General features: G+C 35.0%; 1 non-coding gene and 6 pseudogenes across 1 annotated transcript; all 7 read right to left on the bottom strand.

Annotated features, from left to right (window-relative positions):
• Nucleotides 1–28,284: 28,284 nt before the first annotated feature.
• LOC149510583 (25S ribosomal RNA) lies at nucleotides 28,285–31,563 on the bottom strand (annotated as a pseudogene).
• Nucleotides 31,564–31,794: 231 nt separating this feature from the next.
• On the bottom strand, nucleotides 31,795–31,950 carry LOC149510582 (5.8S ribosomal RNA). The gene has a single exon (XR_016335272.1). It is a non-coding gene; the product is annotated as a 5.8S ribosomal RNA (ribosomal RNA).
• A 290-nt stretch (nucleotides 31,951–32,240) lies between these two features.
• On the bottom strand, nucleotides 32,241–33,527 carry LOC149510581 (18S ribosomal RNA; annotated as a pseudogene).
• A 362-nt stretch (nucleotides 33,528–33,889) lies between these two features.
• LOC149510580 (18S ribosomal RNA) lies at nucleotides 33,890–35,649 on the bottom strand (annotated as a pseudogene).
• A 19,196-nt stretch (nucleotides 35,650–54,845) lies between these two features.
• LOC149510579 (25S ribosomal RNA) lies at nucleotides 54,846–58,169 on the bottom strand (annotated as a pseudogene).
• A 232-nt stretch (nucleotides 58,170–58,401) lies between these two features.
• Nucleotides 58,402–58,556, bottom strand: LOC149510578 (5.8S ribosomal RNA; annotated as a pseudogene).
• A 4,017-nt stretch (nucleotides 58,557–62,573) lies between these two features.
• Nucleotides 62,574–63,657, bottom strand: LOC149510577 (18S ribosomal RNA; annotated as a pseudogene).
• Nucleotides 63,658–72,089: the final 8,432 nt, after the last annotated feature.

Here is a 72,089-nt window from a genome sequence, read left to right as displayed (position 1 = left end):
GTGAAGTGTTGCGGTGGAACCTTTTGAGTAGACTGGGCTTGAGGTGGGCCAAAACCTGAAGGATATAAAGGGTCAGCCACTTCTTGCAACAAGGGAACTTGTTGGCTTGTATCTTCTTCAACTCTTTTTCCCTTATTCAGCTTATTAAGAGTATCTAGAATCTTACTTAACTCACTTTCGATCTTTTCCTGTGCTTTTTCTATCTTTTCAAATCTGTGAGAATTTTCTTGCTCCATTTGTCTGGCTCTGGATCTTGTGTTGTATTGATGGGCAGGGTTCTCACTAGATGGAGCCATCCTTGAACCTTTAGCACCACAATTATGATTAGAAATGTTATGCTATGCTTTATGTATGATGCTTTGATGCACGAATGAAATGTATATTTTTTTGAATGAAATCTAATATGAAATGGATGCAAATGATTGTGTTAAAACATGATCATGAAAGTAATACAGATGCATACAATCAGACAAACAACATAGTTAGTTCCACGGATGAAATGAAAGTGATGCTGATGCACAATGTTACATATGATAATGAAAATGATGCACAAAGTTAAACAATTAAAATGATTAGATAAACACCCTTTTTGTGTCTTAATTTCAGGGCATATCTATCATTGGGTAGAAAGGGCTCTATCCTAGGTTTAGGCATTCTTAAAGCTCACTATATGTGGTTTAAGGTCAAAGTCTAAAGGTTCTCAAATTGCTCCTTACATCTTTGTCCATCACAGACTAGTAAGGCACCCTAATCCTCACCCATTACAGGCTACAAGTGAAAAAGGTTCAATTTGAGTAGGAGTATTTCACTAGCCATTACGGAGGCATTAGACCTCACGAAAGCAATAGGTACTTTACTCCCTCCTAGAGGGACGGAGCTCGAGTGTAGAGCTTATGTTATGCACATGCATATGAATGACATAATTAACAAGGTAAATAAACATGAATGAATAACAACACATATATACAAAAAGATTCAATTTTATTAGGCTTTTGGACAACACAAATTATTTGCTGGCCTGACTCTCAAAGTCCCCAGTGGAGTCACCAAGCTGTCATAACGTCTAGATCCGGAGATCTATCACTAGACATTGACTTAAGGAAGTTGCCACCAATCTTTTTTATCTAGGTGCGATTGGCTACCTAAAGAATCTATCCTTTCGGGGAACCCCTAAGTTTAAAGGTCCTTAAAAGAATAGGTTCAGATCTACTAGCCAGAATAGGGTTCGGGAGTTCGGTTACGTGTGAGGAAGGTTATAGCACCCTCACAACGCCCATCAAAAGATGGTACCAGCTTAAATTTGTGTTATCCAATGAGCCTTAAAATTTTACCAAGTAATTAATTATTGAAAATTATTCTCAATTGACTCTAATACTTTTAGCAGAAAATTAAGAAAATTCCCTCACCTCAAGAGTATGCAAGAAAAACTATTGTTTCACTTGCAGAGGCTCCATCATCGGATTATTTAAAGAAAAAAAATAAAAGAAAAGAATGATTATTCTTATGCAGGGAAAATTGATACTTTCAACTTTTCCCCAAAAATATTTTTGAAAACTTTTATTTTCAAGGAAAATTGATACTTTCAACTTTTCCCCAAAAATATATATTTTTTTGAAACTTTAATTTCGAGGAAAATTTATACTTTCAACTTTTCCTCAAAAATTTATTTTTTTTGAAAATTTATTTTTAAAGAAAATTGATACTTTCAACTTTTCCTCAAAATTTTTTTTTTAAAATTTATTTTTAAGGAAAATTGATACTTTCAACTTTTCCCCAAAAATATTTTTTGGAAACTTTGATTTTCAAGGAAAATTGATACTTTCAACTTTTCCTCAAAAACCCTTTTTTTGAAATTTTATATATTTTTTGGATTTTATTTAAATAAATTAATAAAAAAAATAAAAGTGAAAATAAATAAAAAAAAGTAAAATAAAAATAAAAATAAAATAAAGATAAAAGAATATTAAATAATCTTAATTTAATAAATAAAAATAAATAAATAAATATTAAAAAAAGAAAGAAAAAAAAAACCTGGAGCGGCTCGGAGTACGGCTCGGCTCGGCTCGGCTCAAGGAAGAGAAATGACTCGGAGAAGCGGCTTGGGACGTCGGCTCGGCTCGACTATCGGCTCGGAGGGGGCGAGACACGCGCGGGTCAGGAAACGGGTCGACGCTCGGGTCGGGTCGGATCTCAACAAAACGCGCGGATCCTCTAGGTCACTTAAGGCAAAAACGACGTCGTTTTGGAAGGGTATATAAGGCTATTTCCTTTGTTTTTCGGTAAAAAGCTTCTCCTCTCTCTCTTTCTTCCTTCCTTTTTCTCTCGCTTCTCTTTAAAAAGGCCGAAGAACTCCGATTGAATATTCACTGGATTCTGGAATTTTTAGGTCGGAAGTTCACCGAAAAGTTGGTCGGTTTCTGGGATCCTTCACCGAAAACTGGGCAGCTGGCCAAAAACTTCAAACTTGGCCAAAATTTTTGTCGAAAAATTTAATTTTCACCGAAAAATTCAATCGAAATCTGGAATTTTCCAAAAATTCCCAGAAAAAAATCTCCAAAAAAATTTTGCTAATTCCTAAAACACTTCTAAATCTTTTCTTAGCCTCCTATAATTTTTTATCCGCCCTTTTTCTCTCAATCAGTAGCTTTTGCTCACTGTTTTACTGTTCTGTGTGTTTTGTTCTGTTTCAGAAGGTCCCTTTTATAGGGATTGATCAGAAAAATTTTTTATCAATCCCAATTCCTCTTTGGATCGAGATTCAATCATTGAATCCAACATGGACTCTTCTGATTAAATCCCAATCCAATTTCCAGCCAAATAAATCAAAAAAATAAAAGAAAAAAATCAAACGAAAATAAATAAGATAAATCAGAGAAATTAATAGGTAAATTAAAATTAAATAACAGATAATACATAAATATTAACCGGAAAAAAAATAATAAAGGTATATACATATTAATAAATACATAAATACCCAAGATAAAAAAAATAATAAAAGAAAAGAGAAAAAAAATATAAAATAATAATAATAAAAATAAATATAAAATAAAAATATAAAATACAAAATACAAAAAAATAAAAATAAAATGAAGAGAAAAAAGAAATATATATATATATATATATAAACTTACCCATTTGGACCAGACCCAATTGATCCGGGCCTGGACCAAATTGGGTGTCTACATGAACAAAAATAATTGTTTTAGGACAAACAAAAGATTATAACAATTTGACGTTTACAATTGTTCAAATAGTTATTGCTATTTCAACTAGATTATAAACAAATTTATTTTTTAAATCTCTTATTAATTTTTGAAAGATTAATAAATTAGTATTATTTTATTTCGAATAAAATTGAATGTTCAAACACAATTGTTATATGACAAAACAAAAGGTAATAACAATTTGAAATAGATAATTGTTGACGTAGCCATAATTATTTGAACTGATTCGATAAATAGATTCACTTGTTAAATAACTTATTAATTTTTAGAATATTAATAAATTAGTATTATTTTATTTGAATAAGCTTCTATGAACTGAAACAATTGTTTTATGATAAAACAAATGGTCATAACGATTTCAAAGAGATAATTATTCATATAGTCTTAACTATTTTAATTACTTTGGCAAATAGATTTATTTTTTAAACCTCTTAGTTATTAGTTTTTGGAATATATTAAATGAGTATTATTTTATTCCAAATAAGCTTATATGAACTGAAACAATAATTTTACAATAGAACAAAAGGTTATAACAATTTAAAATAGATAATTATCTAAATAGGAATCAATTCAATAAACAAATTTATTTTTTAAATCTCCTTCTTATTAATTTTTGAAATTTTAATAAATTAATATTATTTTATTCCAAATAAGCTTGTATGATGAAAAACAATTGTTTTATGAAAAAATAAAAGCTTGTAATGATTTGAAATAGATAATTGTTCAAATGGCCATAATTATTTGAACGAATTCAATGTATTTTTTAAATCTCTAATATATCAAAATTTGAAGTATTAATAAAGTAATATTATTTTATTCTAGATAAGCTTTTATGAATTGAAACAATTGTTTTATGATAAAACAAAATGTCATATTTATTTTAAATAGATAATTGTTCAAATAGTCATAACTATTTGAACTTGTTCAAAAAACAAATTTATTTTTTAAAATTTGTTGTTTATTAATTTTCTAAATGCTAATAAATTAGTATTATTTTATTTTGAATAAGCATGTATGAATTAAAAATAATATTTTATGACAAGCAAAAGGTCAAAACAATTTGAAATAAATAATTGTTCTAATATTCTTAACTATTTGAATTGGTTTGACAAATACATTTATTTTTTAAATCTCTTATTAATTTTTAGAATATTATTAATTTATCAATATTTTACTCCAAATAAGCTTGTATGAATAAAAGCAATTGCTTTATGACAAAACAAATATCATAATGATTTGAGATAGATAATTGTTCAAAAAAATCATAATTATTTGAATTGGTTTGATATATAGATTAAGTTTTTAAATCTTTTATTAATTTTTGAAATACTAATAAATTAAAATTATTTTATTCTGAATAATTTTGTATGAATAGAAACAATTGTTTTACGACAAAAAAAAATGTCATAACAATTTGATAGAGATAATAGTTCAAATGGATATTACTATTTGAGCTTGTTTGGTAAACAAATTTATTTTTTAAATCTCCAACTTATTAATTTTTAGAATATTAATAAATTAGTATTATTTTATTTCAAATAAACTTGTATGAATAGAAACAATTGTTTTATAATAAAACAAAAGATTATAACGATTTGAAATAAATAATTGTTCAAATAGTCATAACTATTTGGACTCGCCCAATAAACAGATTTATTTTTTAAATCTTTTACTTATTAATTTTTGGAATTTTAATAAGTTAGTATTATTTTATTTTAAATAAGCTTTATGAATAGAAACGATTGGTTTATGACCAAACAAAAGGTCATAACGATTTGAAATAGATAATTATTCAAATAGTCATAACTATTTGAAAGTGTTCAAAAAATATATTTATTTTTAAATTTTTACTCATTTATTTTTGAAATATTAATAAATTTTTATTATTTTATTCGAAATAAGCTTGCATGAGTAGAACCAAATGTTTTATGAGAAAACAAAATGTCATAATGTTTTTAAATAGATAATTGTTCAAATAGTCATAACTATTTGAACATATTCGGTAACAAGATTCATTTTTTAATTCTCTTTCTCATTAATTTCTAGAATATTAATAAATTAGTATTATTTTATTTCAAATAATCTTATATGAACTAAAGCAATTGTTTTATTACAAAACAAAAGGTCACAATGATTTGAAATAGATAATAATTCATATAGTCATAACTATTTAAACATGTTCGGTAACAAGATTCCTTTTTTAATTCTTTTTCTAGTTGAACTTGTTTGGAAAACATATTTGTTTTTTAAATGTTCTACTATTAATTGTTGAAATATTAAAAAATAAATATTTTGTGAATCGGAATAAACATGTATGACAAAAATAATTATTTTATGACAAAACAAAAGGTCATACCAATTTCAAATAAATAATTTTTCAAATAGTCATAAAGATTTGAAATTGTTTGATAACTAGATCTATTTTTTAAATCTTTTACTTATTAATTGTCTTAATATTAATAAATTTATATTATTTTATTCAAAATAAACTTGTATGAACAGAAAAATCATTTTATGATAAAACAAAAGGTTATAATAATTTCGAATAGATAATTGTTGAAATAGTCAAAATTATTTAAACTTGTTCGACAAACAGATTCATTTTTTAAATCTCTTAATTATTAATTTTCATAATATTAATAACTTAATATTATTTTATTTTGAATAAACTTACATGAACTGAAATAATTTTTTAAGACAAAACAAAATGTCATAACGATTTAAAATAGATAATTATTCCAAATAGTCATGACTATTTGATCTAGTTCAGTAAACATATCTACTTTTTAAATTAATTACTTATCAATTGTCGAAATATTAATAAATTAGTATTATTTTAACTCGAATAAGCTTGTATGAATAGAAACAATTGTTTTATAACAAAACAAAAAGTCATAATGATTTGAATAAATAATTGCTCAAATAGTCAAAACTATTTGAACTTGTTTGATAAATAGATTTATTTTTTAAATCTCTTATTAATTTTTGATATATTAATAGATTAATATTACTTTATTCCAAACACACTTATATGAACAAAAACATTTATTTTATGACAAAACAAAAGGTCATAATGATTTGAAATAGATAATTGTTCAAATAATCTTAATTATTTGAACCGGTTAGGTAAACAAAATTTTTTTTTAAATCTCTTGCTTATTAATTTTTGAAATATTAATAAATTCATTTTTTTTATTTCAAATAAGCTAGTATGAATTCACAAAACTTATTTTTATGACAAAACAAAAGCTTATAATGATTTGAAATAGATAATTATTCATGTAGTCTTTAAATATTTAAACTAGTTCAGCAAATAAATTTATTTTTTAATTTTCTTAGTTATTAATTTTTGTTAGATTAGTATTATTTTATTCTGAATAAACTTGTATGAACAAAAATAAATTTTTTATGATAGAACAAAAGGCTATAACAATTTGAAGTTACAATTGTTCAAATAGTCATATATTTATTTTTTAAATCTCTTGTTAATTTTTGAAAGATTAATAAATTAATATTATTTTATTCTGAATAAGCTGGAATGATGAAAAGCAATTGTTATATGACTAAACAAAAGGCCATAATTTTTAATACACAAATAATTGTTCATATAGTCTTAATTGTTTGAATTGTTTTAGCACATAGGTTTATTTTTTTGAATCTCCTTGTAATCAATTTTCAAAATAATATTAAATTAGTATTATTTTATCCAAATAAGCTTATATGAACTAAAACAATTATTTTATAACAAAACAAAAGGTTATAACGATTTGAAATAGATAATTGCTCAAATAGAAACTAGTTCGGTAAACAAAATTATTTTTTAAACCTCCTACTTATTAATTTTTGAAATATTAATAAATTAATTTTTTTTTATTTTGAATAGGCTTATATGATGAAAAAAAATTTTTTTATGACAAAACAAAAGTTTGTAACAATTTGAAATAGATAATTATTCAAGTGACCATAATGATTTAAACCAATTTGATAAACTGACTTATTTTTTAAACCTTTAACTTATTGGTTTTTGAAATATTAATAAAGTAATATTATTTTATTTCAGATAAGCTTTTATGAACTAAGACAATTGTTTTATGATAAAACAAAAGGTCATATTATTCTAAATAGATAATTGTTTAAATAGTTATGACAATTTGAAATTGTTCAATAAACATATTTATTTTTTTAAATTTCTTGTTTATTAATTTTTTGAATGTTAATAAATTAGTATTATTTTATTTTGAATAAGCATGTATGAACTAAAACAATTATTTTATGACTAAACAAAAGATAAGAACGATTTGAAATAGATAATTGTTCTAATAGTCTTAACTATTTGAATTAGTTCGGTAAATAAATTTATTTTTTAAATCTCTTTTTTTTTCTAGAATATTATTAATTTAGCAATATTTTACTCTGACTAAGTTTGAATGAACAGAAGTAGTTGTTTTATTACAAAATAAATATCATAACAATTTAAGATAGATAATTGTTCAAATAGCCGTAAGTATTTGAATTGGTTCGATAAATAGATTTAATTCTTAAATCTCTTATTAATTTTTGAAATACTAATAAATTAGTATTATTTTATTCTAAATAATTTTGTATGAATAGAAACAATCATTTTATGACAAAACAAAATGTCATAATGATTTGAAATAGATAATAATTCAAATAGACATGACTATTTAAACTTGTTCGGTAAACAAAATTATTTTTTAAATCTCCAACCTATTAATTTTTAGAATTTAATAAATTAGTATTGTTTTATTTCAAATAAAATTGTATGAATAGAAACAATTGTTTTATGATAAAACAAAACGATTTGAAATAAATAATTGTTCAAAGGGTCATACTATTTGAACTTGCTCGATAAATAGATATATTTTTTAAATCTTTTACTTATTAATTTTTGGAATTTTAATAAATTAGTATTATTTTATTCTATATAAGCTTTTATGAATAGAAACAATTGGTTTATGGCAAAACAAAAGGTCATAAAAATTTAAAATAGATAATTATTCAAATAGTTATAACTATTTGAACGTGTTTAGAAAACATATTTATTTTTAAAATTTTTACTTATTAACTATTAGAATATTAATAAATTTATATTATTTTATTTGAAATAAACTTGCATGAATAAAATCAATTTTTTTTATGATAAAACAAAAGGTCATAATGTTTTGAAATAGATAATTATTCAGATAGTCATAACTATTTGAACATGTTCCATAAATAGATTAATTTATTAATTCTCTTACTCATTAATTTTTATAATATTAATAAATTAGTGTTATTTTATTTCAAATAAGCTTATATGAACTGAAACAATTGTTTTATTAAAAAAAAGGTCAAAATGATTTGAAATAATTAATTATTCAGATACTCATGACTATTTGAATTTGTTTGATAAACATATTTATTTTTTTAAATATTTTAATTATTATTTGTCAAAATATTAATAAATTAATATTTTTTAATCCAAATAAGCTTGTATGAATAGAAACAATTGTTTTATGACAAAACAAAAGGTCATAAAAATTTGAAATAAATAATTTTTCAAATAATCGTAAAGATTTGAACTTGTTTGGTAAACAGATTTATTTTTTAGATCTTTTACTTATTAATTGTCTTAATATTAATAAATTTATATTATTTCATTCAAAATAAGTTTATATGAATAGAAAAAAAATCATTTTATGACAAAACAAAAGGTAATAGCAATTTCAAATAGATAATTGCTCAAATAGTCATAATTATTTAAACTTATTCATTAAATAGATTTTATTTTTTAAATATCTTAATTATTAATTTTTAGAATATTAATAACTTAGTATTATTTTATTTTGAATAAGCTTATATGAACTGAAATGATTTTTTTATGACAAAACAAAAGGTCATAACGATTTGAAATAGATAATTATTCAAATAGTCATGACTATTTGATTTAGTTCAGTAAGCATATTTATTTTTAAAATTTTTTACTTATTAATTGTTGAAATATTAATAAAATGGTATTATTTTAATCGAATAAGCATGTATGAACAAAAACTATTATTTTATAATAGAAAATAAAAGTCATAACAATTTGAAATAAATAATTGCTCAAATAGTCATAACTATTTAAACTGATTTGATGAACAGATTTATTTTTTAAATCTCTTATTAATTTTAAAATATTAATAGATTAGTATTTTTTTATTTTGAACAAACTTATATGAACAAAAATATTTTTTTATGACAAACAAAAGGTCATAGCTATTTGCAAAAATAATTGTTCAAATAGTTATAATTATTTGAATTGGTTAGGTAAATAGAATTATTTTTTAACCTATTACATATTAATCTTTTTAGTATGAATAAATTCATTTTATTTTATTTTGAATAAGTTAGTGTGAATTTAAAATTTTTTTTTATGAAAAAAAAATGATTTGAAATAAATAATGGTTCATATAGTCTTAACTATTTAAATTAGTTTAGCAAACAAATTTATTTTTTTAAATCTCTCAATTATTAATTTTTGGAATATTTTTATATTAGTATTATTTTATTTTGAATAAGCTTTATGAACAGAAATAATTGTTTTATGATAAAATAAAAGGTTATACTATTTGAAGTATACAACTATTCAAATAGTCATAATTATTTAAATTGGTTTAGTAAATAGATTTATTTTTTAAATCTCTTACTTATTAATTTTTGAGAGATTAATAAAATACTATTATTTTATTCTAAATAAACTTGTATAATAAAAAACAATTGTTATATGACCAAACAAAAGGTAGTAACGATTTGAAATAGACAAACATATTTATTTTTTAAATCTCTTACTTATTAATTTTTGGAATATTATTAAATTAGTAGTATTTTTAACCAAATAAGCTCTATGATCAGAAACAATTGTTTTATGACAAAACAAAGATCTTAATGATTTGAGATTGATAACTACTCAAATAGTAATAATTATTTGAATTGGTCCGGTAAACATATTTATTTTTAAAATCTTTTACTTATTAATTTTTGAAATATTAATAAATTGATATTATTTTATTTTGAATAACCATGTATGTTTAAAAACAATTATTTTATGACAAAACAAAAGGTCATAATGATTTGAAATAGATAATCATTCATGTAGTCTTACTATTTGAAATGGTTTGACAATTAGATTTATTTTTTAATTTTCTTAGTTATTAAGTGTTGGAATATCATTAAATTGGTATTATTTTGTTCTGAATAAAATAGTACGAATAGAACTAATTGTTTGATGACAAAATAAAATGTTATAACAAATTGAAATAGAAAATTATTCAGATAGTCAAAACTATTTGAATTGGTTTGGTAAACAGTTTTATTTTTTAAATCTTTTACTAATTAATTTTCTAATTATTAATAAAAGGTTAGAATGATTTTGAAATAGATAATTGTTCTAATAGTCATAACTATTTGAACTTGTTTAGCAAATACATTTATTTTTTAAATCTTTCACTATTTTTTGGAATATTATTAAATTAATATTATTTTTATTCAAATAACCTTGTATGATCAGAAACAATTATTTTATAAGAAAACAAAGATCATATTGATTTGAGGTTGATATTTGTTCAAATAGTCATAACTATTTGAACTAGTTAAAAAATAACTTTAGTTTTAAATGTCTTGCTTATTAATTTTTGAAATATTAATAAACTAGTATTATTTTATTTCGAATAAGTTTTTATGAAATGAAACAATTATTTTATGACAAAACAAAAGGTCATGACAATTTTAAATAGATAATTGTTCAAATAGTCAAATCTATTTGAACTTGTTTGATAAATAGATTTATTTTACTTAAATCTTTTGCTCATTAAATTTTTGAAAGTTAATAAATTACTATTATTTTATTCTAAATAAGCTTGTATGAACTAAAATAATTGTTTTATGACTAAACAAAAGGTAGGAACAATTTGAAATTGATAATTGTTCTAATAGTCTTAATTATTTGAACTAGTTCAATTAACGCATTTATTTTTCAAAGCTCTTATTAATTTTTTGGAATATTATTAATTTAGCAATATTTTAATTCGAATAAGTTTGTATGAACAGAAGCAATTGTTTTATTACAAAACAAAGATCATAATGATTTGACATAGATAATTGTTCAAATAGTCATAAGTATTTGAATTGTTTTGATAAACAGATTTAATTCTTAAATCTCTTATTAATTTTTAAAATATTAATAAATTAGTATTATTTTATTCTTAATAATTTTTTATGAATAGAAACAATCATTTTACGATAAACAAAATGTCATAATGATTTGAAATAGATAACAATTCAAATAGACATAACTATTTGAACTTGTTCAGTAAGTAGATTTATTTTTTAAATCTCCAACTTATTAATTTTAGAATATTAATAAATTAGTATTATTTTATTGCAAATAAAATTGTATGAATAGAAACAATTGTTTTATGACAAAACAAAAGATCAAAATGATTTGAAATAAATAATTATTCGAAGGGTCATAACTATTCAAACTTGCTTTGTAAATATATTTATTTTTTAAATCTTTTACTTATTATTTTTTGAAATTTTAATAAATTAGTATTATTTTATTATGAATAAGCTTTTATGAATAGAAATAATAGGTTTATGACAAAACAAAAAGTCATAACAATTTGAAATAGATAATTGTTTAAATAGTCATAACTATTTGAATGTGTTCAAAAAATATATTTATTTTAAAAATTTTTACTTATTAATTTTTGAAATATAAATAAATTTATATTATTTTATTTGAAATAAGCTTGCATGAATAGAACCAATTTTTTTATGACAAAATAAAAAGTCATAATGTTTTGAAATAGATAATTATTCAGATAGCATAACTATTTGAACATGTTTGGTAAATAGATTAATTTTTTAATTCTCTTACTCATTAACTTTTAGAATATTAATAAATTAGTATTATTTTATTTCAAATAAGCTTATATGAACTAAAACAATTGTTTTATTACAAAAAAAAAAAGGTCACATTGATTTGAAATAATTAATTATTCAAATAGTCATGACCATTTGAACTTGTTTGATAAATATATTTATTTTTTAAATCTTTTACTTATTATTTGCTAAAATATTAATAAATTAATATTTTTTAAATTTGAATAAGCTTGTGTTAATAGAAACAATTGTTTTATGACAAAACAAAAGGTCATAACAATTAGAAATAAATAATTGTTCAAATAGTCATAAAGATTTGAACTTGTTTGGTAAATAGATTTATTTGTTAGATCTTTTACTTATTAATTGTCTTAATATTAATACATTTGTATTATTTTATTCAAAACAAGCTTGTATGAATAGAAAAAAAAAATCATTTTATGACAAAACAAAAAGTTATAGTGATTTCAAATAGATAATTGTTCAAATAGTCATAATAATTTAAATTTATTCATTAAACAGATTCATTTTTTAAATCTCTTAATTATTAATTTTCAGAATATTGATAACTTAGTATTATTTTATTTTGAATAAGCTTATATGAATCGAAATGAGTTTTTTATGACAAAATAAAATGTCGTAACGATTTGAATAGATAATTATTCAAATAGTCATGACTATTTGATCTAGTTCGATAAGCATATTTATGTTTTTAATAATTTACTTATTAATTGTTGAAATATTAATAAATTACTGTTATTTTAATCCGAATAAGCTTGCATGAACAAAAACTATTGCTTTATAATAGAACAAAAAGTCATAACAATTTGAAATAAATAATTGCTCAAATAATTATAACTATTTGAACTGGTTTGATAAATATTAATAAATTTGTACTATTTTATTTTGAACAAACTTATATTAACAAACAATATTGTTTTATTACAAAATAAAAAATAATAATTATTTGAAATAGATAATTGTTTAAATAGATATAATTATTTAAACTAGTTCAGTAAATAAAATTATTTTCTAAATCTCTTATAAAATTTTCAAATATTAATAAATTAGTTTTACTTTATTTCGAATAAGCTTCTATGAGCTAAAATAATTGTTTTATGACAAAACAAAAGGTGAGAACAATTTAAGATAAATAATTGTTTATATAGTCTTAACTGTTTGAATTGGTTTGGTAAATGGATTTATTTTTTATATCTATTAGTTATTAATTTTTAGAATATTACTAAATTAGTATTATTTTATTCTAAATAAGCTTGTATGGATAGAAACAATTATTTTATTATAAAATAAAATGTTATAACAATTTTGAAATAGATAATTGTTCAAATAGTTATAACTATTTGAACTGGTTCGATAAACAGATTTATTTTTTGAAAAATAATTGCTTTATGACAGACAAAAGTAATAATAATTTGAAATAAATAATTGGTCAAATGGCCATAATTATTTGAACGTATTCAGTAAACTAATTTATTTTTTAAATCTCTTAATTATTAACTTTCGAAATAATAATAAAGTAGTATTATTTTCTTTTGAATAAGCTTTTCTGAACTAAAACAATTGTTTTATGAGAAAACAAAAGGTCTTCACAATTTTAAATCGATAATTGTTCAAATAGTCATAACTCTTTGAACTTGTTTGGTGAACACGTTTATCTTTTCAAATCTCTTGCTTATTAATTTTTTGAATGTTAATAAATTAGTATTATTTAATTTCGAATAAGCGTTTATGAATTGAAACAATTATTATAAGGCTAAACAAAAGGTTAGAACTATTTGAAATAGATAATTATTCTAGTAGTCCTAATTATTTGAACTGGATCGACAAAAACATTTATTTTTTAAATCTTTCACTAAGTTTTGGAATACTATTAAATTAGTATTATTTTTGTCCAAATAAGCTTGTATGATCAGAAATGATTACTTTATGAGGAAACAAAGATCATAATGATTTGAGATTGATATTTGTTCAAACTAGTTTAGAAAACAACTTTAGTTTTAAATATCTTGTTTATTAATTTTTGAAATATTAATAAAGTAGTGTTATTTTATTTCTAATAAGTTTTTATGAAATGAAACAATTATTTTCTAACAAAATGAAAGATCATAATGACTTTAAATAGATAATTATTCAAATAGTCAAATCTATTTGAACATATTTGATAAATAGATTTATATTTTTTAAATCTTTTGCTCATTAATTTTTTGAATGTTAATAAATTACTATTATTTTATTTTGAATAAAATTGTATGAACTGAAATAATTGTTTTATGACAAAACAAAAGGTCATAATAATTTGAAGTAGATAATTATTATAATGTCTTAACTATTTAAACTGGTTTAGCAAACATATTTACTTTTCAAAGCTCTTATTAATTTTTGAAATATTATTAAATTAGTATTATTTTAATTCGAATAAGCTTGTATGAAAAGAAATAATTGTTTTATAACAAAATAAATATGATAACGATTTTAGATAGATAATTATTCAAATAATAATAACTATTTAAGCTGTTTCGGTAAACATATTTAGTTTTTAAATCTCTTATTAATTTTCAAAATATTAATAAATTGGTATTATTTTATTTTGAATAATTCTGCATGAATAGAAACAATTATTTTATGACAAAACAAAATGTCATAATGATTTGAAATAGATAATTGTTCATATAGACATGACTATTTGAACTTGTTCAGTAAACAAATTTATCTTTTAAATATCATACATATTAATTTTTAGAATATTAATAAATTATTATTATTTTATTCTAAATAAACAGATTTATTTTTTAAATCTTTTACATATTAATTTTTTGAATATTAATAAACTAGTAATATTTATTTTGAATATGCTTGTATGAATAGAAACAATTGGTTTATGATAAAACAAAATGTCATAATTATTTGAGATAGATAATTATTCAGATAGTCATAACTATTTGAACTTGTTTGGTAAATAAATTTATTTTTTAAATCTCTTACTTATTAATTTTTGAAATATTAATAAAATAATATTATTTTATTTCGAATAAGCCTATATGAACTGATACAATTGTTTTATGATGAAATAAAAGATCATAACAATTTGAAATAGATAATTATTTAAATAGTTATGACTATTTAAACTTGTTTAATAAACATATTTATTTTTTAAATCTGTTACTTATTAATTGTCAAAATGTTAATAAATTAACATTATTTTAATTTGAATAAGCTTGTATGAACAAAAACAATTGTTTTATGACAAAACAAAAAGTCATAATGATTTGAAATAAATATTTATTTAAATAGTCACAACTCGTTGAATTTATTTGGTAAATGTAGTTATTTTTTAAATCTTTTATTTATTAATTGTATGAATATTAATAAATTTGTATTATTTTAATTGAAATAAGCTTGTATGAATAGAAAAAAAATATTTTATGACAAAACAAAATGTTATAGCAATTTGAAATAGGTAATCATTCAAATACTCATAACTATTTGAACTTGTTCGATAAATAGATTTAGTTTTTAAATCTCTTACTTATAAAATTTTGAAATATTAATAAATTATAATTATGCTATTCCAAATAAGCTTGTACGAATAGAAACAATTGTCTTGTGACAAAACAAAAAGTCATAACGATTTGAAATAGATAATTGTTCAAATAGTTATAACTATTTGCACTGGTCAAGCCAATAGATTCATTTTTTAAATTTGTTACTTATTAATTTTTAGAATATTAATAAACTAGCATTATTTTATTCCAAATAAAACTATATCAATAGAAACAATTGTTTTATGATAAAACAAATGGTTATAATGATTTGAAATAAATAATTATTCAATTTGTTATAACTATTTGAACTAGTTTGGTAAATATATTTATATTTTAAATCTCTTAATGTTAGCCTTGAATTGATCCTTATTTTGAAATGATAAAACATTAAGCTAAATAAGCTTGATCAAGATTTTGAAAAAGATTTATTTAGTACATGTTCTTAAGTTTTATATTTTGGTACTAAATAAATAATATGATTTTCAAAGCTTAAATAAACCTTTCTTTGTTTTCATATTTATCAAACCAAATCTACCTTTAAAGATTATTTATTTGAGCTTAAATGAAAGTCCAATTGTTGTTTTTAAAGTGAATTTATTCATTTTGGACTTAATACAATTTTAATAATATTGGTTTTGAGAAATAGATTAACTTAAGAAAGTTGTTTTACAAGAACAAAGTTTTCCAACATTGAATTTGTTTCATTTTTTTATAGTAATTCACAAAGTTTTAATATTTGAATTTTATATGGTTGGAAAGATCTTTGAGTCTACTTTCTAATGGATCAAAAAAAATCAAAATCCAAATTTTCTAAGAAAAGATTTTGAATTTTTACTAAACACTCTGTAGTTGTCTAAAAACTACACATGGGTAATTTTGAAAATTCACTATAATTCGTACATAGTGAATTAGGTGATGAACTTTGTATGGATAGAAAGCCCTTTAATATAGTTTCTAAAATTTCAAACAGTTTGCAATTTGGATTTGTATAACTCAAAATATGATCAAATTAGTGAGTAGAGTGTAAAACGAGAGACAACCACCTAGCCATTGACAGGATTGATCCCCTCATGGAAGGGATCGATCGGGTCATGCTTTTTAAGCATGAAATGGCATAAAACTTGAACCAATTGATCCCCTCAAGGAAGGGATCGACTGGGTCTGGGCAGAATCACACCAATGGCTATTTTTTTATGCTTTCAATGGCTATTTTCTTCTCCCAAGCATCCCTAATGGCTGCTCCTTCAATTTCTCTATAAATTGAGCACTCCAACACACCTAGAAGAATGATGAATTAAGAGAGCAAGAGCCAATAAGCCATATTTTCATTCTCTTAAAGAATCAAGAGTTTTTAGAGCTTCAAAGTCCATATCTTTGTATTTATTGTATCCAAATTATATTTGTTGTTCTTTCATCATTTTCTTGTACTTAAACTTAGCAAACACTTAGCCTTAGAGAGGTTATTTTATTGTTTGCAAAATTACCTTTGACATACAAGGGTGGAAGAGAACAGAAGATGAGGTATCATCTTGAGAGCTTTGTAGTGAGATTGGGTAAAATACTACAAAGGGTAGAGGTTTTTATCTTAAGCCTTAGAAAGAAAAAAATAGGTTGTATTTTCAATTCGAGAATAGTGGATTAAAGCCTCGGTGTGGACAATCAAGAAGAGAGGATGTAGGTGCCTTGTGGAGAATGACCAAACCTTTATAAATCATTATGTTTGATTTCTCTATTCCTATCTTCTTACAATTTATTGTTGTTAATATTTGATTTTAAGTTCATTAATTGTTATTGTTTGCATTATATTTTCATCAAAAGTGCTTATTGTTTTAATTTCCATTCAACTATATTGAAATCATTTTTTGAGAAGAATTTTGAGAAATCCAATTCACCGCCTTCTTGTGTCACCATTTCACCTAAAAAGCTAATAATTGGTATCAGAGCTTTGGTCTTTTTTTTGTAGGTTTAACCACCTTGAGTAAAGATCCTATGGCTCAACTTAGGTTTCAAGATGGTGAGGAAGTCCTCAAAGCTCCTATGTTTGATAAATTTGAATTTTGTAAATGGAGAAAGAGGATGAAGATGTTCATAATGACCCAAGATTTTAGAGCTTGAAATGTGGTTGAAAAAAGGCTTAGAATTCTTTCAAATGATGCAAACTGCATGAGGCAAGTGATGGATGATGCCAAGGCCAAGTGCTTACTATATCGAGCTCTTTACTCCCACAAATTCAACTTGGTATCATAGTGTCCAACCTCAAATGAGATATGGGAGAAATTGGATGAAATACATGAAAGACAACAATCCAATCGAAATGCATCATGTCTCATGGCTCTTAAAGATCCAGAGGTAACCTCTAATTCTATTAATTCAAATTCAGATGCTTTTGATGAATTGCAAGATGCTTATAATGAGTTATATCTTGAAAATGAATCAATGAAAAGGAAATATAAGAAAATGATTTCAAAGTTGAATGTAGATAATGAGTTTTTAATGAATGCAAAAAATATTTTGGAAAAAGAAAATGAAAAATTGAAAATAAATTTTGAAACCTCTCAAAATAGGTATAAAATTTTAGAAAAAGGAAATTTTGATTTGAAAAAGAAATTTTATGTTTTGATGAATGAAAAACAAGAGTCTTTAGATAAAAGTTTAAGTGCTAAAATGATTAAATGCAATTTTTGTAATTTTCATGGTCATACTATACATACTTGTCCTATTAAAAGAAAAGTTCCATTTAGAATTCGGCAAGTGTGGGTTCCCAAAGGAAAAAGAGACTTGCTCACTAACTCTCAAGGACTTAAAGCAATTTGGGTACCAAAAATCAAATGAGATTGTCTCTTGTAGGTGTACTAGAGCAAAGAGCTACAATGTGAGATTGGAGATTGAATACTCTAGACACACAATGGAGATGGGTAACCTCTAAACTTTATTTGAAGAGAATTTGAATTTAGTTACCTATTCTTGATGAAATTTGAATGCTTGATTGATTATGCAAAATTTGGTTGACATTGATAACAAGACATATGTTGCATAATCTTATAAAAAAAATGTGAGCTTGAATTGAATATGCATTTATTTTGCTCTTAAGTATGTTTAAGTTGCTTGTTGAAATTAATTGTGATATAAAACTTTTCTAAATGGGTTGAAAAACTTAAATGTGTGTTTATACATATTTGCTTTTCTTAATAGCCTTTTTCAAGGAAATATAGGGATTAAGAGTTGATTTTTTTATTTCCTTGTTTCTAGTGCCAAATGACCACTTGAACAACTTTGTTTTGTCATTTGAAATTTGTTGGAATGGTTCAAGTTGGTTAAAAATGAGCTTGACTAGTTTTGAGATTTATTAAGGTATTTTTCAAGCAAAAATGAGTTTTAAAGTGCAAAAATCAAAATCCTAAACCTATTAATCTTTGAATGATTTATCCTATGGTATTTTGCAAAAATATACTTGTTTGAATGATTTTAGCATGATGAAAATGATTTTTGTGACTTTTATGCATATTGATTTGTAATTATTGAACATGCTTATATATGACCATGTTGATTAAAATTACTCAATTTGTTCTCAATGCTTGGATAGTGTCAAAATTTTTTTATATTTTAAATTGTTATAACTCTTGATTTGTAAATTGATGAACATCTTATGCTTAAGTGATATATATATTGATTCTTTGTTCATCTATATTTTTGGTCAAGGTATGTGCTCATACGATGATTGATTCAACTCGACCTTAATACTTGTGATTTGAACGTGCTTAAATTGTTTATTTCTTAATTTGTGAAATACCTTTGTAATGTGCTTGCTCTTGTGCTTAAATCTTAAATATGGATGTTTGATTGTTCATCTTTTCATTTTTTTTATAGTCTTAAAATATGCTTTAATTCTTTATCCTTATTAATTCAAGATTTATTTCTTCTCTTGTGTTGATGAATTGATGAACATTATGTGCTTAAATGGAATATATTGATTCTTGGTTCATCTCTAGTCTTATTCAAGATATATGCTTGTACGATCATTAATTCAATTTGACCTTAATGCTTGTGATTTAAAATGCTAGAATTGTTTATCTCTTGATTGTGAAAGACTTTTTGTGAAATATGCTTATTTTTGTGCTTAAATGTTTTATTAATTTTGTGAAATATTTTGGATCATGTGCTCAATTGATATATCTCTTGATTTGTGATTTTAAATATGATGAACTAGTTGCTTGTAAATGATATACGTTATTGGTTCATCTATTGTTCTTGTCAAGTGTGTGTATACATGATAAATGATTTTTCTTGACTTGACATTGTTGAAACATGACTTAAGTAAATGAATTTCTTATGATGCTTATTTTTTTTGCTTAAGTCATTGTTGATTATGGCCTATAATTTGTGTAGACATATTTATGCTATTGTGTTAAAATTTTCTTGAATTTTTTTTTTTATAAATGTCTTCCTTGAGCCTTTAGTTTTTATATGGCCTAAATTTTTTTTTTGACATATTCTTTGGTGATTTATTGAATATATATGAATGTTGAATATGTCTATTTTGTGTTCATGATTGATCTAAAAGGTTTGATTTTTTCACATTACATGAGAACTTTTGCTTTAGTGCCATTCTTATGCTATTTAATGCTTAAATTGATATATGGCCTCTAGCTTAAGTATATATCTCCCTTGCAATTAGCAACTTATGCTTAGTGAATAAATGTTCTTTTGCCTATAATGACTTAGAATATGGAATTGTTTTCTAACAACTGGTATAATTTTGATCAACTGATATTCTTGATGCTATTAATGAACATTTCTTTGTCAAGAATATTTTCTAAGTCTATGCCATGAGAACTTGAAGTAAGTATGAATGAGCCTACAATTTTGGAATTTCAAGTATAGCGAGCGAAGCATGTCATCCTCATCAATCAAGCCTAGTTTTGCTCAAATGAAGTGGATTGGAGAATTAAAAGTCAAATGAGCACAACAACAAAGCTTGACATGGATAGAGGTAAATGTATCAACTTTATGATATGATGTATGAGTTTGAGTACATATACATGCTTGCTTTAATATGTGCAAATATATGATTTGTGAACACATTGCACAAATTAATCACCAAGCTACTTGGTAGATATTGTTCTAATATTTTTTGAAAGCTTGGATTGATTAATTCACCTTCATTGATATTCATGCCTAGTTCTTAATTGTTTTGATGAGATTGATAGTTTCAATGCATGAATATTTGGTCAATTCATGAAACCTTGAACATGGATATGAGTTAAATTGATTGATTTCTTTATACATGTTCATTGATTGAATCCATTGAGATAGCATGTACCATATTCTGCCTAAAGGTTTGCATTTTTTTGGGGTATATTGGTATACATGTTTTGAAGTGTTCTTGCATATGCTTGTGTGATTTTGTTTGAAATAAATATATGTTTGATTACTTGCATATGCTTAGATTAAATACATTGCCATACATTGAAATAATTTGGATTATAATTGAATAATTATGCTTTCATTATTTCTTTGCTATAGCATATGTGCTCATCATGTTTTAAAAAAAAAATCATGTTTATAAACTTTGTTAGGACATGATGATTGAACATCATTGCCCATTAGTACTTATGATTTATTATATACATGTGAGCTTTTGGTTCTTATTTAGATAGGATAACTTATGAAAGATTACTATTATCATTTATGTATGTATTGAATGAATCTTTCATATGCCTAAAGTATGTTTGTTTTATGAAAGTTGTTGAATAAAATTACTAACAATTGATATCAAAATTGCTAAAGATTTTTTTTAACTTTCATAAATGCTTATTTATGTTCCTATCCTTGATATAGCTTGTACCTTTCATGCAAAATTGTGTGTGCCTTATATTGATTAATCTTTATTTTGAAAATGAGGAGAAATTTTAGAATACAATTTTGTTTGATTTATTTTGTGATAACAATTGGTATGCTTTATCATTACATATCTTTAACAATTGGTATCCATAACAATTGGTATGAGCTTGTATGCATGTGCTTGAATTTATGCTTAATTGCTATTGATGTTTTAGGTTCTAAGCACATCTTATGCTAACATGATTTATGAGTAGATTGCATATCATTCATTATCCTTTGCTCATAAATTTTCTATAGTAAATTTGATGACTTGTGCTAAAATGCTAAAATTGGATACACTTATGCTTTTGTGCTTGAATACATGTATGTGAACTTGATTGTGCATATTACACTTAATTACATGCATTCAAAATACTCTTGATATTATTGGTATCAAGCATTTTGTCCCATGCCTTGAATTGATCTCTCTTTCTTTTGAAATGACAAAAAGGGGGAAAGAGTTTTGAGATATTTCTTCTTGTATGCTTATTGCAATTAATATAGAAGCTTAAAGGGCATAAACAAAAATGAGGAGAAATGTTTCATGAATATATTTGTTAATGATGCCTTTTTTGTGTTTATTTGCTCATTAATATGCTCATACCTTTTTGCTATGACAAAAATGGAGAGAAATATCATATGAACAAATTTGCTTGTGCTTGATATGCATATGTTTGATTGTGCTTATTTGATATATATGCTCTAACATATGTTTGGTGAGTTATCTTGGATTAGGATGCATAAATTAAGGGGGAGTTTTGCCATGCATTGTTTAAGGGGGAGTTTTCCAAAATGTCTTTCAAAATCTTAAATGTTTCAAAGAAAGTTTTTCATCAAGTAAATTTATCTTTAAGTTTTATCAAAAAGGGGGAGATTTTTAGCCTTGAATTGATCCTTATTTTGAAATGACAAAACATTAAGCTAAATATGCTTGATCAAGATTTTGAAAAAGATTTATTTAGCATATGTTCTTAAGTTTTATATTTTGGTACTAAATAAATAATATGATTTTCAAAGCTTAAACAAACCTTTCTTTGTTTTCATATTTCTCAAACCAAATCTACCTTTAAAGATTATTTATTTGAGCTTAAATGAAAATCAATTGTTGTTTTTAAAGTGAATTTATTCATTTTGGACTTAACACAATTTTAATAATATTGGTTTTGAGAAATAGATTAACTAAAGAAAGTTGTTTTACAAGAACAAAGTTTTCCAACATTGAATTTGTTTCATTTTTCTGTATTAATTCACAAAGTTTTAATATTTGAATTTTATATGGTTGGAAAGCTCTTTGAGTCTACTTTCAAATGGATTAAACAAAATCAAAATCCAAATCTTCTAAGAAAAGATTTTAAATTTTTACTAGACACTCTGTAGTTGTCTAAAAAGGGTAAATTTGAAAATTCACTATAATTCGTACATAGTGAATTAAGTGATGAACTTTATATGGATAGAAAGCCCTTTAATATAGTTTCTAAATCTTCAAACGGTTTTGTAATTTGGATTTGTATAACTCAAGATATGATCAAATTAGTGAGTAGAGTGCAAAATAGGAGACAACCACCCAGCCATTGACAGATCGATCCCCTCATGGAAGGGATCGATCGGGTCATGCTTTTTAAGCATGAAATGACATAAAACTTGAACCAATTGATCCCTTAAGGAAGGCATTGATCAGGTCTAGGTAGAATCACACCAACGGCTATTTTTTTCTCCCAAGCATCCCCAATGGCTACTCTTTCAATTTCTCTATAAATTGGGCACTCCAACACACCAAGAAGAATGATGAATCAAGAAAGCAAGAGTCGATAATCCATATTTTCATTCTCTCAAAGAAGCAAGAGTTTTTAGAGCTTCAAAGTCCATATCTTTGTATTTATTGTATCCAAATTATATTTGTTGTTCATTCATCATTTTCTTGTACTTAAACTTAGCAAACACTTAGCCTTAGAGAGGTTGTTCTATTGTTTGCAAAATTACCTTTGATATACAAGGGTGGAAGAGAACAAGAGGTGAGGTATCATCTTGAGAGCTTTGTAGTGAGATTAGGTAAAATACTACAAAGGGTAGAGGTTTCTATCTTAAGCCTTAGAAAGAAAAAGATAGGTTGTATTTTCAATTCAAGAATAATGGATTGAAGCCTTGGTGTGGACAACCAAGAAGAGATGATGTAGGTGCCTTGTGGAGAAGGACCGAACCTTTATAAATCATTGTGTTTGATTTCTCTGTCCCAATCTCCTTACAATTTATATTATCTGATCTTAGTTTGCATGGTGCATAGCCCAAGAAACTACCATCTACAGGCCTAGCTACTGTGCAGCCTTAGGTAGGAAACTATCATCTGTATGCCTAAGTCAGCCCTTAACAGACTCTTTGTGCTATTCACTTGTGTTGAAACTTGACAAACCTCCTAAGAGTTTAGGAGAAAGCTAGGAAGGAAATGGTTAAGGCAATAGTAGTTTATTTACTTTATGGGGTATGTACAGTTACTCTTGGAACATAGTCCCTAGGTGTTCTTTACAAAGGCTCTCAAGGCCTAAATCCCTAATGCTTTATATTCTTGTTTCTCTGATTGTCACTTGATTATGGCTTATGTACAAATTAGGGGGAGACTTGCCTATTTATACTTGAGCCCCCTTAGCATTTGTGGTTAGAATGAATCCAAGTGTATGTCCATTACAGGTCTTCTACATAGTTATAGGGTACTTAGGCTCTAATAAGGTTGGCTAAGGCCTTTCTAGAGATCTGCTAGTTTTAGTTTCCTTGTTGAGCCCCTTGGTTTGGAAAAGTTCAAGCACTTCCCTTGAGTGCTCATGCCTAGGTGGTTTTAGAGCTTTCTCCATTTTATGCCACTCTACCTGCAACTAGAGCTTTCTAAAGGCTTCCTCATCTAGGCTCTATAGTGCCCATCATTGTACATGTGCCTAACCCTTTTAAAACTTTCAGTGCCTTCACACCTCACTTGCCTCCAAGCTTTTCTAGCCCTTTCATGCCCACCCATTTGGCCTATCTCCAGGTTGATCTAAAAGTTTCCATGCCTGCAAGCCTAGCCTATCTCTAGGTGGTTCTAGGCCTTTTTGTGCCTGACTGCTTTTGCCATATCTTGGGGCTTTCAAGAAACTTCCAATAGTAGCCTTCATCCTTATCACTATACAACTTACCTTGAGTGCACTCCTACACTCTGGCCTTGGCTTGACCCACACACTTGGGTAAAGTAAGTGCCTTTATGGCCTCTGTTTCAATCCTTCCTAGTTCATTGCCCATATCATCATAAGCAAGTCTCGTCACATGACCCTCTTGGTCTTAAACTTTTGTGTGATCCATGACACATGCATCGAGGGTCATTTGATGTCGATGGTGGTTAATGCATGTACATGTGTCATGGTCTACAAGCTTTTCTAGGGTTCTCTTCAAGTCAAGGAATAATTCTAGTTCTAACAGAATAGGGTCTGACGTCTAAGGGAACTAAACCTTGAGCCTTATTGGAGCCCCAAGTCACGGGGAATTAGCATAGAACAATGGTATGTGTAGCAATCAAGACTCCAAAAGCTTAGGCATAGTGTTCAAGTTTGGCAAAATTAAACCAGCCCAAGTGTAGTTGTTGGTGAGTGATATGCACGCACACAGCCAAACCTAAGTGAGGGCACTGATGATTGAGGTATGCATGCACGGTCAGACCCAAGTGTGGGCATGCTTGAACACAGTCCTAGGAGGATCAAATTTGGGGGCATCTGGAAGGCCAAATATTGCAGCACAATCTTTGACAAGCTAAAATTATACTAAGCACTTCAGTTTTGTCGATTGACATAGGCATATAGAGTCAATTACATGTCTAAGGTCACCTAGAGTTTGGCTTAAGATTAGAGCCCATGACACATGCACCAAGTGTCATTTGGTGCTAATGGCACTTAAAGGGAAAACAAGCACTTTAAAAGGGATTGAAGAGTGGTGACAGGGTCATGGTGCACATGTTGCACCAAGTGCCAACATTTAGCGATGATGTTTGAGGCAACAACCCGCACCAAAGGCCAACTGTACTGATGATGGTTGATGCATGTATCGAGAACAAAAGCCAACATATCCCAATGATGGTCGAGGCATGTGCATGCACCACGATTCATTGGGTGCCAATGGTGGTCAAGGCATGTGCATGTGTCATGGTCTGTAAGCTGGTCTAGGCCTAAGGGTTCTTTTTAAGTTGAGGAATAGTTCCATTTCTAGTGGGACAGGGTTCGACAGCTATTGAAACTAGGCCTTAAGGCATATTAGAGGCCCAGGTCATGGGGAGCTAGCCTAGAATAATGGTATGGGTAGTGATCAAGACTCTAGAGGTTCAGGCATGGTGCTCATGTTTAGTAGAGTTGAGTCAAGCCCAAGTGCGGGCACTGGTAAGTGCTTATATGAATTTACAAGCCACAAAAATGGCATTGGCTTAGCAAAAATATGAAGATGTGCCTGAACCCAACATTTACCTAGTCATGGTATGCATGGTACATGTTCAAGGCCTAAGATACCCGCATGTAGTGCTCAACCCAGCATGTGCTAATGGTTTCCAAGGGAACTACCCGCATAAAGGGCTAGCGTGTGCTTATGGTGGTTGAAGCATGTCTCAAGATGAAGCATGTGTCAAGACCAAGGGGTAACATGTCTCGATGGTGGTTAAGGAATGTGTATGTGTCATGATTCATAAGAAAGGTTCTTTCCAAGTCAAGGAACAGTTCTAGTTCTAGTAGGATAGGGTTCGACAAGTAGGGGGACCAAGCCTTGAGACCTACTGGAAGCCCAAGTCATGGGGAACTAGCCTAAAATAATGGTATGGTTAGTGATCAAGACTATAGAGGCTTAGACATAATGTTCAAGTTAGGCACAATTGAGCTAGGCCTTGATGTGGGCATTAGTGAGCGTTTATATGAATTTACAAGCCATAAAAATGGCATTGGCATTGTAAAAATATAAAGATGTGCCTGAGCTCACCTACTACCCGATCATAGTGTGCATGGTGTATGGCCCAGGCCCAGGATACCCGCATATGGTGTGTAGCCTAGCATATGCTGATGTTGCTCAAGGTAACTGCCTGTATAAAGGGCTAGCATGTGCCAAGTCCACTGGCCCACATGTCATGAAGGTGGTCAAGGCTTGTGCATGTGTTACGATCCATAAACTGGTCTAAGCTTAGGGGTTCTCTTCGAGTCTAGAAGTAATTCTAGTTCTTACGGGATAGGGTCTGACATCTATGGGGACCAAGCCTTAAGGCCTATTGGAGCCTTAAGTCATTGGGAACTAGCCCAAAATAGTGGTATGGGTAGTGATCAAGATTCCATAGGCTCAGGCATAGTATTCAAGTTTTACAAAATTAAGCCAAGCTAAGGTGCAAGAGCTGGTGAGTGATGCACAGACACACAATCGGACCTAGGTACGAGTGCATGGTCAAACCAAGGTACAAACACACCTAAACACAGTCTTGGGAGGATTAGTATTTATGGGCTTCTAGAAGGCCCAACACTGTAGCATAATCTTTGACAAACTGAAATTATGCATGCTAAGCACTTGAGTTTAGTATGCTAATTTAGGTAGACAATAAGATGTAATTGATCGAGTTTAAGCCAATATAGTATTAAGCTCGAGCTTAAGCTTGACTCAAAATTCAAAGCTCAAAACTTGACTTGAGCTCGACTCAAAATTTGAAGCTTAAACTCGATTGAGTTTTATTTTTTAGCTCAATTTTGACTTAAGATAGAATTTAAGCTACTCGAGCTTGCTCGATTAGGCTCGATTATTTTATTCGACAAAAGCTCAATTAGCTGTGCTTGAGCTCGAACTCGAGTTCAAGATATTTTATTAATTAAAATATATTAAAATATAAAAGGTCAATTAGGCTCGTGAGCTACTCGAGTTAGGAATAAAAATGATCAAACTTGGCTCAATCGATAAGTTCAGCTACTCAAGTTCAAGCTCGACTCGATAATAACCAAGCTAAATTTGAATTTTATTTGAGTTGGACCCAAATAGCTGATGAGTACTAATGTATGATTTACACCTCTAGCAAATGGAGTCAATTCCCTATCCAAGGTCACACGGGGTTTGGCTTAAGATCACCCGTGACATATGCACTAAGCACCATTTAGTGCTAATGGTGATTGAGGGGCAAACAAGTGCCTTAGGTGGGAGGGTCATGATACACATGTCGTACCAAGTGCCAACATCTACCAAAGAGGTGTTCAAGGTAACAACCTACACCAAGGGCCCACTTACACCGATGATGGTTAAGGTAAGTGTTCACATAAGGTGCTAGCATTTGGCGATGCTGTCTGAGTCAACATCTCACACCATGGCGCTGGCATCTACATATGGTGTCCAAGGCAACAATGGGCTAGCATCTGTCGATTATGTTTGATGCAATTGCTTGCACCAACCAAGGGCCAGATGTTGTCGATGGTGTTTGAGGCAACAACTTGCACTAAGGACCAGTATGTCTAATGAAGTTTGAGGCAAGTGCTTGTACCAAGGGTAAGCCCTTCCCTGTAACAAATACCAAGGGCATTTGGTTGTTGTTTACTTAGACTCCTGAGAGAGGGATGTCATCACCCAGCCAAATCAGTTGCAATAGAGAACACCATTCATCCCCAACCCTAGAGGTATACAGTGTAAAAAATAAAGTGAATGGACTTTGGTGGGTGTGAAGCGAAGGAGGGATAAATCGAAGTGATGAAGGGCTGAATCTTAGTGGATCATCGTAACAAGGCCACTCTACCACTTATAATACCTTGTCATATATTTAAGCCATCTATAAAGGATTTTACCTACCACTCCATGGGAATGAGCCTTAAGGAGGCCCATGTGGCTTGTCCACTGTAAGGGCTGCACCTACGACATGTGCCATTGAGGGCCATGGGCCCTTACTAAGGTTGGCAATTGGGCAATGGGTGTGTGCATTATTTCTAGCCTGGATTCTAACTTAGAGGTGTTCAATCATAATCTAATGTATGGTAGCTTCACACTATTAGCTTTTCAACCAAACATGATGACCAATTGTGCAAATCAACGGCTCCTCTCATACTAGGTGTGACGCTACCATCAGTAGGGTAAAACTAATCTATCTCATGGTAGTCTAAACCTAGCTCATGTTTTCTAGTGGTGGGTGAACAATCTAACACTTGGTGAATTTTGCTTCACAATGATAGGAAGAGCCAACATCAAAGAATCAAAGAGCAATGTCGCTATGAATGCTTGGTTATCATAAGCCAATTATGCCTCAGGTAACTTTTCTCACACCTCTAGCTTTAAATTTTAAAGGTCTAAATGATCGATAGGCCACACTTTCATGATTCATATTCGTACTGGAAAATAGAATCAAATGAGCTTTTACCTTTTTGTTCCACACAAGATTTCTATTCTTGTTGAGCTCATCTTAAGACACTTGCATTATCTTTTAACAAATGTGCCGTCTTAGCCAAACTCCTCACCTAACAAGGTCTTCTGCTTGGATTGATCGACCAAAGGCAGTTTTGGTTCCAAAAGAAGGGGTCATGCCCTACCTTTGATTCATGGAATAAGTAAAATAATGTTAAAAGTTGTGATATTTCAATTTTGCCCAAGGGCTCCCTCTTATCCTATACCTCTCAAGTCATTTCACAAAGTTGGACTCTGCCAAACTCATTCCCTTGGTTGTGGTTTTGTTGGATAGTAGATAGGGATAATGGGAATCTCATTAATCCATTTATGGACGTCACTAATTAGATGATGAGGCATTTGGCTACCCTAAGAGAGTCATAGTTACTCCCGCTATTTACCTGCACTTGGTTGAATTTCTTCACTTTGACATTTAGAGCACTAGGCAAAAATCACTTTGAGTGAGCATTCGTAGGGACCATTGCAATACTTTGTTTTAACTAAATAGTTGGATTCCACTTGTTCATAACAGTTTTGAGTCGAGTATTCATCATCTAGGAAAGATCCCTAAGGGAGCCATCCCTAGTCCATCCCCTAGCCGACATATGATGACCCATTCTCATTGTAAGAGTAGCTTGAGTAGTGCACTAGTAACCGATGGGTTCAGGATTGGGACCCCCATGCCTAGCCTTCAAAGCCAACCCTTTTCCTAAGGTTACAAATCCATTTTATCGATATCCTTTACCTATATTAAGTCATCAACCAAAGGTTGTTCACCTTAAAGACCTGATGCAGTTATGAGTATGACTGGGCATGGATGGTAGTTGGTCCTCTGGATTTTTAAAGGTTGCTAAGGGCACATTAGACACCATGCAATGTGTAGTGCTCTTTTGGTTGTTGGACCCTACCTTTGGTTGAGCCATTTCTAGGGTAGGCAGGCCATTAAATAAAAAAGATAACTTTTCCTGAAACCCCCACCAACATCTTCAAACTCCTTAACGTTACCATTAGTCACCGCGTCTTGGTTTAGGAATTTTAGCTTGATTTTCTTTTGAAGCGTGTGCTGAACGTGTTATCGGATAACCTTTCCCCATATTTTAAGATCAACTAACCCATGTGCAAGTGCCATTCATATGGAACCTTTCTCTTCTTCAGCCTTCAAAGTTCTTATTTGAATATTTGCTACTACCACCAAGATCTATACTGATGGTCACTCTGCTCATGCTTTAGGTTTTGCAGTGCCCCCACACCTTGCTATTCATTAGGGCTGGCCCTTACCCTAACAGCCATATATAGGTCATGTGCTTAAGCACCATCCATTTTTAGGGCTAGTTGATTTGGCAGGTGAGTTATTACACACTTTTTAGTGGATTTTGGCTTTTATTACCACTGTCCTATTGTCTTAATTGACCAACACCCTTTGTGGGTTCTAGGTTAGCATGCAGTTAGGCATCGTAACCTAGCATCTAGTTTATCCTACATTGCCACTTCTGTTTAACAAAATGGCCCACTTGGAGCTTACGATTCCATGGAGCAGTTCCATGAAGTAGCCTCACCCTCTTACCTATTTAAAGTTTGAGAATAGGTTAAAGGTGTTGCACCTCCGATGCCTCTAATCATTGGCTTTACTTGATAGAACTTGCTAAGGGCTCTAGCTATCCTAAGAAAAACTTTAGAGGGAGCTAGCTACTAGACATTTCAATTAGTTTTTCACCCTATACCCAAGTCAAACGAATGATTTACATGTTAGTATTGCTACGGGCCTCTACCGAAGTTTTCACTACCTTCGCTTCACTCAGCCATAGTTCAAAAGATCAAGGTTGGTCGATAGTGCACTTGTGAGGGATCTTGCCAATTAGTTTCCTTGCGCTTTATGGGTTTTCTAGCTCGTTGACTTGCACACATGTTAGACTCCTTGGTTCATGTTTCAAGATGGGCCAGATGGGGAGCCTATAGGTTGACCCAGGAGCACATATGGGCTGACACACATCTAGATGGCATGTGTTGCATTCCACAATAGTGGCGACAATGTCTCTGTAGGCATATAAAAAGCTTGAGCTTTAGCCATTACCATGATCTGCATCGATCCGTGCCTCAAGTTGATTGATGGACCAGCTCTTGCCATTCCACATCCAATTGAGGCACATCCCTAGCCCCTATCTACTTCTTTACTGATAATTTCATGCACTTTTTGACTCTTTTTTTAAAGTTCTTTTCATCTTTCCCTCACGATACTTGTTCGTTATTGGTCTCTTCCTTGTATTCAGCCTTGGATAGAATTTATTACCTGATTAGGGTACATTCCTAAACAACTCAACTCGTAGATAGTGCTTCATGGTGTGATAGGGTCTAGGCATAATGAGGCTTTCACCCTTTTTGATACCTCTTTCTAGTGGACTTGGGCCCAATCCACCATTGAGGATGCTTCTCCATACTACAATTTGGACATTAAAGGTGCTCGATTATCAAGTTAGCCTTTTCCCACTTCGCTCATCAATACTAGGGGAATCCTGGTAAGTTTCTTTTCCTTTACTTATTGATATGCTTAAACTCAAAGAGTAATCTTGCCTAACCTAGGGTCATGATGCAAGCATTGATTGAGTGATCCGAGGGGTCTGGTGGGGTTAAGATGGAAAATCAATGCTCATCAATAGAGACAATACATGCTGGGAGCTTTACCAGCAATAGTCACGGCACTATTGTTACTGAGGACTCACTTTGGGGCCAACAACAACTGATGAGATCGTAAGAGGCCATCTTTTGCCCCCTCATTTGAAGCTCGATGGGTGGGGGGTTGAGGGGGTGATAATGCAGGACACCCAGGCAATCAAGCCCTTTGCCTAATGGCTTGGGGTGAAACTTGCATTCAAAGACTCGATGGCTCATGGGATTCTGCAATTCACACCAAGTATCATATTTCACTATGTTCTTCATCGATGCGAGAGTTGAGATATCTATTGTTATGAGTCATTTTGGTTTTTCATGACAAAAAAAGTCATGGTGCCACCCATGCATGCAATGTGAACCGATGACAATGGCACACATGCTCTTTTTCATTTCAATCCCTTAGTGCGATTCATGTTGGGGATTCATTATTCGACCACAAGTAATGGCAGTGATTGTTTTGCTCACTCGACAGGCAAAACAAAGTGACCATCGTGAACACCCACAATCGAAAGAGCCTTGGGGCACGAAGGCAGCCTCGCCCTATTGATGTTTTGTTAACATATTCATGTGTCATTCATTGAGCAAGTTTCAACAATGATCCTTCCACAAGTTCACCTATGAAAACCTTGTTATGACTTCTCCTTCCTCTAAATTATAAAGTTTAATGGACTTATCATGATGTCACAGGCAACAAACCATCCACGTCACCATGATTTGAACACTTCATGGACCATTCAATGGTAGGAGTGACAGGTGGTGTGTACAAAGGGTAGGGATGTAGTTAATGCAAGCTGATGACTCACGCTTACTAGGAATTTCTCATTGAAGACCAATAATGGCAATGATCTATCCCCATCATGATGAAATTTCAAAGATTACCTGGCCTTATCAGCCAAGGCTATAAATATATTGAATACATTAGTGTATTGTGTGTGTGGCCCAAAATATCTAAGGGTATCATAGACTTGTTATTGCCTTAAACTTCCTTAACCTAAAAGGCCATAGTCATTCTAAGAAGCTAGCCATGAAGGTTCACCTTCGCATAGCTAGTTAGTAGGCTGAGGTCTCGTTCGTTAATTGAATTAACCAAACAAATCGCTCCACCAACTAAGAATGGCCATGCACTACCACCTATAGAATAAAAAAAAGAGCTTTTAATCTATCAATCCTTAGTATGTCTAGACTTGGTAAGTTTCCATGTGTTGAGTCAAATTAAGCCATAGGCTCCACTACTAGTGGTGCCCTTTCATCAATTCTTTAAGTTTTAGCCTTATGACTATACTCTACCTGAAACCCAAAAACTTTGATTTCTTATAAGGTGCCAGAGGAGTCATAAAAGTAACATCTGTTGATCCTTGGTTGGCATCGTTTATGGTTAAGACTAAGACAGTATCAAATCATCTTTAAGCCTTTAACTTTCATTCTTGATTAATGAAAACATCCTTGGCAAATGTTTTCACAGTTGTTCATCTTTCATAAATCCAAGAATTTCACCTTTGACTATGAAATACGAATGTCCTTAACTATCCTTATTAATCATTACTCCAATCGCCATAGCATCATAAAAAATTTGAACCGACAGCAATAGGGGTTTCAACGATTAAAAGTGAGGGGCCAAGGGGTGTGTGCACATGATATGTGATGGGTATTGGTCCTTGGCCCTTATATTAGCCCCCTATCCCCCAATGAACCTCAATAACTCATACCCCCTTAATGAGCATTAAAGATTTTACGATTCACAGTCAGTAGCCATTCAAGTGTCTGAAATGGGGACACTTTTTTCAAATGGCCACAAAATCTTCTACACTGATTTTTTAGCTAAATGTTTTTGTGGATGCCAACAAAACTACAAGAAGTTTTCTACACATGGGATTTTGTAATTCTCACCAAGTATAACATTTTGCTATGTTCTTCATCAATGCGAAACCCAAGATATCTATTGCTGAGAGTCATTTTGGTTTTCCATGAAAAAAGGACTTATGGTGCCACCTACGAACACACAGCGAAAGGGATAGCAACATCACATGCGCTCTTTTTCATTCTAGTTCTTTAGTGCGATATGCATCGAGGGCTCGTTATTTGGCCACAGACGATGATACCAATCATTTTACCCATTCGGGAGGCAAAACAAATTGATCGTCGCACATGCCCAGGCCTAGAAGAGGCTCAGGGCATGAAGGCACGCTTGCCCTCTCAGTGTTTCATTAACACATTATGGGTCATTCTTTGAGCAATTTTTGACAATGATCCTTCCCCAGGTTCACCTACAAAAACATTGTTGCAACTTCTTTTTCCTCTAAATGATAAGGTTCAGTGGACTTCCCATGATGTCGTAAGTAGCAAACCATCCACATCACCATGATCCAAACACTTTACTAAACATTCAATTAGTAGGATGGGCTGTGTGTAAAAAGGGCAAAGATGTAGTCAACATGAGCTGATGACTTGCACTTACTATCCCCAGCATGATGAAATTTCAAAGATTACCCAAACCTATCAGCCAAGGCTATAGACTCATTGAACACATCAGTGTAGCACATGTGCAACCCAGAATATCTAAGGGCATCACAAACCTATTATTGCCTCAAACTTCCTTAGCTTAAGTAGCCATAGTCCCTCTAAGAAGCTAGCCACAAAGGATCATTTCCATGTAGCTAGTTAGCAAGCTGAGGTCTTGTTCGTTAATGGATTTAACTAGACAAATCAATCCACCAACTAAAAACTACCATGCACCACCTCCCATAGAATCAAGAAAGAGCTCTCAGTCTATCAATCTTTATTATGTCTAGACCTAGTAAGTTTCCCTGTATTGAGTCAAATTAAGCCATAGGTTGCACTCCTAGTGGTGCCCTTCCATCAATTCTTTTAACTTTTAACCTTGTAACCATACTCCCCCCAGAACCTAAAGACTTTGATTTCTCATAAGGTGTCGATGGAGTCTTGAAAGTAACATCCATCGATCCTTGGTTGACATCATTTATGGTTGAGACTAGGATGATATCAGATCATTTTCAAGCTTGCAACTTTGATTCTTGATTAATGAAAACATCCTTGGTAAATGCTTTCATAATTGTTTATCTTTCATAAATCCAAAAATTTCACCTCTGACTATGAATATGAATGCCTTCGACTATCCTTGTTAATCATTACTTTGATCTCAAAGGCCACCATAATAGGATAGAAATCCTATAACGTTATCTTATGCTAATGTATACAAGCATAGGCCTACTTTGAGCACTCTAATTTTTTCAAAATAATAGCACTAAAGGAATGACTCGACCAGTTAAGGCTAGGAGCACATCTTTAAAAGAAGGATGAGTAGATCGATGCTCACCGTAGGTAGATTAGATGACCCAACCCTAATTTTGACTATGAGCTTTTTAACTGTAACAACTTAAATATATCCTATTAAAATTGGTATTACCATAGCTACTGGCACCAGACTTGCCCTCCAATGGATCCTTATTAAGGGATTTAGATTGTACTCATTTCAATTACCAAACTCATAGAGCCTGATATTGTTATTTATTGTGACTACCACCCCATGTTAGGATTGGGTACTCTGCACACTTGCTACCTTCTTTGGATTTGCTAGTCGTTTCTTAGGTTCCCTCTTCGAAATTGAACCCTAATTCTCTGTTACCCTTCACCACCATGGTAGGCCACTATCCTACCATCGAAAGTTGATAGGATAGAAATTTGAATGATGTGTCACCAGCATAAAGGCCGCATGATTTGTTGAGTTACTATGAATCATTAGAGCAATGGTTAAAGCCTGCATCAACCTTTTATCTAATAAATGTATCCCTTCTAGAAGTTGGGGTTTGTTGCACGTATTAGCTCTAGAATTATTATGGTCATTGGAGTAGTAGATACCATCAAACAAACTATAATTGATTTAATGAGCCATTTGTAGTTTCACAGTTTGAATTAGTTCATACTTACCATGCATGGCTTAATCTTTGAGACAAGCTTTTGACACTGGTAGGATCAACCATGTAGCATTCCTTTAGGATGTTAGCACTGTATGGGCCTCAATACACTGACAGAGTGACAAAGAGAGCCAACATGGAGCACAAGTGTTAAGCATGTTGAGCATGTAAAATACATAGCATCGAATGAACAAGGATCAAAAGCCTGCACCCATAAAACATTTTGCATCTGAGAGCTTGATTGAACACTACTGCACCAATGTGGCCATAGAGGTTTGGGTGGTAAACTTGGGACATGAGGCATGATTGAGATCTAACCCATAGCCCCTAAGGACACAAGACGGATAAGGGATGCCAAGACATCTAGTTTCAATCAATTTAGGTATGCAGCATAAGATCCCAATTGTGCCTCCAGGGTACGATGACCACATGAGGGAGATTAAAGAGGATGACATGTCAACAGTTCGATGAATCGAGCATGGAGCCTATCAACACACATAATCATAGCACCACTCATATGCCCATTGCATACATGTGGTAGAAACCATGCACACTGGTCCATAACCTACCCAATCGATTACTTGATGAGTGAACAGAGGAAATGATGTACGAGGCCATGCCATAACCACTTGGCACAAGAAAAACACAAGCAATGGCCACGAGACTGCCCTTGCTAACCGATAGGTAATAATGACATGACACCACCAATGCTTCGTCTAGCTAGGGCCTCACACGCCAACTCCACTGCCACCACCCCAAGGGGACATTGCTTGATCAATGACTTGTTCTTGGGGTCTTGGACAACATTGGCTGCATGTACGGGCTTGGCCAGGCCAAGGCATTTTTATGGTCGATGAGAAAGGACCACTAGATTATGAAATACTTGAAAGACTTGGCAAGACCAAGCCTGAGATAGTAGTTTTGCTTGCACCATCTTGGGAAACCGTTGCCTAATTTAGGGACTTGGTTTAGGGTCTGGGGTAAAATTAGCCATAGATGTCATGGACTGTGTATAAGTCATAGACCAAAAGGGTCACGGTCGGGACTTGCTAGAGATGGTACAGGCGAATCACTAAGAAGGATTGAGACCAAGGTCTTAAAGGCACATACTTTAACCAAGTGTGCAGACTAAGGCTAAGGTTAGAGTGTAGGAGTAAACTCATGGTAAGTTGCACAATGCTAGGCATGACGACTACTTGCTAGAAGGTTTAAGAGCACCCCAGGATGTGGCATAGGTAGTCAAACATAGAAAGGCCTAGAACCATCTAGAGACAGGCTATGCACACAGGCATGAAAGTGCCTAGAAAAGCCTAAAGGTAGGCCAAGTGTGTGGGCATCGAAGGCCTTAGAAGGGTCAGGCATGGGCTTAGTGATAGGCATTGTAGCATCTAGAGAAAAAGCCTCTAGAAGACCCTTGCTATGAGCAGAGTGGCACTTAGATGGAGAAAACTTTAGAACCCATTTGGTGTGGGCACTCACCGAAAGCGCCCTGACTCTTCTAGACCCAAGGGCTTGGTAGGGAGCCTAAAACCAATATATCTCTAAAAAGGCCTTAGCTGACTTTGTTGAAGCTTGGAAACCCTAGAACTATCTATAAGGCCCATACACTTGGATTCATTATAACCATAAGTACCAAAGGGGCTCAAGTATAAATAAAAGAACCTTCCCCTCATTTGTACATAAGCCATAACCAAGTGAACATAAAGAAGCAAGAATGTAAGCATTAGCGATATAGGCCTTGAGAGCCTTTGTAGAGAACACATAAGGGGCTATATTCCAAGAGTAAGTGTACATACCCCATCAAGTAAATAAACTACTAGTGCCTTAACCATTTCCTTCCTAGCTTTTTCTTAAACTCTTAGGAGGTTAGTTGAGTTCCAGTACAAGTGAACGGCATAATCGATTAGTGTATGGCACCTAGTCAGTTTAAAGACTAACTTAGGCATACAAATGGTAGTTTCCCACCTAAGGTTGCATGATAGATAGGCTTAAGCTCTCAGCCTATGATAGTTGGTATTAGTGCTATTTCTAATTAGAGTTGGTATTAGAGTAAGTTTCAAACCTTGGTTACGATAAGTGTTGGTGTCGATTCGAATGCACAGGTAGCTTGTGTGTTAGTGTGTCAGTTGTGCTGTAAACTTGCAGTAGAAAGTATTATACAGGTGATTGCTAGTTGTCGATGCCAAGAGTGGCGCATAAATATGTGTAAGTGCTCCTAAGTAAATTGTAGGAAGTCCTTAGTTCGAGCTTTGTAATTATGGTGCGCATGAAAAAGCACGGCTAGTAACTTTCAAGTGGAGTGCATAAGTGAAGTGCAAGAGGTCAACCCACCCATAAGCAAGGAGAGAAAGACTGGTTTGAAGGATCTATTGTCATCCATGGCTTTTCGATTAGCAAAATGAAAATTAGCCATGGGAGATTTTAGGGATCAATTTAAAGACACTGAGAATTGCATCCAATAGCTAGACTTGGCACAGGAAAAGCTTAAAAAAGAGATGCACAATGTCTTGACTCAAGATATAGAAGTGCTTATGCATAATAATAAAGCTCTAAAGGCTCAAGTGGTAGCTTTATGAGAAGAACTAGAGCAATTCAAGTAGAAGTTTGTTGCATTTCAGGTTGCATAGTTGCGAACAAGGGTTTAGGACCTAGGGTGAAAGTCCTAAGCCAAAGCCATTCATGAGAAGTAGCTCAGCTAAAGAAGTTGACAACTTCATGTAGGGCATGGGGTAGTACTTCATAGTGGTTAGTACAATGGAAGAAGCCATGGTAAGCATGTTGCCATGTACTTAACTAATGTGGCCTTATTATGGTGGCATCGAAGGTACAACAACATACGGTGAGGGTACATTGCAATCACCATATAGGATCAATTTGTGAGGGAACTAATAAGAAAGTTTAAGCTAGAGTATGCAAAAGAAAAAGCTCAGGCAAAGCTTCACCAATTCACTCAAAAAGAAAGAGTGTGAGACTATTATCGAGAGTTCTTGGAACTATCACTTATGGTTCCCAGCATAGCCAAGCAAGAAGCCTTGTTCTACTTCTTTGACTGGTTAAAGTCATGGGTAAGAATCAAGCTGAAATATTGTAAGGTCCAAAACTTGAGTCAGGTAATTACAGTTGCTAAATCGTTGGTTAAGTATCAGTATACCAAGTTTCTTAAGCCTAGAGGCAACGACTTAAGTGGGAGGGACAAGAGCAACTGCTCTTCATTAAAGGATGAGGTTGAAGAGAAGCCATAACATCACAATGCAAGGGTTGAGAAGCTTGACAAGGACAAAGGTAAGAAGGCTATTACCTTTAACCGCTTCTTGTGTTCAAGATCACATATACCTAGGGATTACACATAATAGAAGAAGCTTGTAGCCATTGTGGAGACTTATAAGGAGTCCAATGGTAAGAATAATGGTAGCAATCAGCACGTTGAGGACTCTAATGGTGTGTTAAAGCTTGGTGCTATTTGGATGAACCAAGAGGAGCGAACTTCTCAAGCTCTCGATGAAAATGATAATGGTATGGCTATGGAGAGCCACCAATCAAGCTAATAGGATTAGTAGAGTGTGGTCATGGAGAGCCACCAATTGAACCAAAGAGATCAGGCAGACCCTTTCATTAGAGTGTATAGAGGTGACTCTTAAGTAAAAATTGGTTTGGTAACAAACATGTGACTGTCAAGGTAAGAGAAAGGGATGATCATGATCAGGTGCTAAGGACCATTGAGATAAGAGACAAACAATGAACCAACGCACGTGTGGGGTGGAGGATAGACATTCCCTTAGCAACAAGGGCATTGCTAGGACAAGTGAGGGAGAATATCATAGACCGTGCATGAGTTCTAGACCAAAAGGGTCATATGATGAGACTTACTTAAGATGGTACAAGTGAAGCACTAGGAAGTATTGAGACCAAGGTCCTAATATTATACCCAAATGTGTAGGCCAAAGCTAGGGCTAGAGTGTAAGAGTACACTTATAGTGAGCTACAAGGTGCTAGGCATGAAGACGGCTTGCTAGAAGGTTCTAGAATACCTCAGGATATAGGACAAGCAGTCAGGTACAGAAAAGCCTAGAACTACCTAGAGATAGGCCATGCATGTAGGTATGAAAGGGTTTAGAGAAGCCTAGAGGTAGACTAAGTGCATGAGCACCAAAGGTTTCAAAAGGGCTAGGGATGGGCACATGGACAGGCACTATAGCACCTAGACAAAGAAGCCTTTAGAAGACCCTAGCTATAAGTAGAGTGGCACCCAGATGGAGAAAACTTTGGAACCCATTTGGCATAGGCACTCAATGAAAGTGTCTGAACTCTTCCAAACCTAAGGGCTCGGTAAGGAGCCTAAGACTAGCATATCTCTATAAAGGCCTTAACCGACCTTATTGAGCCTGGTTACCCTAGAATTATCTAGAAGGTCTTCAATGGCCATATAGTTTGATTCATTGTAACCGTAAGTACCAATGGGGCTTAAGCATAAATAGTAGAGACTCTCTCTCATTTGTACAAAAGCCATAACTAAATGAAAACATATGGAAGCATGAGTATGAACATTAGGGACTTAAGCCTTAAGAGCCTTTGTAGAGAACACATAGGGATTAACATACCCCATTAAGTAAATAAACTAGTCTTGCCTTAACCATTTCTTTCATAGTTTTCTCCTAAACTCTTAGGAGGTTAGTCAAGTTCCAACACAAGTGCATAGCACAGTTGGTTTGTGCATGGCACTAAGTCCTTTTAAAGGCTGACTTAGGCATATGAATGGTAATTTCCCACCTAAGGCCATATGGTAGCTAGGCTTAAGCTCCCAACCTATGACAATTGGTATCAAGTCAATTTCTAACTGAAGTTGGTATTAAAGTAGGTTTCAAACTTTGGTTACAATCGGTGTTGGTGTCAATTCTAGTGCATACACAGCTTGAGTGTTAGTGTGTCGATTATGCTATAGACTTGTAATGAAAAGTGTTGTATGGGTGATTGTTGGTTGTCAGTTCTAAGAATAGGGCATAAATACACTTGAGTGCTCTTAATGAAATTATGGAAAATCCTTAGTCTGAGCTTCACAATTGTGGTGCATATGCCAAAGCATGGCTAGTAACCTTCAGGTGAAGTGCACGAGTGAAGTGCAAAACAGCCACCCACCTACAACAAGAGGAAAAAAGCCAGTTCAAAGGATCTATTGTCATCCATGGACTCTCAGTTGGTAAAATATGAGTTAGCCATGGGAGATTTGATGGATTAGTTCAAAGACAATGAGGATTGCATCCAAGAGTTAAACTTGATATAGGAAGAGCTCAAAGAAAAGATGCACGATGCCTTGACTCTAGAGATAGAAGTGCTCACGTAGTATAATGAAGCTCTAGAGGCTCAAGTGGTAGCCTTACGGGAAGAAATAGAGCAATCTGGGGCTGGAGTTTGTTATGTTTCAAGCTACTATAGTTACAAATAAAGGTTTGGGACCTACAATGAAAGTGCCCAAGCCAAAGCCATTTGCAAGAAGTCACTCAACTAAAGAAGTCAACAACTTCGTGTAGGGCATAAAGTAGTACTTTTGAATGGCTAGTATAGCAGAAGAGGCTAAGATAAGCACTATTGCCATGAACTTAATTGATGTGGCCCTATTATGGTGTTGTCAAAGATGCAATAGCATGCAGCAAAGGGAGACTGCAACACCATATGGGATCAATTTGTGAAGGAACTAATGAGATAGTTTAAACTAGAGTATGAGAAGAAGAAGCTTGGGTGAAGCTTCGTTGGCTCACTCAAATGGGAAGAGTGTAAAACTATTGTTAGGAGTTCTTAGAATTGTCACTTATGGTTCCCAACATGGGTGAGCAAGAAGCCTTGCTCTACTTCCTTGATAGGTTAAAGCTATGGGCAAGAATTGAGTTAAAATGGCATAGGGTCCAAGATTTGAGTCAGGCAATTATAATTTCCAAATCATTGGTCAAGTATAAGTGCACCAAGTCTCTCGAGACTAGGGACAACAGCTTAGGTGGGGGAGACAAGAGTAATCACTTTTCATCAAAAGATGAGAATGAGGAGAAGCTTTGGCATTGTAAGAAAAAGGTCGAGGAGTCTAACAAGGATAAGGGTAAGAAGGTCATTACTTTTACTTGCTTCTTGTGTTTAAGACCACATAGGCCTAGAGATTGCCCATAATAAAAGAAGCTTGTAGCCATTGTAAAGATTTATAAGGAGTCCAATGGTAAGAATAATGATAGCAATCAGCACCTTAAAGACTCCATTGATGTGTTGAGGCTCAGTGCTATTCGATTGAGCCAAAAAAAGCAAACCTCTCAAGCTCTCGATAAATGTGATAATGGTGTGGCTACAAAGAGCCACCAATCAAGCTAATAGGATCAATGGAGTATGGACATAGAGAGTCAGCAATCAAACTAAAGAGATCAACTAAACCCCTTTTATCAAAGTGCATAGTGGGTGACTCTAAGGAAAAAGTTAGTTTAATAGTAGACACATAAATATCAAGGCAATAGAAAGGGATGATCATGATTAGGTGCCAAAGGCCATTGGGATAAGAGAGAAACATCGATCTAGCATGCATGTGTGGTGAAGCATTGGCATTCCTTTAGCAACAAGGGCATTGCTAGAATGAGTAAGGGAGAATGTCACAGATCATGCATGAGTCATCGACCAAGAAGGTCACATGATGGAACTTGCTCAAGATGGTGAGGTGAAGCATTAGGTAGGTTCAAGACCAAGTTCCTAAAGGCACATACTTTACCCAAATGTGTGAGCCAAGGCCAAGGCTAGAGTGTAGAAGCACCCTCATGGTGAGCTACACAGTGTCAGGCATGAGGATTGCCTACTAAAAGGTTTTAGAACACCTTAGGATATGGTATAGGTAGTTAAACATAAAAAGGCCTAGAACATGGAAGGGTTAGACAAGCCTATAGGTAGGCTAGGTGGACGGGTACCAAAAGTTTTAGAAGGACCAAGCACAGGCATAGTGACGGGCATTATAGCATCTAGATGAAGAAGCCTTTAGAAGGCCCTAGCCATAGGTAGAGTGGCACCTAAATAAAGAATACTCTAGAACACACTAGGCATGGGCATTGAGTGAAAATGCTTGGGCTTTTCCAAACCCAAGTGCTTAATAGGGAGCTTGAAACCAGCATATCTCTAAAAAGGCCTTAGCCTACCTTATTGAAGTGTAGGCACCATAGAATAGTGTAGAAAGCTCTTAAAGGCCATACACTTGGATTCATTGTAACCATAAGTACCAAGGGGACTCAAGTATAAATAGAAGAGCCTTTTCCTCATTTGTACATAAACCATAACCAAGTGACAACATAACAAAGCAAGATTATGAGCAGTAGGGACATAGGCCTTGAAAGGCTTTGTAGAGAACACATAGGGACTATGTTCCAATAGCAAGTGTACATACCTAATCAAGTAAATAAATTATTCTTGCCTTGACCATTTTCTTCCTAGCTTTCTCTTAAATTCCTAGGAGGTTAGTCGAGTTCTAGCACAAGTGCATGACATAGTCGATTAGTGCACGGCACCAAGTTGGTTTAAAGGCTAACTTAGGCATATAGACGATAGTTTCCCACCTAAGGCCGCATGGTAGCTAGGCTTAAGCTTTTGGCTTGTGACATAGGCACGGGCTTGAGCTCAGCACAACCAAGCCCCTTTTCCACATGAATGTCAACTGGTCAAGGCCATAGGCTCCTACAGGTCACTAGACTAACCAGTCACCAGACAACATGACGAGAAGGCAAACATGGCCTAGATTTTGCTCTAAGGACATTATCATGGATATATGTAATGGCAAGCCCATCATGTACACCTACTCCCCTCATGGAGGGGAAAGAGGGGCATGGACAACCAACTTCTAAAGAGCATGAGAGATTTTATAGATATGCTTATAGCAGACATTAGAGCATTTGACATATGGATGTTTTTTTCAAATAGGAATATCTCGCACCAAGATTTTATAGGTTTTAATGGTGGTCAAGGCATGTACTGATACTAAAGCCCAGCATGTGCTAACACCAAAGCCCAGCATGTGCCGACACCAAAGCCCAGCATGTGCTGATGGTGTTTAAAGTAACTGCCTACATTGAAAGCCATCTACTACTAATGCTGATTAAGGCATGTGCCCACACCAAATGCTAGCATATGCCAATGGTGATCAAGGTAAGTGCCCATACCTAGTGCCAGCTTGTGTCGATAGTGGTCAAGGCAAGTGCCCATACCAAAGGCTAACTTATGCTAATGATGTTCAAGGCATGTGCCCGCACCATACACCAGCATGTGCCATTGATGGTTGATGCCTTAGTCAAAGTTTGATTCTAGGCCATGGTGCACATATTAGACTCAAGCATGTGCTAGTTCAACATTTTTTTACCTAGGGCACCATCATTAGAGGTTCCAATGATTGGGGGTAAGGGTCAAGGAGGTGTGCACACATTATATATGATGGGCACTAGTCCTTAGCCATTGGCCCTATATCCCTAAAGAACCTTGACAACTCACACCCCCTTAAAGAGTGTAAGAGTTTTTACAGGTTTGTAGCTAGTAGCCATTCAAGAGTCTAAAATAGGGGTATTTTTTTCGAATGGCCAAAAAATCTTCTACACTTCAATTTTTTAGCTAAATTGTTTTTTGTGAAAGCCAATAAAAATACAAGGATCATGTACACCAAAATTAGGGCCAAAACTTCTTTTAACAAAATTTCAAAAAATCTAAATCGAGAAAAATTTTAAAATTTATGAAAAATAAAAAATGAGTATCTTGCCATGAAACTTCACATGAAGGCTTAAGGGACCATTATATGAATTTATAAGCCATAAAAATGGCATTGGCACAACAAAAATATGATGATGTGCTTGAATCCACCTATTGCCCAATCATGGTGCACATGGTGCGTGGCCTAGGCCCAAAATACTTGTACATGGTATGGGGCCCAACATGTGCAAATCATGTTCGAGGGAATTGCCTGCACAAAGGCTAGCATGTGTCGATAAGGGTCAAAGCATGTGTTGAGATAAAGTGCCAATAAGTCTCGATGGTGGTTAAGGCATGTGTATACACTAAGGGTCTTTCGATGCCGATGGAGGTCAAGGCATGTGATGTGTCATAGTCCACAAGCTGGTCTAAGCCTAGGGGGTTTTTTTTAGTCAAGAAATAGTTTTAGTTTAGTAGGATAGGATTTGACAGCCACAAAAACCATGCCTTGAAGCCTACTAGAGGCCTAAGTTGCAGGAAACTACCATAAAATTGTGGTATTGGTAATGATAAAGACTCCAAAGGCTCAGGCATGGTGTTTAAGTTTGGTAGAATTGAGCCAAGCCTAGAAATGGGCACTGGTAAGTGCTTATATGAATTTACAAGCCATAAAAATGGCATTGGCATGGTAAAAATATAAAGATGTGCCTTAACCCACCTACTGCTTGATCGTGGTATGCATAGTGCATAGCTCAAGCCTAGGATACCTATGTGTGGTGAGTGGCCTAGCATGTGTCGATGTGTTTAAGGGAACTGCTCACATAAAGGGCCAGCATGTTTTAATGGTGGTCAAAGCATGACTTGAGACTAAGGGTCAACATATCCCGATGGTGGTCGAGGCATGTGAATGTATCACAATCTACAAGCTAGTCTAATCCCATAGGTTCTCAATAAGTCAAAGAGCAATTCTAGTTCTAATGAGACAAGGTTTGATGGCTAGATGGATAGGCCTTGAGGCTTACTGGAGGCCCAGGTTGCGAAAAGCTAGCCTAGAATAAAGGTATGGGCAGTGATCAAGATTTTAGAGGCTTAAGCATGGTGTTCATGTTTGACAGAATTGAGTTAGGTCTAGGTATGGGTACTAGTGAGCGTTTATATGAATTTACAAGATATAAAAATGGCATTGGCATGGCAGAAATATGAAGATGTGGTTGAACCCACCTATTGCCCAATTATAGTGTGCATGGTGCACGTGTCATGCCCTGGAAAGGCGTCAGGTGCATAGGCTTAAGCACCCGAGGTTAAGGCTTGTGCACCAGGAGCATTGGTAGGGGTTTGCACACTAAGCCTTGGTGAGGAGTCCAGATCACCTACACAGCATGCAGGCCAGCTTACATAGCCAAAGCCAGGCCTACATGATGCCTACGCCATATCTAGGAAGGCCCTAGAAAAGAAGTGCATAGCAAGATCTTTTAAAAGCGTATAGGATTAATAAGAGCCTTCTAAAGGATTTGGTTAACCCTAAAAATTAGGAAATAGAGTCTTGTATTAATGTAATCTATGTAATCCTTGATTGATTATAATTCTTTGATTCTAGAGATTTAGCCATAAGTGTAGTTGGGGGCTTCAACTATAAATATAGGGTTATCCCACCCTCCTTTGTACATCATCTTACACTTTTACTTTAGTAAAATACAGAGCATATTCTAGTAATTCTCTTATTCTTTTGGTTTTCTCAAACTTGCGCATTCTATCCTTTCCATTGTTCTAGTGCTCATACACTTGTGTTCTAGGCTGACTTAAGCTAGAATAAGGTGATTCCAAGCCTAAGGCTGCACGAATTTTGAGTCTTAGGTTAGAGCCCATGATAGTTGGTATCAGAGTAGTTTTGGTTTTGCTTGTTTGTGTGTGTAGGTTAGATCACAATTAAGGAGATGGCATCTCAAAACAATGTGGCTAGCCAACAACCAAAGGCCCAGGAATAAGGGCACAAAATGGGCAAAAAGGCCAGTTCAAAAGACATCTAGTCTACCATGGATGGGAGGCTGTCCAAGGTGTAGGTGACCATGGGTGACATGAAAAAGAAGCTTGATGATGTGGAGACTCATATTGAAGTGTTAGACTCTATGAAGAAGGAGCTCAAGGGTGAGTTACAAGCTACTCTCAATCAAGGCATAGATGTGATCACCCAAAGGAACAAGACTTTGGAAGCCTAGGTAGAGACCATGCGAGGGGGCATGAAGGCTATGCGCAAAGAGATAGAGGAGCTCAAGAGTGAGTTCACTGTATGCAAGACTATCATAGGGAATGGCATATTTGCTAGAGCATTTAAGACCTATGTGGAGATCTCTAAGCCCAAATGGGTCAAGGGGAACAGGACAGCCAAGAAAGTAGACAAGTATCTATGGGGCATGGAATAGTACTTTCAGGCCACGAGCATGCAAGATGAGGCTACCAGGGTAAGCACTGCATCAATGTATCTTATTGGTGTTGCCTTGTTATGGTGAAGGTACAGGTGTGATGATGTGAGGTATGAGATGCCATGATTGGAACCTGGGCAGAGTTCCAAAAAGAGTTCAGAGAGTAATTCTACTTAGAGTATGCCAATGATGAGGCATGGGTGAAGTTATGCAGGTTTACCAGTAAGGGGAGATAAGGGACTATGTCTAAAAATTCTCTAAACTGATGCTTTAGATCTCAGATCTGAGTGAGATAGAGGGCTTATTTACTTTCATAGATAGGTTGAAGCTGTGGGTGAAATGCCACAGATCGAGACTTAATCTCTAAGCCTACGTGGCTCTAAGACTTGAGCATGCACTCATCCAATGTCCTAGATCAGCCTACCCTACTACGATTCATACCTTTGTGAGATATTATTCACTCTGGCCCCTCTGGCTTCATAGTTTTATCCCACAAAAGGTGCCTCACAAGGAGGAAGAGGTGTGAACCCTTATATCCTAAGACCAACTCTAGTATTTAACTGATGTGTGATTTTTGACTTCACTTCAGGACCGTGACATCTTTCCCCACTCCAACAAGGGCCTACCATCCTTCATGGCACATCTCTAGTACCCCATAGAGTTGGCCTTGATTCCTCTTGTCACAAATCAAGACTTAATATCCAGGCCCATGTGGCTCCAAGACCTAAGCATGCACTCATCCAATGTCCTAGATCAACCTACTTACTATAGTTCACACTCTTGTAAGGTATTGTTTGCTCTGGCCCCTCTGGCCTTATGGTTTTGTCCTATAAAAAGGTACCTCACAAGGAGGAAGAGGTGTGAACCCTTATATCCCAAGACTAACTCTAGTATTTAATTGATGTGGGATTCTTGACTTCACTTCAAGACCATGACAGAAGCATGAGCTACAAAGGGAAAGCCATGACTACTATTCAGTTCTTGGTGGAGTTCAAACCATTGAACAAGTTTGAGTCTTCCAAGCCCAAGGGAAAGGGCAAGGACAAGAGGGACCAGGAGAAGTAGTCTAAGGGAAGGGACCATGATCGATAATCCAAGGATGGGGATCAAGATCGTTCGAACAAAGATGGTGAGAGGAAGCCACTAGCAGGGAAGTGAAAGGCAAAGAGGGATCGAGAGCCACTCGCATGCTACCTATGTGGAGGGAGCTACATAGCATGCAATTACCCACAGAAGGGCAAGCTGGCTATTGTAGATAAAGAGTTTGATAAGGAGCCAAAGGTAGGGGTAGTAAAGCTTTTGTCATTAGTACTCAATACTGCCAGAGTGAGGGGAGCTACAAACCAAAAGGCTTGATGTTTGCTGATCTGATGGTTACAGGTTAGAAGGTGAGTGCATTGGTGGACACAGGTACCTAACACTTGTTTATTTCATGGTTTTGAACCCAAAAGCTCAAATTGAAGGTGCAAAAAGGGACTAGTACCATCAAGACGATGAACTCCAAGGAAGTTCTAGCCATTAGAGTAGCGTGAGGAGTGGAGTTGTAGCTTAGAGACTAGAAAGGTAAGGAAACCAATGAGGTAATACCCTTGGATGACTATGAGTTTATGATTGGGTTGGATTTCCTTGTTTGGATTAGCGTCTTCCTTGTGCCTTTTGCCAATTGTATTTACATTCTGGATGCACAGTGCCAATGCATTGTACCATTAAGGTAAGGGTTCAGAATTGGGTCTAAGGTGGTGTTAGCCATTAAATTTGCCAAGGTAGTGAACAGGGAGGAAGACACCTTATTGGTAACCCTGAAGTATGAGGAGCTGAGAGAGGAGGAGTCCAATACCCCTTTAGAGGTGCTAAAAGTGCTGGAGTCCTTTAGCGATGTGATGCTCGCAAAGCTGCCTAGCAAGCTACCACCTAAGAGAGAAGTGAACCACAAGATCAAGCTGGTGCCTAAGGCCAAGCCACTAGTTAAAGCCTTTTACTGAATGTCCCACTAGAGTTAGAAGAGTTAAGGAAGTAGGTCAAGGAGTTGATTGATGCTGGCTTTATCAAGCCATCTAAGGTGCCATATGGTGCACTCATTCTATTCCAGCGCAAGCATGATGGGTCGTTGTGGATATGTATAGATTATTGAGCTTTAAACAAGTTGACCATCAAGAACAAGTATCCTATCCTACTCATTACGAAATTATTTGACCAACTTGAGAGCGCAAGATGGTTCACCAAGCTGGATTTGAGGTTGAGCTACTATCATGTCAGGATTATGGAAGGAGATAAGCCCAAGATAGCGTGTGTCACTTGGTATGGCTCATATAAGTTCTTGGTCATGCCATTTGGACTCACCAATGCCCTAGCAACCTTCTGTGCACTCATGAACAAGGTACTTCGGTTGTTCCTTGATCGATTTGTTATGGTTTATCTAGATGACATTGTGATCTACAGGCAGACATTGGAAGAGCAGGTAGACCACTTGAGACAGGTGTTCAAGGTGTTGTAGGTGCATAAGCTGTATGTCAAGAAGGAAAAGTGCTCATTTGCCTAGTAGGAGATCTTATTCTTAGGCCACATAATGGGAGGTGGTAGGATTCACATAGATGAAGGCAAGGTGCATGCCATCTTAGAGTGGGAATCACTAACTAAGGTCACTGAGTTGAGGTTATTCCTTAGGTTGGTCAACTACTACACGTCTTTCATCAAAGGCCACTCAGTTATAACTACGCCATTGATTGACTTGCTCAAGAAAAAAGGAACATGGCAGTGGAACGTAGGGTGTCAGGAAGCCTTTGATCGATTGAAGCATGCTATGATCGAGGAACCAATCTTAGCCTTGCCAGACCATGCCAAGCTATATGAAGTGCATATCGATGCATCAGACTATGTAATAAAAGGTGTGTTGATGTAGGAAGGACATCTAGTTGCATTCGAAAGCCAAAAACTCAATGAGACTGAGCATAGGTACAGGTCTAAGAGAATGAGATGACTGTAATGGTGCACTACTTGCACACTTGGCACCATTACTTAGTGAGGTTGAGGTTCGTGGTTAAAATGGACAATGTGGCGACCAACTACTTCCAATCATTGAAAAAGTTATCCTTTAAATAGGTGAGGTGGTAGGATTTTTTTGTGGAGTTTGATTTCAAGATACAGTACAAGCCAGGATGAGCAAACCTGGTGCTTGATGCCCTAAGCAAAAAGGTGAACCTTGCTACCATTAGCCGACCAAAGGGGTCTTTGGTGCCACGCATCAAAGAAAGGCTTGTGCATGATCCTACAGCCAAGGCTCTCATGGAGTACACCTAGTAAGGTAAGACTAGGTGATTTTGGTTGTAGGATGGTTTATTGTACACTAGGGGCAATAGGCTATTTGTTCCATAGCGTGAGACGCTTCGTAGGGAAGTCATGCATGAGTGCCATGATTCGAGGTTGGCTGGACACCTAGGGGTAAGCCTTACCTTGGCTTTGATAGAGGATCGATACTACTAGTCGTACATGAGGGAAGATGTAGAGGCCTATGTGAAGACTTGTCTTACGTGCCAACAGGACAAAGTAGAGCTCAAGAAACCAAGTAGTCTCTTGGAGCCATTACCAGTTCCAGAGCAACCATGGGAGAACATCACTCTAGACTTTATAGTCAGTCTACCCAAGACAGAGGGGTTTGGAACCATCATGGTAGTGGTGGACAGGTTTTCTAAGTATGGGATTTTCATTCCAACAACCAAAGAGTGCCTAACCAAGGAAGCGAGTGCTGAGGACCATTGTTAGTGATCGGGATAGGCATTTCATGGGTAGGTTCTAGACTGAGTTGTTCAAGCTATTGGGGTCAGACTTAAACTTTTTCACCAGCATACATTTATAGATCAATGAGCAGACTGAGCATATGAATGGGCTATTAAAGGTCTACCTCAGGCACTATGTGAGTGCCACACAAAGGGACTGGCCAAAACTATTAAATGTCACCTAATTTTCTTACAACTTGCAAAGGAGCGAGGCAACAAACTAGATTCCATTTGAGATCATGATAGGCTAGCAATCGTTAAAACCTAGTTCGATTACTATAGGTTATACAGGGCTGAATCTAGTAGCATACAAGTTTGCCAAGGCTTGGTAGGAGCAAGTTGACTTAGCTAGAGTCTGTCTACATAAAGTGGCAAAGGGGTCAAAAAAGTGGGTAGACAAGAATAGGTGGGACATGTAGTTCCAAGTAAGAGACTTGGTGTTGGTGAAGCTGTATCCCATTGTAGGCCACAAGAGGCTACACAAAGGCCTAGTCTAGAGGTATAAGGGACCTTTCTAAGTAGTTAAGAGAGTAGGCAAGGTTGCCTATAAGTTAGATATGCCACCCAAGCTAAAGGTACACTCGGTGTTCCAAGTTAGCATGTTCAAGCCATTTCATAAAGATGAAAGAGATCCAAGATGGGCAAAGTCAAAGCATGTGCCATTACAAGCTAGGGCCTTATATAAGAAGGAGGTCCATAGCATTATAGTTAATCAAGAAGTGAGGCAGAAGAACTACCAACCAAGATAAGAGTACTTGGTGCGCTAGAAGTGACTTCCAAATAGTGAGGCAAGCTGGGAACCAGCAGAAGACTTATGTCAATTTTGGGACCAGATGAAGTAGTTCCATGTAGAAAATGCAACGAAGGCATTACGCAATCAGGTGGGGGAGAATGTCATGCCCTAGGCGAGTGTGCCAGGTGCACAGGCTCATGCACCTAAGGTTGAGGCTCGCACACCATGAGCATTGGCAAGAGTTTGCACACTAGCCCTTAGAGAGGAGTCCAAACTGCTTACATAGCATGCAGGCCAGTTCACACGACCAATGCCAATCTTGTAAGATGCTTGCACCACATCCAAGAAGGCCCAAGAGAGGAAGTGTGCAGCAAGATCTTTTAGAAGCGCATAAGATCAGTAGAAGCCTTCTGAAAGATCTGGTTGATCTTAAAAATCATGAAGCATAATGGTGTATTAATGTAATCTGTGTGATCCTTGATTGATTATAATTCCTTGACTCTAGGGATTTAGCCATAAGTGTAGCTTGGGAGCTCAACTATAAATAGAGGGTAGCTCCACCCTCTTTTGTACATCATCTTACATTTTTGCTTTAGTAAAATACAGAGTATATTCTAGCAATTCTCTTATTCTTTTATTTTTCTCAAACTCGTGCATTCTATCCTTCCCATTATTCTAGTGCCCACACACTTGTGTTCTAAGTTGACTTAAGCTAGAAGAAGGTGATTCCAAGCCTAAGGTCGTATGGATTCTAAGTCTTAGGTCAGAGGCCATGACACACATCTCGAGCCCAGGATACCCGCGCATGGTGCATGACACAACATGTGTTGATAGTGGTTGAAGCATATGTCAAGACCAAGGGCCAAGATGTATCAATGGTGGTTGAGGCATATGCATGTGTCATAGTTTGCAAGCTGGTCCAAGCCTATGGGTTCTTTATGAGTCAATGAGTAGTTCTAGTTCTAGTTCTAGTAGGATAGGGTCCGATAGCCAAAAGGACCAAGCTTTGAGGCTTACTAGAGACCCAAGTTATGAAGAACTAGCTCGGAGTAGTGGTATGGGTAGTGATCAAGACTTTTGAGGCTCAGGCACAATGTTCATGTTTGACAAAATTAAACCAGGCCTAGGTGTGGGCACTAGCGAGCGCTTATACAAATTTACAAGCAATAAAAATGGCATTGGCATGGTAAAATATGAAGATGTGCCTGAACCCACCTACTGTCTATCGTGGTGTGCATGGTGCATAACCCAACATATGTTGATGGTGTTTGAGTGAACTACCTACACAAAGGCCAGCATGTGTTAATGATGGTCGAAACATATGCTGAGACCATGGGCCAACATGTCCCGATGGTGCTTGAGGCATGTGCATGGTCATGGGCCTAGGACTTAAACTAAATGCACTATGTAGCCTTAGGCTGGACTCCCTCCTTGAATGCCTAAGTTAGCATGCAAACACTTTCAAGCAATAAGCACTCATAAGAACACTAAAAGGCACTATAAAGCTAAAAAAGCCTAGAAAGCAAGAGATGCTTGGAAATGCTATAACTTGTATTCACTAAAGTGTTTTTGCATACTAAATAAAGGTAGGGAAGATATCTATTTATAGTTGAAGCCCCCATGAATCAATGGCTAGGATTGACTCAATCCAATGGCTATTACAATGTCCAAGATTACAAAAAGATTACATGAGATATACGTCAAGAGTTTGAATTATGAAGGGAACTATGCTATCATAGGAGTCTCCAAATCTTTCTAGAAAGTTCTATCTATTAGGTCTACTTAAGCCTGATGATAGTTGGGTCTACTATGGCCTAATGTGCCCACACCAAGGCCTAGTCCACCTGCACCAGGGCTTAGTCCATCTGAGGCCCATCTACAAGTGCTAACCTTGGTTTGAGGAGCTAGCATGGGTGATTCTGGTGCTTACGCATGCATTCTACTCTCGAGGGGTTCTTACTAAGATAGGAAGTGGCTTTAAGGCAACATGGACCAAGTCATAATGTAAGGGAAATCAGGCCCAAAGGTGCAATGGAGGCCTTATGTGCAGGACCATGACCTAGAATGGGTGTGCAGGCACTGAAATAAGCTTAGGCAGCTCAGGCCAAGGGATCTAATTTGGCAACTTTTAGACAAACCCAGCACGAGCATGAGAGTAAGCCTAGGTGCAGGCAAAACCAAAGTTGGTGCAGACCTGTAAATTTAGAACTATTCATTGTAATCCCATTATATGTCCTATACATATTGTACTCTTTGTGAGCATTAGAATAGAAACAATGTCAACCATTGATTCAAGGGGGTTTTAGCTATAAATAAGAGGTGTGCCCACCCTATTATACACACCATAACTTGAGTAAAACAAGTTTACTCTTGCCTATCTTTATTGTTCTTTTTAGCTTTCTATTAAACACCTTATATGCAAGCTTGTCTAGTAGTAGCTTAGGTGGTTAGCCCTGAAGTCTTGAGTGTCTGTGCACCAATTCAATTGAAGGCTAATGTGGGAAGTTGGATTAGTCCATTCCTAGGTCCTGGAGCCTTATGAGTCAAAGCTTAAGTCTCAACCAGTGACACATGTGTCATGGTTTATAAACTGGCCTTGGCCTAAGGGTTCTCTCTGAGTTGATGAGCAGTTCCAATTCTAGCAAGATAGGTTCAATAGCTAGGGAGCTAGGCCTTAAGGCCTACTAAAGGCCTAGGTCATGAGGAACTAGCCATTTTTAGTGGTATGGGTAGTGATCAAGACTTTAGAGGTTTAGGCACAGTGTTCAAGTTCAGTAGAATTAAGCTAAGCCTAGGTGTAGGTACTAGTGAGCGATACACGGGCATATAATCAGACCTAGCTATGGGCACTGATGATCGAGGTACAGGTGCATAGTTAGATGTAAGTATGGGCACACTTGAACATAGTCCTAGGACAATCAGATTTGTGGTCTTCTAGAAGGCCCAATACAGTAGCATAATTTTTGACAAGCTGGAATTATGTTAAGCACTTGACTTTTGTAGGCTAACCTAGGCAAACAGAGTCAATTCCTTATTCAAGGTTACATAGAGTTTGGCTTAAGATTGGAGCATGTGATGCATGCATTAAGCATCATTTGGTGCTGATGGTGATCAAGGGGTAAACAAGTGCTATGGGTGAAAGGTTTATGGTATACATGCCACACCAAGTGCCAACATCTACTAAGAGGAGTTCAAGGTAACAACCTGCACCAAGAGGCCACTTGCACTTTTGGTGGTTGAGGCAAGTGCCTATACCAAGTGCCAACATTTGGGATGGTGTTTAAGGCAACATCCCACACTAAGGGCCAACATCTACTAATGGTGTATGGGGCAACAATAGGCCAGCATCAGTTGATGGTGTTGGACACGATTGCTTACACCAACCAAGGGCCACATGTTGTTAATGGTGTTCAAGGTAACAACCTACACCAGGGGCTGGCGTACACTGATAGATTTCGAGGCAAGTGCCTACACCAAGGGCAAGGCTATCATTGTAGCAACTACCAAAGGCATTCAATTGTAGTTTACTTGGTGGTTATAACAAATACCTGACTGAATCATTACAATGGAGAACACCATTCATCCCCAACCCTAGAAGGGTGTGGTGTAAGAAAATGAAATGAGAGGACTTCGATGGGTGTGGTTGGGGGAGGCACAAATTGAAGCGATAAAGGGTTAACTCTCAATGGATGTGATAGCAAGGCTACTCTACCACATACAATATCCCATCATGTATTTAAGTCATCTATAAAGGATTCTACCTACCACTCGATAGAAATTGAGCTCCAAAGAGGCTTGTGTAGCTTGTTCGCTGTAGGGGCTGCACCTAGGACACATGCCTTTAGAGGTATTGGCCCCTACTGTGGGTCAACATTTGGGTGACAGGCACATGCATCACTTCTAGCCTAGATTTTGACTTAAAGGCATTTAGTTATAATCTAGCACATGGTAGCTTTGTGCCTTTGGCTTTTTAACCAAGTGCGATGACCTATTGTGCAAATCAATGATTGTTTTCATACTAGGTTGAATTACTATTACGACAATGCAATTAGTAAGTAAATCTAACCTATCTCATGATAGTTTAAACCTAGTTCATGTTCCCAGTGGCTAGTGAACAATCCAACACTTGGTGAATTTCGCTTCATAATGATCAAAAAAGCTTACATTGAAAGATCAAGAAGCAAAGTCACTATGAATGCTTGGCTGCCACAAGCCAATTATCCGTGTGGTTTCTAACACCTTTAGCTTTAAATTTTGATGGTCTAAAGGATCGATGGCCATGCTTTCATAGTTTGTATTTGTACTAGAAATCAAAATCAAATGATCTTTTACCCTTTTTTTCTGCATGAGATTTCTATTCTTATTGAGCTCATCTTAGGACACTTGCATTAGCTTTTAACAAATATGCCACCCCAGCCAAACTCCCCACTTGATAATGTCTTTCACCTAGATTGACTGATCGAGGTTGGCTTTGGGTTTAAAAGAAGGGGTCGTGCCCTACCTTTGATTTATAGAATAAGTAAAGTAGCATTAAAAGTAGTGGTATTTTAATTTCACTCGAGGGCTCCCACTTATCCTATACCTCTCAAGTCATTTCATAAAGTCAGACTAAAGTCAAGCTCAATTAGGTTTTCTTTCCTTGCTGATTCTGCCAAACCCATTCCCTTGGGTGTAGTTTCACTAGATAGTAGATAGGGATAGTGGAAATCTCATTAATCCTTTCATGCGTATCAATAATTAGATGGCAAGGCATTTGGCTACCTTAAGAGAGTCATAGTTACTCCCACCATTTACCTGCGCTTGGTTGAATTTTTTCACTTTGACATTCAAAGCACTGGGCAAAAATCACATTGTGTGAGCATCTGTAGGGACTATTGCAATGTTTTGTTTTAATTAAATAGTTAGATTCCCTTAGTGCATACTAGTTCAAAGTTGACTATTCATTATTTGGGGAAGGCTGCAGACTGACACATGATGACTTATTCTTGCCATGGGAGTAGCTCAATAGTGCAATGATAGCCGATGGGTTCAGAAATAGGACCCCCATGCATAGCCCTTAGAGCTAATCCTTTTCCTGAGATTACGAATCCATTTTGCTGACTTCCTTTGCATACATTGTTCCATTGACCAATGGTTGTTTACCTTGAAGACCTGATGTGGTTATGAGTATGATCGGACACAGATGGCACTCGGTGCTCTAAATTTTTAAGGGTTGCCAGGGGTGCACCAGACACCAAGCAACATATGTTGCTCATTTGGCTACTGGACCCTACCTATAGTTGAGTCATTTCCAGGTCATGAAATAGAAAAGATATCTCCTTTCGAGGACCCCACCAATGTCTCTAGATTCTCTAATGTTGCCGTTAATCACTGTATCTCGGTTCAAGAATTTTAACCTTATTCCCTTTCAAAGCTTGTGTTAGATGCACTATTAAACTATTTTCCCCATCTCTTAGGATCAACTGACCCATATGCAAGTGCCATTCACATGAAACCTTTCCTCTCTTTGGCATTCAAAGTTTTCATTTGAATATTTACTACTAATGGCAAGATCTACATTGATGGCTGCTCCACTCGAGCTCATACCTCAGGTTTTGCAGTGACCATGCACCTTCTTACTCATTGGGGCTTGACCCTTGCCCTGATAGTCAAGTATAGGTCGTGTGTTTAAGCATCATCCATTTTCAATGCTAGTTGACTCGATAGGTGAGTTATTGCACACTCTTTAGCAAATTTCAACTTCTATGACCACTGTTTTGTTATCTTAATCAACCAGCAAACTTTGTGGGTTCTAGGTTAGTGCAAAGTTGGTCACCATAACTTGGCTTCTGGTTCATCTTGCATCACAAGTTCTACTTACCAAAAATGGCCCACTTGGAGCTCTCAATTTCGTGGCATGGCTTAATAAAGTTGCACCATCCTACCTATTTAAAGTTTAAGAATCGGTCAAGGGTGTTACAATCTCGATGCCTCTAATCATTAGCTTTACTTGATGGAATTCATTAAGGGCTCCAACTATCCTAAGGAAAACTTCAGAAAGAACCAGCTATTAAATAGTTTGATTAGTCTTTCACACCTATACCCAAGTTAGATGAACAATTTACATGCTAGTATCATTGTGGTCCTCCACCATAGTTTTTTTTGGCTTTATCCCACTCAGGCATAGTTCTTTATCTTTTAGGTCTTTACAGACATGCTTACACTTGAACCCTTATCAGAAGATCAAGGTCAATCAATAGCTCACTCGTGACGGATCCCACCAATTAGCTTCCTTGTGTTTTATAGGTTTTCTATCCCATTGACTCATACACATGTTAGACTCCTTAGTCCATATTTCAAGATGGGCCGGATGAGGAACCTACAGGCCTATGTCAAGAGCACGTGAGTGTCAAGGCATTGCTACATTTTATAATCATGGTAATGATGTCTCCATAGGCATATTGAAAGTTTGGGGTCAGGCCACCGTCACCACCCACAATGGTCCATGGCCTAGCTAATCGACGGATCGGCTATCGTTATTCCACATTTAACCAAGATGCATCATTGACCCCCATTTCACTTTTTTCTTGATAATTTCAAGAACTCTTTGACTCTGTGTTCAAAGTTCTTTTCATCTTTCCCTCGTGAAACTTGTTCTTTATCAGTTTCTCACCCATATTTAGCCTTGGATGGAATTTACTGCCCTATTAAGGCTACATACCTAAACAACTTGACTCGCAGATAGTGTCTCATGGTGTGATAGGGTCTAGGCATAATAAGGCCTTCAACCTCTCTAGCTCCCCTTTCCTGGAGACTTGGGCCTGGTCCACCACTGAAGACGCTTCTGTAAACTACAATTCAGACACCTTGGGCACCTTATTCTCAAGTTGAGCTCTTTCTGGTTCGCTTGTTGTTCCTAGGGGAATCTAGTTAAGTTTCTTTTTCTTTGCATATTGATATGCTTAAATTCATCAAGTAATCCTACTTGACCTAGGGTCATGATGCTAGCATCAATCAAGTGATGCGAGGGGTCCAATGGGGTCTAGATGGACAATGAGCATGCGTCACTAGAATCGAGGCATGCCAAGAGCTTTACCACCAACGATCATGATGCTATCATTGTCAGGGACTCGATTTTGGGCCAACCACAATCGATGAGATCATGAAGGGTGATTTTCCACTCCCTACTGTAAAGCCTAATGGGTGGGGGTTTAGAGGGGGAGACAATGCATGACACCCAGGCAAACGTGCCGTCGGCCTAATGGCTTGTAGCACAACTTGCATTCAATGACTCAATGGTTCATGAGATTCTACAATTCACACCATGTATTGTATTTTAGTACATTCTTCATTGAGGCAAGAGTGAGATATCCATTGCTGAGAGTTGTTTTGGTTTTTCATGAAAAAAAGAGTCATGATGTCACCCATGTATGTACCATGAATAGGATGGAGAAGGCACACTTGCTCTTTTTCATTCTGGTTCCCTAGGTTGATTGGTGCCAAGGGTTCGTTATTCAGCCATAAGCAATGATACTAATAGTTTCATCCGCTTTGGAAGTGAAATGAATCGATCATCGTGCACACCTAGGGCAGCAAAAGGCTTGAGGCACAAAGGTACCCTTGCCTCCTTAGTGTTTTGTTAATGCATTGTCGTTCATTAATCATGTTTCAACAATGATATTTTCACAAGTTCACATATGAAAACCTTGTTATGACTTTTTCTTCCTCTAAATGTAAGGTTCGGTGGACTTCTCGAGACATCATGGGCAATGAACTATCATGTTGCCATGATCCAAACACTTCATCAGACCATTCAATTAGTAGGAGTGATGGGCAGTGTGTACAAAGGGTAAGGATGTAGTCAGTGTGAGTTGATGACTCACGCCTACTAGGAATTCCTCCTTGAAGACCAATAATTGAAATGATCTATCACAATGACGATGAAATTTCAAATATTACTTGGGCCTATCAACAAAAGCTATATGTCACAGGTTGAGACTTAGGCTCTGACTTGTGCAGCTCTAGGACCCAGGAATTAACTCATTCGGTGTCTTAGAGTAGCCTTTAACTAGATCAATGCATGGACACTTGAAACGCCAAGGCCAACCATCTTAATCTACTACTAGACAAGGCTGTACATAAATTGTTTGATGGAAAGCTAAAGAGAACAATAGAGATAGGAAGGAGTAAACTTGTATTATTCAAGTTGTGGTGTGTATAGTGAGGGTGGAGGGCTTCTCCTATTTATAGCTAAGGCCCCCTTGAACCAATGGCTAACATAATTCCTATCCTAGGGCTTACAAAGAGTCTAATATATATAGGACATTGCAATATGATTACATTGGAGAGTTCTAATTTTACATAAACTCTATTAGAAAAGAGTTTGAATTAGCTTGGACTCTTTCTTCAGTAGTATCCATGTGGGGCCCCTTTTTGGACCTACGCATGGTTTAGTTCTGCTATGCTTGGTCCTACTCACGTGCTTATGCCTAGGTATATTTGAAAGCTGTCGAACTAGATCCTTTAGCTTGAGCTCCCTAAGTTTGTTTTGATACCTATGCACCTATTATGGTTTATGGTCTTACCCCCAAGACCTATATTACACCTCTAGGCCTAGTTTCCCTTGCATTCTAACTTGGTCTTGATTACCTTAGAACCACTCCCTATCTCAATGAAAGCCCTTGGGCTTGGTCTTTCTTATAGACTGTGACATTCTCTCTTACTTATTCTAGCAACACCCTCATTGCTAGAGGGATGTTGCACCTGAACTGCATGCCCTATGCAAATCAGCTTTATCTTCTCCCCTCGAACTAGATTTCCTATGTGTTTGTCCCATACCCAAATAAGTACTCTACTGGTTGTTCTCTTAAGTATCATTAACCTTGTGCTACACTAGTCCCTTTCGCTTGCACGCTCAATGTCTCTTTTTCTTTTTTTCAGTTGCCTGCTGCAAAATTTTTTTTGGAGGGATCTAGCTGCACCTTGGGACTAATGCTGTGGCACTCCATTACCACTTCAATGTCATCTCTTAGAGAGATTTTACCTTTTCAACAGAATCAAAAAGCATCGAGCTGCATCACCTTGGGCTCCTTTTAGTGCTCATCACCATTACTACTCTTGCCTACAAACAACTCATCTACATAGTTAATGGTTGAAGGCCTTGCACACCTCGGGCACTCTTTCACCCTATGCTAATTGTTACACAAAAAGCAACTCAAGGGCTTATTCTCTTTGCCCCTACTGGCGGTAGTAGTGGTTATGCAAAATATGGGATTTCTCATAGCCCTTTCCTCCCCTAAGGAACAAACACTGGTGTCTCCCCCACTTTGGTTGTTTCCCCTAGGCTTTGGAAACTTGGTGCACTAAACCTGAGTCTTTGATTCCATAACAACACTGGCCCACCTTGACTTCTGCATACCTTTTTGTTGTAGCATGGTCTTTACTTCTGGCTTTTGACCATCTAAAAATTGCTTAGCCACCACCACCTTAGGTCCTAAGCCCACACCAACAATTATGGTAGTTTGAAATGTAGTATGATCAACCCCAAGCCTTGCTAGCTCATATTGCAAGGTTGACACCATGGCCTCCAATGCCTTATTCCACTGCATTAGCACCTCTAATAGCTCATTCAAAGATCATTCCCTATCCTTGAACCTATACCTTAATTCAATAATAGTCACCTCAAACTTTTGCAATTAGGTATCTAGGGACATCACCATGTCTTTCAATCTAGCCTTCCTTCCTTCGTCTATAGTCGGGCACTTATCAAGGCCCTTACCCTGGCCTTTGGTCTAGTTTTCCCTAGTGATGCCACAACCCTAAACAATTTACAAAACAAAAGACATTACCTCAACCTTTTGCACATTCCAATGATCTAGTCTTGGTCCCCATGAACCAGCACACCTATCTGTTAGCATAACACACCAATACACACACATTGTCAAGCACCAATTTGCACATTGGCTCAACATGCCCTGCATTCTTGATCAGGCACCAGTCTATACACCTGCACACCATGCCTAGTACTCCTATAGTACTATAATAGTAATCGGTTGAACACCTAGTCTACACTCTTGTACACCTGTATCTTGTGCACTAGGGGGCATATCACAAGCACACAAGCACAAAAATTACCTACGATGCCTACACCAAAAAATTGAATGCCTACACCAACACATTCGAAACCTCTCCCAAGGTTAACTTTAGTTCTAGTAGCACACATCATTGATCACTTTGGACCAGCTTTTGCTGACTCTGAACTAGTTTTAAACCTACTCTAATACCACTTATCATAGGCTGAGACTCAAGCTTTGACTTGTATGGTTCTAGGACCTTGGAGTTGACTCATCTGGTATCCTAGACAAGCCTTTAACTGGACAGATGCATGGGCACTCAAAACTCAAAAACTAGTTGCCCTAATCTACTGTTAGACAAGGCTACACATAAACTGTTTAATAGAAAGCTAAAGTGAATGATAGAGATTGGCAAGAGTAAACTTGTATTACTTAAGTTGTGGAGAGTATAATGAGGTTGGGGGCACTTCTTATTTATAGCTAAAGCTCCCTTGAATCAATGGTTGACATAGTTCCTATCCTAAGCTTACAAAGAGTCTAATATATACAGGACATTTCAATAGGGTTACATTGAAGAGTTTTAATTTTACATGGACTCTATTAAAAAGGAGTTTGAATTATCTTGGACTCTTTCTTTAGTAGTGCCCATGTGAGGCCCTTTTCTAGGCTTGTGCTTGGTTTGGTTCTACCTATGCTTGGGCATACACCTACATCCGCGCCTGGGTCTATCTAAAAGCTACTAAACCAAATCCACTGGCTTAAGCTTTTTGAGCTCATTTTAGTGCCTACACATACATTCTGGGTCATGGTCCTACCTCTGGGACCTCTATTGCACCTCTATGCCTGGTCTACCTTACATATTAACTTGGTCTAAGTAGCTTTAGAACTGTTCCCTATCTCAACGAGAACCTTTGGCTTGGTCTTTCTTATAGATAGTGACATATAAACTCGTTGAATACATTAGTGTAGTGCACATGCAGCCTAGAACATTTAAAGGTATCACAAACTTGTTATTGCCTCAAACTTCCTTAGCCTAAGCGACCGTAGTCCCTCAAAGAGGCTAGCCATGAAAGATCACCTCCTCATAGCCAGTTAGTAGGTTGGAGTCTTATTCGTTAATGAAATTAACTAGACAAATTGCTTCACCAACCAAGAACAGTCATGCACCACCACTTATAGAATTAAAAAAGAGCTTTCATTTTATCAATCCTTACTATGTCTAAACCTGGTAAGTTTCCCCATGTTGAGTAAAATGAAGCCACAGGCTCTACTCTTGGTGGTGCCCTTATGTCAATCCCTTTAAGTTTGAGCCTTGCGATCATACTCCCCTTGAAACCCAAAGACTTTGGTTTCTTATAATGTACTGATGATTCCTAAAAGTAACACTGTCGATCCTTGGTTGACATTGTTTATGGTTGAGACTAGGATGATATCTAATCGTCTTTGAGCCTCCAACTTTCATTCTTGATTAATGAAAACATCATTGGCAAATGCTTTTGTAATTGTTCATCTTTCATAAATCCAAGAATTTTACCTCTGACTAAGAAATATGAATGGCCTTGACTATCCCTGTTAATCATTACTCTGATCCCAAAGGCTAACACAATAGGACTAAATCCTATGATGTTATCCCATGCTAATGTATACAATCTTAGGCTTGCTTTGAGCACTCTAATTTCTTCAAAGTAATAGCTTTAGAGGAATGACTCAGCTAGTTAAGGCCAAGAGTACATCATTGGCAGTAGGGATGAGTAGACCAATGCTCACCATGAGGTAGATCAGATAATCCAACCTTAGTTCCAACTATAAGTTTTTTAATTACAACAACATAAATATACACTATTGGAGCTAGAATTATCGCAACTGCTAGCATTAGACTTGAACTTTAATGGATCCTTATTAAGAGTTTTAGACTATACTCATTCCAATTACCAGACTCATAGAGCTTAGTATTGTTATTTATTGTTACTACCTCCTTAAGTTAGGATTGGGTAATTTGCACTCTTGTTACCATTTCTCAAGATTTCTGTTTGGAATCAAACCCTAGTTCTCTGTTACTTGTTGCCACCATAGCAAGCCATTATCATACCATTGAAAGTTAATAGGGTAAAATTTTGAATGATGCATCACCGATACAAAGGCTATATGATCCGTCAAGTTATCATGAATCATCAGAGTAATAGGCAAAGCCTGTATTGACCTTTTATTTAATAAATGCATCCCTTCCAGAAGTCAAGATTTGTTGCACATATTAGCTCTAGAATTACTATGGTTATCCGAGTAGTAGATACCATCAAACAAACTATAACTAATTTGTTGAGCCATTCACATTTCATAGTCTGAATTAGTTTAAACTTACACATGCATGGCTTAATCTTTTAGACAAGCATATGACTACTGGTAGGATCAACTAGGTAGCATTCCTTCGGGACATTGGCACTACATAGGCCTTCATGCACCGACTAAATGATGGAGAGAGCTAACATAGAGCATAAGCATCATGCATGTCAAGCACATAAAATGCATAGCATTGGATGAACAAGGGTTGAGAGCTCGTGCTTAGAAAATGTTCTGCATCTAAGAGCACAATCAAACACCAATGCACCAATGTGGCCACAGAGGTTTGGAAGGCACACTTGGGATATGAGGCACGATTGAGGTTTGACCTATAGCCCTAAAAGACATAAGACCAATAAAAGATGGCAAGACATCCAGTTTCCATCGATTTAGGTATGCAGCACAAGATCTTAATTGTACTTTTAGGGTACGATGACCTCATGAAGGGAGATTGAAGAGGATGATGGGTCAACAGTTCAATGCATCGATCATGGAGTCTGCTAACATGCATAACCATAGCACCACTTATATACCTATTGTGTACAAGTGGCAGCATCCACACACATTATTCCATAACCCACCCATTCAATTATGCAACAAGCGAGTGGAAAAAATAACATATGAGGCCATGCCACAACCGTTTGGTGCAAGAAAAACACAAGCAAAGGCTATGGGACTACATTTACCATCCAATAAACAATAATGACATGACACCATTGATGCTTGGTCTGGTTGGGACCGTACATGTAAACTTTATTATCAGCACCCTAGGGGGACATTGCCTAATTCAGGGATTGTTCCTGGGTTCTTGGGTAGCATCGGCTTCATGTGTCATGGTTCATGTGCAAGTCATAAGCCAAGTGGGTTAAGAGATGTGGCTTGTTTGAGTTGGTGTGGGCAAAAGACTGGGAAGGATTGAGAATAAGGTCTTAAAGGCATATACAAGGCCCAAATGTGCAGATTAAGGCTAAGCTAAGGTGCAAGAGCACGACGAGGTGAGCAACCTAGTGCCGAGAATGAGGACTACTCATTAGAAGGATTTAGAATGCCCTAAAAGAGTGGCATGGGCAAGTAGGCACATAAGGCTTTAGATTAGCCTAAAGACATGCTAGGTGCACGAGTGCAAAAGAGTCTAGATAAGCCTAAAGGCTAGCCATATGCATAGGTACTGAAAATTCAAAAATGGATTAGGGTAGGAATAGTTGCAGGTCCTATAGCACCTAAATAAGGAACGTTCTGAAAGGCCCTAGCTGCATATGGAGCAGTAACCAGACGGGAAAGGTTTTAGAATCTACTAGTTGTGAACACTAAATGAGAGTACCTGGACATTTCTAGACCTGAGGCTTGGCAGGGAACGTAGAATAAGCTAGATTTTACAAAGGCCTCAGTTGACTTTGGAAGTGTTTAGGGACCATTAAAAGGTCTAGAAGGCCTATAAGGGCTGTACATTTGGATCAAGCTCCCAGCCTATGACACATGCAGGGACTTGGCCAGGCTAAGGCATTTTTATGGTCTATGAGAAGGGATCATAGAACTTCCAAATACTCAAGAGACTTGGCTAGACCTAGCCCATGACCTCAGTTTCCACTTGCACCACCTTGAAGAGTAGTTACCCAATTCAGTGACTTAGTTTACAGTTTGGGTAGCATTAATCGTGGCATAGACTTAAGATTAGCATTAACCATAGGTACAGACTTGAAATTAACATAGTCAGGCCCCTTTTCCGCATGCATGCCAACTGGTTGAGGTGATGGGTGCTTGTGGTTCACCATTACAACCAGTGACCAAACAACATTGCTAGAAGGCATGCACAAACTAGATTTTGCTCTAGGGATTTTGCCATGGATGTACACAATGATAGGCTCATTGCACACACCTAGTCCCCCTATGAGGGAGGGCCTAAACAACCACCCTCTAAAGAGTATGAGAGATTTTACAAATATGGTAGCAATAGACATTAAAGTGTTTGAAATGGGGATACATTTTTCAAACAAGAAAATCTTGCACCAAGGGTCCATAGGTGCCGAGGGTGGTCAAGGTATGTGCTTGCACCAAGGCCTAATATATGCCAATGATGTTCGAGGCAACTGTTCGCACCAAGGGCCATTATGTGTCGATGATGTTCAAGATAACTCCCATATCAAAGGCCATTTTTTACCAATGCTGATCGAGACATCTACCATACCAAGGGCCAGCAAATGCCAATGGTGGTTGAAGTAAGTGCCTATACCAAAGGCCAACTTGTGTGGATGATGATCAAGATATGTGCCTGCACTATGTGCCAGCATGTGCCGTTAATGGTCAAGACCTTGGCTGAAGATTGATTCTAAGCCACAGTGCACATGCTAGGCTTGGGCATATGATAGTGTTACATTTTTTTGTCTAAGGCACCATCATCAAAGCATCACCAGAGAACGTGATCATAGCATTAGGGATCTAGTGATTAGGGGTAGGAGCTAAAAGGTATGCACACATGATGCATGATGGGTGCTAGTCCTTGGCCTTTGTATTGGCCCCCTATCCCCCAAAGAACCTTGAAAACTCACAACCCCTTAATGAGCATAAGAGCTTTTATAGGTTCATAAACAATAGCCATTCAAGTGTCCAAAATAGGTATGCTTTTTTCAAATGGCCACAAAATCTTCTACGCTTTGATTTTTTAGTTAAAATTTTTTTAATGCTAAAAAAAATACAAGGATCTCATACACCAAATTTGGGGCTAAAACTCCTTCTAAAAAAATTTTAAAAATCTTGAATCTTGAAAAATTCTAAAAATTATGAAAAATAAAAAATATGTCATCTTGCAATGAAACTTCACATGAAGGCTTAGGGGACCATTATATGAATTTACAAGCTATAAAAATGCCATTGGCATGGCAAAAATATTAAGACATGCCTAAACCCACCTACTACTAGGTCATGGTACGCATGGTGTGTAGCCCAGGCTCGAGATACACATGCATGATGCGTGATCTAGTACGTGCTGATGGTGTTCGAGGGAACTACCTACACAAAGGGCTAGCATGTATTGATGGTGGTCGAAGTATGTGCCAAAAAAAAGGGCCAACAAGTCTCGATGGTGGTTGAGGTATGTGTATGCACCGAAGGTCATTCAGTGCCAATGCTAGTTAAGGTATGTGCATGTGTCATAGTCTGCAAGTTGGTATAGGCCTAAGAGTTCTCTATAAGTTAAAGAGTAGTTCCAGTTTTAGCATGATAGGATCTAACAACTAGAGAAACCAAGCATTGAGGCCTACTGGAGGTCAATGTCATGAGCAATTAGCACAAAACAATGGTATAGGTAGTGATCAAGACTATAAAGGCTTAGGCACAGTGTTCAGGTTTAGTATAATTAAACAAGGCCCTAGTGTAAGTGCTTGTGAACAATACACGGGCACATAGTCAAACCTAGGCAATGGCCTTAAGGATCAAGGTATGGGCACATGGTCAAACCCAAGTGCAAACACACCTAAACATAATCCTAGGAGGATAAGATTTTGGGGCTTATTGAAGGCCTAATACTATAGCACAATCTTTGACAAGCTAGAATTATGCTAAGCACTTAAGTTTTGTAGGCTAACTTAGCCACATAGAGTCAATTCCCTATCTAAGGCCATATGGATTTTGGCTTAAGACTGGAGCCCATAACACATACACCAAGCATCATTTGGTGTTGATGGTGCTTGAGGGGTAGACAAGTGCCTTAGGAAGGATAAAAGAGTGGTGGAAGGGTCATGGTACACATGCTGTACCAAGTGTCAACATCTGGTGATGGAGTCTAAGGCAACAAGCTAAACTAAAGGCCAGCATTTATCGATGGTGGTCAAGGCATATACATGCATCAAAGGTCATTGGGTACCGACGGTGGTTGAGGCATATGGATGTGTCACAGTCTGTAAGTTGGTTTAGGCCTAGAGATTCTCTCTTAGTTGATTAGCAATTCTAGTTTTAGCAAGATAAGGTTTGATAGCTAGGGGAACCAACCCTAAGTGTGGGTGCTAATGAGTGCTTATATAAATTTATAAGCCATAAAAATGGCATTGGCATAGCACAAATATAATGTGCTAGAACCCACTTATTGAGCAATCATGGTGCAAATGGTGTACGGTCTGAGCCCAAAATACTTATGCATGGTGTGTGGCCTAGCATGTGCCAATGGTATTTAAGTAAACTGCCCTCACAAAAGGTAAGCATCTACCGATGTTGGACGAAGCATGTGCCAAGACCAAGGGCCAACGTGTTCTAATGGTGGTCAAGGCATGTGCATGTGTCATAGTTCATAAGCTATTCCAGACCCAAGGGTTCTCTTCAAATCAAAGAGTAATTCTAGTTCTAACGAGATAGGGTTTGATAGCCAATGGAAAAGGTCTTAAGGCCTACTAGAGGCCTAGGTCATGGAGAACTAGCCAGAATAGTGGTATGGGCATAGTGATCATGTTCAGTAAAATTGAGCCAAGCCTAAATGCAAGCAGTTGTGAGCACTTATATGAATTTGAAGCCATAAAAATGGCATTGGCTTGGCAGAAATATGAAGATGTGCCTAAGCCCACCTATTGGCTTGTTGTGGTATGTATGGTGTGTGGCCCAGGCCCAGAATACCCATACATGATGCATAGCCTAGCATATGTCGATGGTGTTAAAGGAAACTACCCACACTAGGGCCAATATGTGCCAATAGTGCTCAAAGCATATGCTATGACAAATGGTTGAGTACCTTTTTATGAAGCATTAATAGTAGTTTGCTAGACTAGGAATAACCTTAACTCTGTGACCTTGGTTGGAGGTTCCCACTTTTGGATTGCATGGACCTTGTCACCATTTATCTAGATTTGGCCATTCCCTATAACATGGCCTAAGAATGAGACCTCCTACTAGGTAAATGAATATTTCTTTTTTTTTATGTATAGTTCATTTTTGCTTAGTACTTGGAACACTTACCGTAAGTAATCCATATGTTCTTCAAATGATTGATTATAGATAACAATATCATTAAGGCAAATGATAACAAATTGGTTAGAGAACAGTTGTAGTATGTTGTTCACTAGTGTGCATAATGTCATGGTACATTCATCAGATCGAAAGGCATTACTAGGAACTAGTACACCCCATAGCTAGTCACATACGCTATCTTTGGTTCATCACCTTTAACTATCTTCACTTGATAGTATTCCAATCTTAGATCCAGCTTGATGAACCACTATATTCCTCTAAGCTGGTTGAACAAGTTGACAATAAGGGGAATGGGATACTTATTCTTTACCATAAGCTTGTTTAGCACTTAATAGTTAATGCACATCTGTTAAGACCCATTATGGTTGCATTGAAACAAGATCGGTGCACCATATAAAGCTTTAAAAGGCTTGATGAACCTTGCATCTAGAAGCTCCTTGAGCTATCTCCTTAGCTCCTCCAACTCTGGGGGTGACATCTTATATGGGGTTCAGACTAGTGGCTTGGAATCAGGCACCAGTTCAATCTTGTGGTCTACCTCTCTTTTAGAAGGTAGTCTTTTGTATAATTCTATGGGCAAGACAACCTTAAAGGACTCTAACACCTCCAAAGACGTGTTGTCCTTCAGTTCCTAAGGTTCATCCTTCTCTAGGACTATAAAAAAGATGGCTCCTTCTTTCACATGCCCTTGGCGAGCTGGATTACGAATAGTGCCTTAGTTTCTGTCCCTTACTCTTATTTCATTGGGACAATGCATTAGCACCAATGGTGGTGAAAGGAATAAGAAGTTTATTAATCCTTTAGAGAAAATCTAAATCGATAACAAAGTTATAGTCATTGATAGGGATTACCTTAATGGATTCTTTACTTTTCCATTCTCCAAGTTATAGCTCGACTCCTTATGCCATGCCCATGATCGAAACCTCTTTAGAGTTCATAATCTTAATCCATCCCACCCTTTCTCGACCTTGAGCCCCAATCTTTTGGCCTCTTCTTTCAAACATGAAGAGATCAAATGTACTTGTGTCCACCAAGGCATTCAAGCACTTGCCTACAATTAAGATTTTGTCAAACATGAGCCCATTTCTCTTATGCCCCTTCTTTGCTAATATAGAACTTAGCATGATCAAACCAAGCTTTAGTCCCTCATTCTTAAGTTACTCTTCATACCCCTTGATGATGGCCATGAGCTTGGCTCTATTAGGATAATCTGTGGTTAAGTGTTAACTGTCACATAGAAAATAGGTCATGGGTCCATTTTTGGTCACTGACTATTTGTCTTTCTTTTTATGTCCTTTTATAAAGGACTTTCATTTATGTATTAGTGTCTTACCATTGCTACTCTTGTCCTTGTCTCCTCTACCTTTGCCCTTGTATTTGGGATTGAAAGACTCAAAATTGTACCTTTTCTTGAATTCCACTAAGGATTGAGTGATAGTCATGGCTCGAGTGAGGTCTTGGACACCCATCCTCCTTAGTTCTTGCTTAGCCCATCGCTTGAGCCCATCTATAAATGCAAAAAAGGCCTCATCCTCCCCAAGGTTGGGAATTTGGAGCATGAGTTCTTAGAACTCTAGAACATAGTCTCGCACCTCTTTATGTTGGGTGAACTATCATGGTTTGGTATGTGCCTCATCTATAGTGTATCTTGGGTAAAACTGCTACCTAAACTCCTTTTGGAACTCTTCTAATGTTCCAATGGCAGCACCTCTATGCCTACTTATATGAACAAAACATTTGTTTTACGACAAAACAAAAGGTCATAATGATTTGAAATAGATAATTATTCATATAACATTAACTATTTGAATTGGTTTGGCAAACAAATATATTTTTTAAATCTCGTAGTTATTAATTTTCATAATATTATTATATTAGTCTTATTTTATTCCAAATAAGCTTGTATGAACATAAATAATTGTTTTATGACAAAACAAAATGTTATAACAATTTGAAATATATAATTGTTCAAATAATCATAGCTATTTGAACTAGTTCACTAAACATATATATTTTTTAAATCTCCTACTCATTAATTTTTTAAATATTAATAAATTAGTATTATTTTATTTCGAATACGCTTATATGATGAAAAACAATTGTTTTATGACAAAAAAAAAGATCACAATAATTTGAAATAGATAGTTGTTCAAAGGGCCACAATTATTTAAATTGATTCGATAATTTAATTTATTTTTTAAATCTCAAACTTCTCAATTTTTGAAATATTAATAAAGTACTATTATTTTTATTTGGATAAGCTTTTATGAACTAAAACAATTGTTTTCTTATAAAACAAAAAAGTCATAATATTTTAAATAGATAATTGTTCAAATAGTCATAACTATTTGAATTTGTTCAATAAACATATTTATTTTTTAAAATTTCTTGCTTATTAATTTTATAAATGTTAACAAAATAGTATTATTTTATTCGAATAAGCATGCATGGACTAAAAAACATTATTTTATGAATAAACAAAAGGTCAAAAAGATTGGAAATAGATACTTTTTCTAATAGTCTTAACTATTTGAACTAGTTCGGTATGTACATTTATTTTAAATCTATTACTTATTAATTTTAGAATATTATTAGTTTTGCAATATTTTACTGTAAATATGCTTGTATGAACAGAAACAATTGTTTTATGATAAAAAAAAAGACCATAACAATTTGAGATAGATAATTGTTCAAATAGTCATAACATTTTAAACTGGTCTGGTAAATAGATTTAGTTTTTAAATCTTTTATTAATTTTTGAAATATTAATAAATTAGTTTATTTTATTTTGAATAATTTTATATGAATAAAAACAATTGTTTTACGACATAACAAATGTCATAATGATTTGAAATAGATAATAGTTCAAATGGACATAACTATTTGAACTTCTTCAGTAAACAGATTAATTTTTAAAGTTACAAATTCATTAATTTTATTATATTAACAAATTAGTATTATTTTATTCTGTATAAACTTGTATGAATAGCTAGTTAAACTTGCTCAGTAAATAGATTTATTATTTAAATCTTTTACTAATTAACTTTTGAAATTTTAATAAATTAGTACTATTTTATTACGAGTAAACATGTATGAACAGAAATAATTGATTTATGACAAAACAAAATAGTTATAACGATTTGAAATAGATAATTGTTCAAATAGTCATAACTATTTGAACGAGTTAAGAAAATAGATTTATTTTTTAAATTTTTACTTATTAATTTTTGAAATATTAATAAATTTATATTATTTTATTCAAAATAAGCTTGCATGAACAAAACCAATTGTTTTAAGACAAAACAAAAGGTCATAATGTTTTGAAATAGATAATTGTTTAGATAGTCATAACTATTTGAACTTGTTCAGTAAGCAAATTCTTTTTTTAATTATCTTACTCATTAATTTTTAAAATATTAATAAATTAGTATTATTTTATTTCAAATAAGCTTATATGTACTGAAACAATTTTTTATTACAAAAGAAAATGTCATAATGATTTGAAATAGATAATTATTCAAATAATCATGACTATTTGAACTTGTTTGACAAACATATT

This window comes from Durio zibethinus, chromosome 28 (genome assembly GCF_047325235.1).
Source record: "Durio zibethinus cultivar Kanyao isolate XHJ-2024 chromosome 28, ASM4732523v1, whole genome shotgun sequence".
NCBI lineage: Eukaryota > Viridiplantae > Streptophyta > Magnoliopsida > Malvales > Malvaceae > Durio > Durio zibethinus.
The sequence above is the reverse complement of the archived record's forward strand: the minus strand, read 5'-3'. Positions and strand labels throughout refer to the sequence as shown.